The sequence below is a fragment of the Salmo salar genome, chromosome ssa04 (assembly GCF_905237065.1).
Source record: "Salmo salar chromosome ssa04, Ssal_v3.1, whole genome shotgun sequence".
NCBI lineage: Eukaryota > Metazoa > Chordata > Actinopteri > Salmoniformes > Salmonidae > Salmo > Salmo salar.
In genome coordinates, this window is record NC_059445.1 from 3,425,693 (window position 1) to 3,497,781 (window position 72,089).

The 72,089-nt window shown below is 42.8% G+C and overlaps 1 protein-coding gene across 1 annotated transcript; it reads right to left on the reverse strand.

Annotated features, from left to right (window-relative positions):
• Window positions 1-42,455: 42,455 nt before the first annotated feature.
• LOC123742382 (CD209 antigen-like protein E) lies at window positions 42,456-48,864 on the reverse strand. Its single transcript, XM_045716313.1, has 3 exons — window positions 48,644-48,864; window positions 43,414-43,503; window positions 42,456-43,158 (listed from the first exon to the last, which is right to left on the reverse strand). The coding sequence occupies exons 1-3, from the start codon at window positions 48,723-48,725 to the stop codon at window positions 42,662-42,664; spliced, it is 669 nt and encodes a 222-aa protein (XP_045572269.1). The 5' UTR covers window positions 48,726-48,864; the 3' UTR covers window positions 42,456-42,661.
• Window positions 48,865-72,089: the final 23,225 nt, after the last annotated feature.

The following is a 72,089-nucleotide window of genomic DNA, read 5'->3' on the forward strand; positions in this document are numbered from 1 at the left end:
ATAGATATGGGAGTTTCTTGTGTGTGTGTGTGTGTGTGTGTGTGTGTGTGTGTGTGTGTGTGTGTGTGTGTGTGTGTGTGTGTGTGTGTGTGTGTGTGTGTGTGTGTGTGTGTGAGAAGTGGAGAAAGAGGTAGTGAGAGGTTGAAAATGTGTGTGTTCTAGTTACCATCCATGTCTGGTCATATCCCTTTGACTAGCTGTTATCAGTCATATCCCCAGACTAGCTGTTATCAGTCATATCCCAGACTAGCTGTTATCAGTCATATCCCCAGACTAGCTGTTATCAGTCATATCCCCAGAATTAGCTGTTATCAGTCATATCCCTTGACTAGCTGTTATCAGTCATATCCCTTTTGACTAGCTGTTATCAGTCATATCCCCAGACTAGCTGTTATCAGTCATATCCCCCAGACTAGCTGTTATCAGTCATATCCCCAGACTAGCTGTTATCAGTCATATTCCCAGACTAGCTGTTATCTGTCATATCCCCAGACTAGCTGTTATCAGTCATATCCCCAGACTAGATGTTATCAGTCATATCCCCAGACTAGCTGTTATCAGTCATAATCCCCAGACTAGCTGTTATCAGTCATATCCCCAGACTAGCTATTATCAGTCATAATCCCAGACTAGCTGTTATCAGTCATATCCCCAGACTAGCTGTTATCAGACCTACTCCCCAGACTAGCATACAGTATATCCCAGACTAGCTGTTATCAGTCATATCCCCAGACTAGCTTGTTATCAGTCATATCCCCAGACTAGCTGTTATCAGTCATATCCCCAGACTAGCTGCTATCAGTCATATCCCCAGACTAGCTGTTATCAGTCATATCCCCAGACCAGCTATTATCAGTCATATCCCCAGACCAGCTGTTACGTCATCCCCAGACTAGCTGTTATCAGTATATCCCAGACTAGCTATTATCAGTCATATCCCCAGACTAGCTGTATCAGTATATCCCCAGACCAGCTGTTATCAGCTTTCATATCCCCAGACTAGCTGTTCAGCTCATATCCCCTGGTGACTAGCTGTTATCAGTCATATCCCCAGACTAGCTGTTATCAGTCATATCCCCAGACTAGCTAAGTCAGTCATATCCCCAGACCAGCTATTATCAGTCATATCCCCAGACTAGCTGTTATCAGTCATATCCCCAGACCAGCTGTTATCAGTCAAAGTATCCCCAGACTAGCTGGTATCGTCATATCCTTAGACTAGCTGTTATCAGTCATAATCCCAGACTAGCTGTTATCAGTCATATCCCCAGACTAGCTGTTATCAGTCATATCCCCAGACTAGCTGTTATCACCTGTTGTGCTCTGCACTGTGACAAATAACATTTAATTATTCCCCACCACCTGGGACCTGTAACACATGCGTAATGGGCTAATAATAGGAGAAAGACATTACTTTAATACCACTCACCTTGAATTAAGAATCATGAAAGTCAGTGAAGAGGACCGTGCTAGGAAGACAGAACAAAGAATAAACATGGGTAATGTAGTTGACAAAACCCCAGTGAAAAGAAACAACAGCAAAGTAGGGGTTATAAAAACAGCATTTTATTACTGCCCAATTTCTGGCCACCCACAGTGACTTATAACACTTACTTTAACACATGGAGTAGCAAAGGGTTGTTATCATCATTCATTTGTAAGCGTGGCTTTTATTCAAGCAAAAATACTTAAAAAGTAAAAAAGCCACACACTTCACTTTCTCCAAAGATACATTTAATCTGGAACGCTATATTCCTTTACTACAAAAAACACACAACCTTTAATAAAATAATAGTAATAATATAATGTGAAACATACACAACCTTAATAAATGATAGTAATAATATAATGTAAAACATACACAATCCTTAATAAATGATAGTAATAATATTTGTAAAACATACACAACCTAATAAAAATAATAGTAATAATATAATGTGAAATCGAACACAACCTTAACAAAAATGATAGTAATAATATAATGTAAAATATACAATAATCTAGTAAAATAATAGTAATAATATAATCTAAAACGACACATCAATTAACACTATGTAGATGGTTTGTTTGCTCCAATCCACATCAGTACAAGTTATTTCGCACTGAACTGCACATCCCACAATTCAGACAAGAGTTATTATGAAACAATCAGATATTATCCTACAGTAGCATGGGAGAAAGCAACTTGCATAGTAGCATGGGAGAGTAACCTACAGTAGCATGGGAGAGTAACCTAAAGGTAGCTTGGGGGAGAGTAAACTCCTAAGGTAGCATGGGAGAGTAATCCCAAGGTAACATGGGAGAGTGACCTACTGTAACATGGGGAGTAACCTACAGCATGGAGTGTAACTCTAACAGCAGGGAGTGTAACCTACTTGTAGCATGGGAGAGTAACCTCCATGAGCATGAGAGTAACCTACAGTAGCATGGGAGAGTAACCACAGTAGCATGGGAGAGTAACTCATAGAAAGAGTAACCTACAGTGCATGGGAGAGTAACCTACAGGAGAGTAACCTTACAGTAGCATGGAGAGTAAACCCCACAGGGAGAGTAACCTCAGTAGCATGGGAGAGTAAACTCTACAGTAGCTTGGGAGAGTAACCTACAGTAGCATGAGAGTAACCTACAGTAGCATGAGAGAGTAACTCCACAGTAGCTGAACAGTCAACTTGAGCCAAAATGGAGAATAACCTACAGTAGCATGTAGTGAACAGTAACTCAGCCATATGGTGGAGTAACCTACTGTAGTGAACAGTCAACACAGCCGTATGGAGAATAACCTACAGTAGCATGTAGCTGACCAGTCAACTCAGCCGTATGGAGAAATAACCTACAGTAGCTGAACAGTCAACTCAGCCATGGAATAACCCACAGTAGCTGAACAGTCAACTCAGCCATATGGAGAATAACCTACAGTAGCTGAACAGTCAACTCAGCCATATGGGAGAATAACCTACAGTAGCTGAACAGTCAACTCAGCCATAGGAGAATAACCTACAGTAGCTGAACAGAAGTCAACTCAGCCATATGGGAGAATAACCTAGCAGCAGCATGTAGTGAACAGTAACTCAGCCATATGGGAGAATAACCTACAGTAGTGAACAGTAACTCAGCCATATGGAGAATAACCTACAGTAACATGTAGTGAACAGTCAACTCAGCTATGTGGGAGAATAACTTACAGTAGTGAACAGACAACTCAGCCATATATGGAGAATAACCTACAGTAGCATGCTGTAGTTGAACAGTCAACTCAGCCATATGGGAGAATAAATCCCAAGGTAGCTGAACAAAGTAACTCAGCCATAAGGGAGAATAACCTATAGTAGCTGAACAGTCAACTCAGCCGTAGGAGAATAAATCCCACAGTAGCTGAACAGTAACTCAGCAATGGAGAATAACTCATACAGTAGCTGAACAGCTCAACTCAGCCATATGAAGAATAACTCATAGAAGCTAAACAGTAACTCAGCCATATGGGAGAATAACCTATAAAGAAGTTGAACAGTAACTCAGGATTCATTTCCCTTTTACTTCTTTGAGTCCTTAGTGGTGAATTACTATACAATAAAGAGAACAGTCCTTCGTTATCAGTTCATTGTATTGTTATTGCATATGTTTTGTTATTGTATTATTATGGTATAATATGTGTATTGCTATATATTGCTATATATGTACTTGAACATTTTAGTTGAATAAGCAGAAAAATAGTTCATGATTAATAGATATTTATCATAATCCTATTTAGAAGGTGCTGAGAGTACCGAGGATGAATCTTACTTCTACAGATCCATCTGTATTCATAGTAACAGTCATATAGTCCCACCAAGCGCCTGTGTCTGATGACCTGGAGTAGAAATACACACAGTTCTCTGCTCCTTCACATTAGGCTGTCCACCGTTCCAATACCTGTAGGAGAAACAACACACAGAATCACTGTCCACTGTTCCAATACCTGTAGAAGAAACAACACATATAATCACTGTCCACTTGTTCCAATACCTGTAGGAGAAACAACACACAGAATCAGACTGTCCACTGTTCCAATACCTGTAGGAGAAACAACACATAGAATCAGGCTGTCACTGTTCCAATACCTGTAGAAGAAACAATACATAGAATCAGGCTGTCCACTGTTCCAATACCTGTAGGCGAAACAACACATAGAATCAGGCTGTCCACTGTTCCAATACCTGTAGGAGAAACAACACATAGAATCAGACTGTCCACTGTTCCAATACCTGTAGAAGAAAACACATAGGATCAGTCTGTCCACTTTGCCCAATAATACCTGTAGGAGAAAACAACACATAGAATCAGACTGTCCACTGTTCCAATACCTGTAGAAGAAACAACACATATAATCAGACTGTCACTGTTCCAATACCTGTGTGGAGAAACAACACATAGAATCAGACTGTCCACTGTTCCAATACCTGTAGGAGAAACAACACATAGAATCAGGCTGTCTCAATGTTCCAATACCTGTAGGAGAAACAACACATAGAATCAGGCTGTCCACTCTGAACCTACTACCCAGACAGTGATGTACTACAGTGACACAGAATTCATGAATGTTTATCAGGCAACGTGGTGGCTGTTCCAAATTCATTTCTCCTTGAGGTCTCAGAAACAGAGTAGTCAGACCAATCCAGACATATTTCTTTACCCCCGCATAACCAATTGACTAATGTCTGTAATTGTAAGAGACCCTAACATTGTTAATACAGCCATTACTATGTGCCCTCTCTGTCTCTCTCTCTGTCTCTAACTCTCAATTCATTTCATTTCAATTTAAGAGCTTTATCAGAAAAATATATTAACATTGCCAAAGCAAGTGAACTAGATAATTAACAATGGTGAAATTAATAATACAAATGAACAGTAAACATTAATTTAGAAAAGTTCAATACAATAAAGACATTTCAAATGTCATATCATTTGCACGTAGTTAAAGTACAAAAGGGAAAAATAAATAAACATAAACATTGTTTGTTCTTCACTGGTTGCCCTTTTCTTGTGGCAACAGGTCACAAATCTTGCTGCTGTGGACAGACACCACTGGAATTTCACCTAGTAGATATATGGGAGTTTATCAAAATTGGGGTTTGTTTTAAATTCTTTGTGGATCTGTGTAATCTGAGGGAAATATGTGTTTAATAGGTTCATACATTGGGCAGGAGGTTAGAAGGAATCTGGCTTTCACCTCATTTTGTGGGCAGTGTGCACATAGCCTGTCTTTCTTGAGAGCCAGGTCTGCCCACGTGGCCTGTCTCAATAGCAAGGCTATGCTTTCTTGAGTTTAGTCAGCCAGTGGTTAGGTATTCTGCCACTGTGTCTCTGTTTAGGCCAAATAACATTGTAGTTTTGCTCAGTTTGTTTGTTAATTCTTTCCAATGTGCCAAGTAATTATCTTTTGTTTTCTCATGATTTGGTTAAGTGATCGTGTTGCTGTCTGGGGCTTTTATGGGTCTGTTTGAGCTTGTAAACAGAGCCCCAGGACCAGCATGCTTAGGAATTTTCCTCCAGGTTATCTCTCTGTATGTGATGGCTTGGTTATGGAAGGTTTGGGAATCGCCTCTTTTGTGGGTGATTGTAGAATTCAATGACTCTTTGGATTTTTCTTGCTCTGCATGCATTATTTGGTGTTTTAATGCTGTACACAGAGGATATTTTTTTAAAGAATGATGTGTATGCAGAGTTCAATTTGATGTTTGTCGCATTTGGTGAATTCTTTGGTTGATGATGGACACCAGACCCTCACAACCATAAAGGGCAATAGTTCTGCAACTGATTAAAAATCCAGATCCTAATTGGTATGTCAATTTTATGTTCCTTTTGATGGCATAGAAGGGCCGTTTCTGCCTTTGTCTCTCAGATCGTCACAGCTTTGTGGAAGTTACCTTAGCGCTGATGTTTAGACCAAGGTATGTATAGTTTCTTGTGTGCTTAGGGCAACGTGTTAGATGGAATTTGTATTATGGTTTACTGAGATATGTCAGGGCTAGGTTGACAGACCTGTGCAGAAGACGAGGTGCCGAAAATCCTCCTTGGTTGGTGTGGATGCAGCTACCCAGATCATGAGCAAACAGTAGACATTTGACTTCAGATTCTAGTATGGTGAGGACCGCGAGACCGCTCTAGTGCCCTCGCCAACTGATATATATGATGAAGAGGGCGGGGCTTAAACGCATCCCGTCTACTCTTTGTCTCTACTCACTCACTCACCACTCACTCACCCACCACCACCACCACCACACACACACACTCACTCACTCACTCACTCACTCAATTTCACTCCTCGCTGTCACCCCTCTCTTTGTCACACACCTGTTGTTTTTTTTGGCTGTTGATGACCCTTCACCAGGTCTGCCCCTCATTTCTGCAGTCTGTTGCTCTCCTCCCAGGATTTGGACTTCAGTAGAGACGTAGTAACAACTGTTACCAAGCTTCTTCCATCCTTGAGGACACACTATAAGTTGAACATTTCTTGCTTTAGTCACTTTAATACAACATTTAATTAAGTATCAAGGAAGACACTAACTAAGGATGGTTTGGAAGCATCATTTTCATTTAATTTAAGTTAAATTCCTGTGTAAGCACGCAACTGATACAGAGACTGTCAAATAACACAGTATGAGATCATTTTGACTCACCCTTTCTCAACCAAAGATTGAGTAGTGACTGTCGTCCTTTCTTGCAGCTTTTTGGCCGTGCATCTATTCCAGCTGGTCTCTCTCTTGGTCAGGTGTTGTATCTGGTCTGTAGCTGGTCTATCTCTCTGGTCAGGGTGTTGTATCTGGTCTGTAGCTGGGCCCTCTCTTTGATCAGGTGTTGTAACCGGTTGTGGCGTCTCTCTTGTCAGGGTGTTGCAACGGTCTGTAGGGTTTTCTTGGTAGGGTGTTGTAACTGGTCAATGGTTTTTTGGGACATAATGAGATCATTGAACAAGGTAAACAGGCGGCAAAAAGAATCAGACATTACCAAGGTTGGGGTAGTTGCATTCAATTCAGTCAATTCAGGAAATAAACTGGAATTTCAATTGAATTCCAATTATCTTCATAACAAGCAAACTGAAAATGTGGAATTGAAAGTTGGCCATTTTCAGAATTGAATTGACTGGAATGTAAATGTAATTCAACCCTGGTTGTTACACCACTGATGATGAAGAATGTTTAGAGTGAGAACACATCAACTCCACGGTAGAGTAACAGGCCTATGATCCCAGCCAGTAGGAGAACACACAGTAACCCTGCAGACATACTGCAGCAGCTCCAGGAGACTTTCTTTCACCACCACAAAAGACTGAAGCACAAAATATGGAGAATCAGTTTTTTATCAGCGTTGTAGTTGGAGTTCACATATGTGTCAGTTTCTGTTACATAGACCACCAGAACTGAGTTCAGAACCTCTTAGCAGATTACGGTTGAACATAATGCAGAGTCAGGTACCCAAAATGACTGGGACAGAACAGGAACGAGTTCAGAACCTCCAACAGATTATTGGCTTGAACATAATGAGTCAGGTACCCAAAATGACTGGGACAGAACACCAGAACTGTATTAAGCTCCCAGGAACCTCCAACAGATTATTGGCTTGAACATACGCAGAGTCAGGTACTCCAAAATGACTGCCAACACCTATTTCAATCTAAAATCAATTTCATTTGTCATTTGCTTCGTAAACAACAGGTGTATGCTAATAGTAAAAATGCTGAATTACGGGTCCTTTTCCAACAATGCCGAAAGTTGAAGATACAACATTTAAAATAATGGCTAATAACAACAAATACACAGAAAAAACTAAGAAGAATAACAAGTAAAAATAACATGGCTACAGTGCATTTGGAAAGTTTTCAGACCTCTTGACTTTTTACATTTTGTTACGCCATTTAAAATGGATTCAATGTTTTTTTTCCCCTCATCCATAAAAATTGTCTTGATCAATCTAGACACAGAGCCTTTGGTACAATGTCTACCATTCGAGCAACAGCCCAACTCTTATGGTAGTGAACGGGCCAAGATTTCCTTCCTGACTGGCTTTCGCCTCCGTGTAGCTTGGCCGGGCTCCGCTTTCTCTCCAGAGGAGAGGCAGCGGCAAATCAGCACTAGAGGTGCTGCCTGTTCTGTGGCCAGGTTGGTACGATGTTCGCTTGTTCCTCGCGCCCAGCAAAAAGTGGTGCTTCAGCAGTAGTGGATATACTGTTGAGCCAAATCGCCGGCCCATCTCCCCAGACCCCTGCTTGACGGCGCCCGTGTTGCAGAGCCTGGCTTTTCCCTCTGCCTGCTCTCACTGACTCAGGCGCTCGAAGAGAGTTTCCTGGACTGTGGTGTTTAACAGTGTAATGGATATTATGTTCCACCTTGATTCAACCTCGATTCCAACGCTCACAACGACAGCCCTCGCCCGCCTTTATTTTATTTTTATTTACCTTATTATTGACAGTCAATAATACAGAAAAATAACTCATATACAATGTGAGCAAATGAGGTTTTCTCACAGATCCATCTGTATTTATAGGAACAGTAATAGTTCCACCATTCTCCTTTGTCTGATGTCCAGGAGTAGAAATACACACAGTTGTCAGCCACTACCACCATTAGGCTCTCCACTGTTCACAAAACTGTAGAAGAAACAACTACATAGAATCAGACTGTCCACTGTTCCAACCAACTGTAGAAGAAACAACACGAGAATCAGACTGTCCACTGTTCCAATACCTGTAGGAGAAACAACACACAGAATCAGGCTGTCCACTGTTCCAATACCTGTAGGAGAAACAACACATAGCATCAGACTGTCCACTGTTCCAATACCTGTAGGAGAAACAACACATAGAATCAGACTGTCCACTGTTCCAATACTCTGTAGAAGAAACAACACATAGAATCAGACTGTCCACTTGTTCCAATACCTGTAGGAGAGAAACAACACATAGAATCAGACATGTCCCTCTGAACCTACTACCCCAGACAGTGACGTCCTAGTGACACAGAATTCATGAATGTCTTACTTTGTGGTCAGTGGTGTGTCGTCCACCCATTCCAGGTCCCCTCAGTAACAGAGTCAGTCAGACCAATCCAGACATAGTCATATACTCCACATAACCAATTGACCAATGTCTGTAGTTAAGGGAGAGAGACAACATTGTTAATCTCTCTCTCTCTCTCTCTCTCTCTCTCTCTCTCTCTCTCTCTCTCTCTCTCTCTCTCTCTCTCTCTTCTCCTCTCTCTCTCTCTCTCTCTCTCTCTCTCTTTTCTCTCTCTGTGTGTGTGTGTGCATGCTGGGAGTTTTTTGGAGTTTGAGTGTTTGGTGGAGGACTCTGTCCTAACTTTCTAGACTCTTTTCTTGATCTTTTTCTTACATTTTATTTTCTATGGTGGAGGGTTAATGCAATATTTGTTTTAAGCGGTATCCACCGTTTTTTTTCAGAGTTAGGGTGGAAGAGGACAGAGTAAGGTTTCTGGGGTTTGCAAGTGTGTGGTATGTCGCGATGGCTTCTCAGCCTAGCGGAGGAGACGCTGTCGATACGGCATGGATTCAGGTGTGTTCCTGAGAATGGAGTTAAGGTGGAGGAGGTTCTGCTCGCGGTCGACGAACAGGTAGTAGCTGAATTTATACATTCTGCTTCTAGAATGAACAAAGCGGTGGTGGTGTTCATGAAAAGAGAACATTTGGTTGGTAGGCTAATTGCTAGCGGAATATTTGTAAGGGATGTGTTGGTGCCAGTTTTACCTCTTTCCACCCTTCGACAAGAGTAGTTGTTGCAAATTTACCTCCGTTTATTACGGACTATCAAATCAGGAAAGAAACTGAGTCGTTTTGGTAAGTTTGCTAGCGGGTTTCGTGTACTGTCGGCAGGTTTTCAGGCAGCTGCTGTTAAGCCGTTGTTTCGTTCGGAGGCAAGTGTTTATGTTTCTGAACAACAATGAGCAACAGCTAAATGTGCATTTTAAAGTGAGGCATGGGGAGGGGCTCTATGCAGGGTTTGCCAGCACAGACAGTCTACGGTGTTTTGAGTGTGGGGATTTGGGGCATAAGAGCTTTGCGTGCCCACAAAAAGGCCCATAGACAAAGTGAGGGTACAAGCGCCCGTGGGGGTGAAATCGAGGTCAAAGTGCAGGGGGAATGAGATGCAGACAGCAGAGGCTGGGTCTAGTCAGACTAGAGATGGTGGTGTAGTGGAGGCTGGGTCTAGTCAGGCTAGAGATGGTGGTGTAGCGGAGGCTGGGTCTAGTCAGGCTAGAGATGGTGGGGTAGTGGAGGCTAAGCCTAGTCAGGCTAGAGATGGTGGGGTAGCTGAGGCTGGGCTTAGCTATGATATGGAGGATGGTGTAAATGATGCTGGGCCTCAGTCATGCTATGGAGGGTGGTGTAGAGGATGCTAGGTCTAGTCAGGTTATGCTAGTGGATGAGGAGAGTATAGTGGGGAAGTGTAAGAGACTAGGGGGGAGGAGGAGGGTGCCAAGCGGAAAAGGAAAAAGGGTGTGGTTAAAGGCACAATGGAAATTTTGCCTGTTGCTGTGGGGAGTGCCCTGACCAGAGAGGAAGAGCAGGTGGTCAGGGTGGGGAGATAGAGATGAGGAGGGAAATTGAGTCTGAGGAAGAGGATGAGGAGATATTTTTTCAGACTCCTCTTCAATAGGCCCGGAGCTGACAGCCAGTCAAGCAGAGGGGTCTAAGTACACGTTGAGAGAACTGACAAAGTTCCTGAATGAGACCAAGGGAAAAAGTTAATCTTGAGGCTTTTTTCCCTGATTCAAGAAAGTTTGTACGATCAGTACAACATGCTGTGAAAAATGAGGGGCATGGTGTCCTCTCACCCAGGAAACGGTTTAGGTTGAGGAAGTGGGTCACAACAGTGCGTAAGGGGTTTCAACCTCGGACACTGTTTAGATGTATACTTTCTTTCTGACACTGGGACTTTTGAGCTTTGCTATTGGTCTTTTTTTCTCTGCTGGCTTTTCTCCCACTCTTATGGAGACTCTTCGCGTAGGCTCGCTCAATATAAATGGCGCCAGAGATGCGGGAAAGAGGAGTGTGTTGGGTGAATATGTAAAACAAAAAAAGTACAGGTGTTGTTTCTGCAGGAGACACATAGTGATGTGTTGAATGAAGTCGATTGGGGGCTCTGGTGGAAAGGGGCAAGTGTGTTGAGCCATGGGACAAATCTTAGTGCAGGAGTGGCAGTCCTTTTTGCACCGGGTCTGTCTGTCAAAATTTGCTCCTCAAAGGAGGTGTGTAGGGGTAGGCTCCTTGTTGTTAAAGCAGAAATTAACAACATGGGTTTGTCTTTATAAATGTGTACGCCTAACACAGGGGGAGAAAAAGGGGGTTCTATTTGGGAGTCTTAGACAGGAACTCTCTCACAGGTAGCGCCTGAGGAGACACTGGTGGTCGGAGGGGACTGGAACTTCACAATGTATTTTACAAAAGACAGAAATGGGGAAGAGCCTCATTCAGTGTCAGTGGGAGTGTTAAGGGACATTATTAATCAGTTCGACTTAGTGGATGTTTGGAGAACTAAACATCCGAACACAAGACAGTACACATGGGTGAAGGTTTTGGGGCTAGGGTGGGTGCAGCCCGACTTGATCGGTTTTATATGTCTAGGAATCGGAGCAATAGGCTGTTGGGCGCTACCATTCTCCCGGTGGGGTTTTCCGATCATCACATAACCATGGCTCGGCTGTCTATTTCACCAGGGCCCGGCAGGTATCCTATTGGAAATTCAATGTAAAGCTCTTACAAGATGCCACTTTTTGCGCAGGTTTCCAGACCTTCTGGGAAAGGTGGAGGCAGCAAATAGAGGAGTATGAGTCTCTGAGCCAATGGTGGGATGTGGGGAAAGTCCAAATTCGGCTTTTCTGTCAACAATACACAGCTCTCTCATCCTCAGAGGCTAGGAGAGTATTGGGGGAACTAGAGCGGTGTATTAGTGAGATGGAGGTAGAGATGGTGGGGCAAGGCAATGTAGGCCTCCAGGCTAATTTAGCTGAATTACGCAGGGACCTGGGCAGTTTTCCAGGTTAAAGCAAAGGGAGCACTTGTAAGAGCTAGATTCTCCATGCTCAATGAGATGGATGCTCCCAGCTCCTTCTTCTTTGGTTTGGAAAGACAGAGCAGTGAAACCAAAGGTATGCATTGTCTACGGCTGTCTGATGGGCGGGTGACCTCTGTGGTGGGTGAGATGCGGGAGCGGACTGTGGAGTTTTATACTGAATTGTATAGGGCAGAAGAGTGTGATCCTTTGTGTGCTCAGGTCTTGTTCACAGGACTCCCTAAACTCTCTGGCACAGAGGGACGATTTGGACGTTCCTCTGTTGTCCCATGAACTGGCAGAGGCCGTAACCCAGATGTCCCCCGGTCGTGCACCGGGGGTCGATGGACTCCCAGTGGAGTTTTATAAAAAATTCTGGGGAATAATTGGACAGGACTTCTTTTGCGTGTTGCGTGAATGCGTCGGGGTAGGAGAGTTGCCGATGAGCTGCCGTCGGGCGGCTCTGACTCTCCTGCCCAAAAAGGGGACTTGTGTGAACTTAAGAACTGGAGGCCTGTGGCATTGCTCTGTGCGGACTACAAGATATTTGCCAAGGTCCTCTCTAACAGACTGAAGTCCCACTTGGACTCGATAGTACTTAAGGACCAAACATATTGTGTAACGGGACGCTCAATCACGGACAACCTGTTCTTAATTAGGGACATGTTGGACTTGTCGAGAGGTTCTAATGTGAACTTTGGACTGGTCTCTTTAGATCAAGAGAAGGCTTTTGACAGAGTGGACCATGAATATCTGTTTAATGTGATGTCTGTGTTTGGGTTTGGGAGGAGTTTTTTGACCTGTGTGAAGCTGTTGTATGCTGGGGCGTCATGTATGGTTAAGGTGGGAGGGGGCTCAGTAGGCCAGTCTGGGTGAGACGGGGCATTAGACAAGGATGCCCTCTATCTGGGCAGTTATACACATTAGCCATTGAGCCTTTTTTAGGCCTGCTACGCAGGAGACTGCAGGGAGTGTGCTGGACAGGTATGGGTGTGGTGACAGGCATAGCAGTGTCAGCATATGCAGATGATTATTTCTGTGATGGTCAGGGATGGTAAGGATATGCAGGCACTGGAGACCAGTCTGAAGGTGTACGAGGGAGCTTCATCAGCTAAGGTAAACTGGGGCAAGAGCAAAGCTCTGTTATGTGAGGCATGGGGGATAGGGCTCCTCCTCTGCTTCCAGGGGGTTTGCAGTGGGGTTGTGAAGGGCTTAAAGTGTTGGGGGTGTACCTGGGCTCGGAGAGGTGGGTCAGGAAGAACTGGGAGGGGCTGTCACAGGCAGTGGTGTCAAGACTGGCCAGGTGGAGGTGGCTCCTGTCCCAAGTGTCATATAGAGGGAGGGTGCTGACAATTAACAACCTGGTGACATCTTCCCTGTGGCATAAACTTGCTGTCCTCAACCCCCCCGCCGGTCTGCTCGCAGACCTGCAACGCAAGCTGGTGGACTTCTTCTGGTCGGGCCATCACTGGCTGAGGGCGGCAGTGTTGTATATGACCGTCCACGAAGGAGGACAGGGCCTGGTGGAACTGGAGAGCAGGATGGCTGCTTTCCGGCTAAAGGCGGCACAGAGACTGCTGTACCATACTGATGTTGGCTGGAGGGAACCAGCATGCGCGCTGCTGAGGAGAGCTGGAGATTTAGGGTTGGACCGGCAGCTGTTCCTCATGAAGCTGGAGAGGCTGAGTACAGCAGGTCTCTCAGATTTTTACTCTGCGGTGCTGAGGGCCTGGCAGCTGCTAAGGCACACACGAGAAGGGGGGTGTGGAGCCTGGGCTGTGGGTGTGGGAGGAGCCTATCTTCCACAACCCAGCCATCCCTCTGAGATCGGTCCAGTCGGCCACCCTGCAGAGGCAACTGATGGCAGGGGGTGTAAAAAGGCTGGGTGACTTGAGACTCCTGGGAGAGGAGGGGTGGAAAAGCCCGGAAGTCTTGGCACAGCAAACAGGAATAACGTCTCTTAGGCTGCTGGAGAGATTCCTGGAGGAGGTCCAGGAGGCACCGTCTGAGCCGGTAAGGGGATGTTTGAGCAGCCAAAGGGAGAGGGGCCACCAATGTTTCCGCCACTGCAGGTGACGGCAGAGACTGGAGACTGGCAAGGGGGTCTGGAGGACTTGTTAGATTTTAACACTCCGAGCCTGGGGGAGTTTGAAGGGGTGGGAGGTAAAGCCCTCTACAACCTCTGTGTTAAGGTGAGGAACATTAGGAGCCTAACAGGAGTGAAGGCACATCAGTGGCAGGGTGTATGTGGAGCGGAGAGTATGGTGGGTTTTAGATGGAGGGGGGCTCTACAAACCCCCAGTACCAAAGAGGTCAGGGGACCTCCAGTGGAGGGTTCTTCATGGAGCCCTGGCCAATAACAGCTGGTTGGCACGGGTTGAACCGGAGCCGGGCAGGAGTGTCCTTTCTGTAAAAATGAAAGAAACTGTGATTCATGTGTTTTCTGTGTGCACCAGATTAATGCCATTAATGTCTCTGTTGGAATGTCTGTGTGAGAGGTTGGGGTGGTCTTTACTGGTGGGGTGTTCATAATGGGATACAGGTATTCCAAGTAAGGAGAAGGAAAAATGTGTTTTGTTGAATTTTCTGTTTGCTCAGGCAAAGTTAGCTATTTGGCTAACAAGGAGGAACAGGGTCAAAGGTGGGGGGATAACAGACCCTTTATTATTGTTTAATGGGATGGTCTCTGCGCGCCTTAGGGTTGAGTTTGAGTTCTATAAAATGATAAAAAAGTGTGGAGATGTTTCAGGAGATATGGTGTGTTGGGGGGCTGTCTGTATAGCTGGGGAAGATGTTTTGGATATACGGTTGTAGGAGTGGGTATTGTCTTGAGTATTGTGATGTTGGTTTGTATCATGTGGTTGCTGGAAAGGCAAGTATGGTACATGTATGCATTACAGGATGTATTTTTGGTTTTATTTTTAAGGGGGAGGTTGGGTGGTGAGTTTTAAATGAAATGAGAATGTTTCAGTAAAGAAAGTCAAAAGTCTCTCTCTCTCTCTCTCTCTCTCTCTCTGAAACATATGTTTACATTGTCAAAGCAAGTTAACTAGATTATAAACAAAACTGAAATAAACAATACAAATGAACAGTAAACATTATACTTACAAAAGTTCCAAAACAATAAAGATATTTCAAATGTCATATTATTTGCAAGTAGTTAAAGTACTAAATAAATCAATAAAGATAGTAAAGAAAATAAAAATGCAAATCAATTTATAAAATTTCTGACATGCGTTTTTCTGGATATTTTTGTTGTTATTCTGTCTCTCACTGTTCAAATAAACCAACCATTAGAATTATAGACTGATCCTTTCTTTGTCAGTGGGCAAACGTACAAAATCAACAGAGGATCAAATACTTTTTCCCCCACTGTAGCCGGTCTTCTGTTGAGTGCCAGGTGTGCCTACGGCGGCCTTTCTCAATACAAGGCTATACTCACTGAGTCTGTATATAGTCAAAGCTTTCCTTAAGTCTGGGTCAGTCACAGGGGTCAGGTATTCTACCACTGTGTTCTCTCTGTTTAGAGCCAGATATCATTCTAGTTTGCTCTATTTTTTTGTTAATACTTTCTAACATGTCAAGTAATTATTATTTGTGTAATTGTGTTGCTGTCCTGGTGCTCTGTGGGGTCTGTTTGTGTTTTTGAACAGAGACCCAGGACCAGCTTGCTTAGGGGACTCTTCTCCAGATTCATCTCTCTGTAGGTGATGGCTTTGTTATGGAAGGTTTGGGAATCGCTTCCTTTTAGGTGGTTGTAGAATTTAACGACTCTTTTCTGGAATTTGATAATTAGCGGGTATCGGCCTAATTCTGCTTTGTATGCATCATTTGGTGTTTTACATTGTACACAGAGGATATTTTTTAGAATGATGTATGCAGAGTCTCAATTTGATGTTTGTCCCATTTTGTGAATTCTTGGTTGGTGAGCGGCAATGGGTTCTATAACTGATTAAAACAATGTTTAGCCAGATCCTAATTGGTATGTCAATTTTATGTTCCTTCTGATGGCATAGAAGGCCCTTCTTGCCTTGTCTCTCAGATCGGTCACAGCTTTGTGGAAGTTACCTGTGGAGCTGATGTTTAGACCGAGATATGTATAGTTTTGTGTGCTCTAGGGCAACCGGTGTCTAGATGGAATTTTTATTCATGGTCCTGGCAACTGGACCTTTTATGGAACACCCATTATTTTTGTCTTACTGAGATTTACTGTCAGGGCCCAGGTCTGTCAGGGCCCAGGTCTGATAGAATCTGTGCAGAAGATCTAGGTGCTGCTGTTGGCCCTCCTTGGTTGGGGACAGAAGCTCCAGATCATCAGCAAACAGTAGACATTTGACTTCAGATTATAGTAGGGTGAGACCGGGTGCTGCAGACTGTTCTAGTGCCCTCGTCAATTCGTTGATATATATGTTGAAGAGGGTGGGGCTTAAGCTGCATCCCTGTCTCACTCTCTTTTTGTCACTCACTCACTCACTCACTCACTCACTCACTCACTCACTCACTCACTCACTCACTCACTCACCCTCTCGCTTTGTCACACACCTGTTTCTCTTCGCTGTTGATGACCACCAGGTCTGCTCCTCTATTTCTGCAGTCCTGTCTGCTCTCCTCCCAGGATTTGTACTCAGTAGAGACATAGTAACAACTGCTACCAAGCTTCTTCCATTCTTGCGGACACACTAGAAGTTGAACATTTCTTGCTTTAGTCACTTTAATACGACGTTTAATTAAGTATCAATCAAACACTCAAGGAAGACACTAACTAATGGACGGTTTGGAAGCATCATTTTTCATTTAATATAAGTTAAATTCCTGTCTGTAAGTGACGTGAACTGATACAGAGACTGTCAAACAGAATAGTCATGAGACTATTTGACTCACCTTTCTCAACTAAAGATTGTTTCAGACGTTCTATCTCTTTCTGTAGCTGGTCTCTCTCTTTGGTCAGGGTGTTGTATCTGGTCTGTAGCTGGTCTCTCTCTTTGGTCAGGGTGTTGTAGCTGGTCTGTAGCTGGTCTCTCTGTTTGGTCAGGGAGTTGTTGCTAGTCTGTAGCTGGTCTCTCTCTTTGATCAGGGTGTTGTAACTGGTCTGTAGCTGGTCTCTCTCTTTGGTCAGGGTGTTGTAACTGGTCTGTAGCTGGTCTCTCTCTTTGATCAGGGTGTTGTAACTGGTCTGTAGCTGGTCTCTCTCTTTGGTCAGGGTGCTGTTGCTAGTCTGTCGCTGGTCTCTCTCTTTGGTCAGGGTGTTGTTGCTAGTCTGTAGCTGGTCTCTCAAGTTGTTGCCGCTGGTCTGTAACTGGTCTCCATCTTTGGTCAGGGTGTTGTAACTGGTCAATTGGTTTCTCTCTGAAATAATGAGATCATTGAACAAGGTAACAGTGGAAAAGTTAATCAGACATTACCAAGGTTGGGGTCAGTTGCATTCAATTCCAGTCAATTCAGGAAATACACTGGAATTCCAATTGATTTCCAATTTTTGGAATTTAAATTTGGCTTACTTTCTGAATGGAATTGACTGAAATGTAAATGTAATTGAACCCTGGTCATTACATCACTGATGATGAAGAATGTTTGAGTGAGAACATATCAAACTCACGGTAGAGTAACAGGCCTATGATCCCAGCCAGTAGGAGAACACACAGCAGCCCCAGACACACTGCAACAGCTCCAGAGTATCTCTTCCACCACTGACAAAACACTGAAGCACAAATGATTACCATAAGAACTTGCTCTTTATCAGCGTTGTAGTTGGTTTCTACATATGTGTCCAGTTTCTCTTTGAAAAACGCATGGTTGACATGGAACAGACCACCAGAACTGAGTTCCAGAACCTCTAACAGATGATTGGCTTGAACATAATGCAGAGTCCAGGTACCCAAATGACTGCCGGCACCTATTTCAATCAAAATGAAACGTAATTTGTCATTTGATTGGTAAACAACAGGTGTATGCTAATAGTAAAATGCTGAATTACGGGTCCTTTTCCAACAATGCCGAGTTGAAGATACAACATTTAAAATAGCGACACAATAAATAAATACACAGTGAAAAACTAAGAAGAATAACAAGTCAAAATAACATGGCTACAGTGCATTTGGAAAGTTTTCAGACCTCTTGACTTTTTCTACATTTTGTTACGCCTTATTCTAAAATGGATTCAATTGTTTTTTCCCTCATCCATAAAAATTGTCTTGATCAATCTAGACACAGAGCCTTTTTGGTACAATGTTCACTAGTATTCGAGCAGCAGCCCAACTCTTATGGTAGTGAACGGGTCAAGATTTCCTTCCTGACTGGCTGCCTCCATGTAGCTCGGCCGGGCCCGTCTCTCTCCAGAGGAGAGGCAGCGGCAAATCAGCACTAGAAGCTGCCTGTTCTGTGGCCAGGTTGGTCACTTTGTCTCCACTTGTTCCCTGCGTCCAGCAAAAGTGGTGCTCAGCAGTAGTGGGGGATATACTGTTGAGCCAAATCGCCGGCCCATCTCCCCCAGACACCTGCTTGACGGTGCCCTCGTGTTGCAGAGCCTGGCTTTTCCTCTGCCTGCTCTCACTGACTCAGGCGCCGAAGAGAGTTTCCTGGACTGTGGTGTCGTTAACAGTCGGGCTTGGACACTGTTCCACTCGATTCACCCCTTGATTCCAACGCTCACAACGGACAGCTCCTCGCCCGTCTTTTTATTTTATTTTTATTTCACCTTATTATTGACATACAGTCAATAATACAGTAGAAAAATAACTCTATATAGAATGTGAGCAAATGAGGTGAGATAAGGGAGGTAAAGGCAAAAAAAGGCCATGGTGGCAAAGTAAATACAATATTGCAAGTAAAACACTGGAATGGTAAATTTGTAGTAGAAGAAAGTGCAAAGTAGAAATAGAGATAATGGGGTGCAAAGGAGCAAAATAAATAAATACAGTAGGGGAAGTGGTAGTTGTTTGGGCTAAATTATAGATGGGCTACGTACAGGTGCAGTGATCTGTGAGCTGCTCTGACAGCTGGTGCTTAAAGCTAGTGAGGGAGATAAGTGTTTCCAGCTTCAGAGATTGTTGTAGTTCGTTCCAGTCATTGGCAGCAAAGAACTGGAAGGAGAGACGGCCAAAGGAGGAATTGGCTTTGGGGGTGACCAGAGAGATATACCTGCTGGAGTGCGTGCTACAGGTGGGTGCTGCTATGGTGACCAGTGAGCGGAGAGAAGGGGGGGACTTTACCTAAGCAGGGTCTTGTAGATGACCTGGAGCCAGTGGGCTTGGCGGAGATTATAAAGCGAGGGCCAGCCAACGAGAGCGTACAGGTCGCAGTGGTGGGTAGTATATGGGGCTTTGGTGACAAAACGGATGGCACTGTGATAGACTGCATCCAGTTTGTTGAGTAGGGTATTGGAGGCTATTTTGTAAATGACATCGCCGAAGTCGAGGATCGGTAGGATGGTCAGTTTTACGAGGGTATGTTTGGCAGCATGAGTGAAGGATGCTTTGTTGCGAAATAGGAAGCCAATTCTAGATTTAACTTTGGATTGGAGATGTTTGATGTAAGTCTGGAAGGAGAGTTTACAGTCTAACCAGACACCCAGGTATTTGTAGTTGTCCATATATTCTAAGTCAGAACCGTCCAGAGTAGTGATGCTGGACAGGCGGGCAGGTGCAGGCAGCGATCGGTTGAAAAGCATGCATTTAGTTGTTTAGGAGCAGTTGGAGGCCACGGAAGGAGAGTTGTATGGCATTGAAGCTCGTCTGGAGGGTTGTTAACGGGATCGATTTGACAACATCCGGTGAAATGGCAGAGTGCCAAATTTAAAAAAATATATTTAAAATATTTAACTTTCAAGTGCACACACCAAATTAAAGCTGAACTTCTTGTTTTTCTAGCCACCGTGTCAGATTTCAACATGGCTTTACGGCGAAAGCAAACCATGCTATAATCTCAGGACAGCACACCATCAAACAAACACTGACAATCATATTTCATCCCGCCAGGCGTGACACAAAACTCAGAAATAACATATAATTAACGCCTTGCCTTTATCTCGCCATCACGGTGGACAACTCCATTGTGTCCTCCTCCCAGAGTGCTAAGAGCCTCGGCGTGACCCTGGACAACACCCTGTCGTTCTCCGCTAACATCAAGGCGGTGACCCGATCCTGTAGGTTCATGCTATACAACATTCGCAGAGTACGACCCTGCCTTACACAGGAAGTGGCGCAGGTCCTAATCCAGGCACTTGTCATCTCCCGTCTGGATTACTGCAAATCCCTGTTGGCGGGGCTCCCTGCCTGTGCCATCAAACCCCTACAACTCATCCAGAACGCCGCAGCCCGTCTGGTGTTCAACCTTCTCAAGTTCTCTCACGTCACCTCGCTCCTCCGCACACTCCACTGGCTTCCAGTTGAAGCTCGCATCTGCTACAAGACCATGGTGCTTGCCTACGGAGCTGTGAGGGGAACGGCACCTCCGTACCTTCAGGCTCTGATCAGGCCCTACACCCAAACAAGGGCACTGCGTTCATCCACCTCTGGCCTGCTGGCCCCCCTACCGCTGCGGAAGCACAGTTCCCGCTCAGCCCAGTCAAAACTGTTCGCTGCTCTGGCACCCCAATGGTGGAACAAGCTCCCTCACGACGCCAGGACAGCGGAGTCAATCACCACCTTCCGTAGACACCTGAAAACCCACCTCTTTAAGGAATACCTGGGATAGGATATAGTAATCCTTCTAACCCCCCCCCCCCCCCAAAAAAAACATATAGATGTACTATTGTAAAGTGGTTGTTCCACTGGATATCTTAAGGTGAATGCACCAATTTGTAAGTCGCTCTGGATAAGAGCGTCTGCTAAATGACGTAAATGTAAATGTAAAAATGACGAGCTTCTTCTGTTGGCACTCCAATATGTCCCATAAACATCACAAATGGTCCTTTTGTTTGATTAATTCCGTCGTTATATATCCAAAATGTCCACGTTTGATCCAGGAGAAACACCGGTAACAACTTGCGCAATATGACTACAAAATCTCTCAGAAATTACCTGTAATCTTTGTCCCAGCACTTCAAACAACTTTCCTAATACAACTTTAGGTATTTTTTACGTAAATAATCGATAAAATTTAAGACGGGATAAACTGCGTTCAATACCGGAGGAAAACAAAGTGGAGAGTGTTTCAGGTCACGCGCCTCTATCAAACAGTACACTTCACTCGACCCTCTTTCTGAACAGGGCTACTTCTTCATTACACAAAGGAAAAACATCAACAAATTTTTAAAGACTGTTGACATCCAGTGGAAGCGATAGGAACTGCAAGCAACTGCCTTAAAATTCTAGATTCTCAATGAAAACCCATGCATATATTTATTGGCTTTGGATTGAAAACACCCTAAAGTTTCTAAAACTGTTTGAATGGTGTCTGAGTATAACAGAACTCAAATGGCAGGCCAAAACCTGAGAAGATTCCATACATATGACTATTTTACACCATTTTAAAGACAAGACTCTCCTTTATCTAACCACACTGTCCGATTTCAAAAAGGCTTTACAACAAAAGCAAAACATTAGATTATGTCAGGAGAGTATCCAGCCAGAAATAATCTGATACCCATTTGTCAAGCTAGCATATAATGTCACAAAAACAAAACCACAGCTAAATGCAGCACTAACCTTTGATGATCTTCATCAGATGACAACCCTAGGACATTATGTTATACAATACATGCATGTTTTGTTCAATGAAGTTCATATTTATTTCAAAAACCAGCTTTTTACATTAGCATGTGACGTTCAGAACTAGCATTCCCACCGAACACTTCCGGTGAATTTACTAAATTACTCACGATAAACGTTCACAAAAACATAACAATTATTTTAAGAATTATAGATACAGAACTCCTTTATGCAATCGCGGTGTCCGATTTTAAAATAGCTTTTCGGTGAAAGCACATTTTGCAATATTCTGGGTAGATAGCTCGCCATCACGGGCTAGCTAATTTGACACCCACCAAGTTTGGTACTCACCAAACTCAGATTTACTATAAGAAAAATTGGATTACCTTTGCTGTTCTTCATCAGAATGCACTCCCAGGACTTCTACTTCAACAACAAATGTTGGTTTGTGTCACGTCCTGACCAGCAGGTGGAGTAGGTGTATAAGTGTTGGTCAGGGCGTGGCAGAAAAGTTGTGTTTTCTTTGTTCTGTCTAGGTTGGGTGTTTCTATGTAGAGGTATTGGGGTGGACTTCCAATTGAAGGCAGCTGTGTGGTGTTGCCTTTGATTGGAAGTCCTATATTAGTTGGGTGTGTTTGTCTGTGTGTTTGTGGGGGAATTGTTGTGAGCACTGCTTTTTTGGTTTAGCCTGCTACACTGTCGTATCGTGAGTACTGTTCATTGTTTTGTTTATTGTTTTTTCAGTGGATGCTTTACTCCTTTTAAAAAAAAAAAATATGAGCATCCATATTCCCGCTGCGCCTTGGTCCTCCTTTCAACAGCACAATGGATTATGTGACAGAATTTCCCACCAACACAGGACCAAGCAGCGGAAGAATTCTGGCGAGGACTGGGGAACACGACGGGTAAGGGAGACCGAGAGGCACCCCCAATAATTTTTTAGGGGGGGGCACAAGGGCTGTGTGACGGGGCAAGATTGGAAACCCAGGCCAGCGCCCCGTACCCTTGTTAAAAGTAAACAGACTGGACAGGTCCCGTGCTTTGGGGTAGGTGCCATGGTAAGGCCTGGTATTTTTAGGCCAGTAGGCTCAATACCAGCACCCCGCACGTGCCAGGAGAAAGTAGGCATCGAGCCAGCACCGGAGATGCCAAGCCTGCGCTTAAGACTGCCAGTGCGACTCAACGGTCCGGTGTTTCCCGTTACACGCACTAGCCTTGAGGTGCGTGTTCCCAATCTGGTACGCCCAGTACCAGCACCACGCACCAGGCTTCAAGTGCGTAAACCCAGCCTCGCCAGTTAACAGTCACCAGAGCTGCCCGCCAGTCAACAGTCGCCAGAGCTGCCCGCCAGTCAACAGTCGCCAGAGCTGCCCGCCAGTCAACAGTCGCCAGAGCTGCCCGCCAGTCAACAGTCGCCAGAGCTGCCCGCCAGTCAACAGTCGTCAGAGCTGCCCGCCAGTCAACAGTCGTCAGAGCTGCCCGCCAGTCAACAGTCGTCAGAGCTGCCCGCCAGTCAACAGTCGCCAGAGCTGCCCGCCAGTCAACAGTCGCCAGAGTGGCCCGACCGCCCCGAACCGCCGGAGCGGCCGGACCGCCCCGAGCCGCCGGAGCGGCCGGACTGCCCCGAGCTGCCGGACTGTCCCGACTGCCTGGAACGGCCAGAACCTGAGCCGCCTCCAACATAGGTGGGTTGGGGAGGGGGGATGTAGCACAGTGCCGTGGTTGACAGCAGCCACCCTCCCTTCCCTCCCTGTAGTTAGGGGGAAATTTACGGGTTGTTTTGGGTGTTCTGTATTTTTTTCTTTTGAAGGTGCATTCGGGGTCTGCACCTTTAGGGGGGGGGTAATGTCACGTCCTGACCAGCAGGTGGAGTAGGTGTATAAGTGTTGGTCAGGGCGTGGCAGAAGAAGTTGTGTTTTCTTTGTTCTGTCTAGGTTGGGTGTTTCTATGTAGAGGTAATTGGGGTGGACTTCCAATTGAAGGCAGCTGTGTGGTGTTGCCTTTGATTGGAAGTCCTATATTAGTTGGGTGTGTTTGTCTGTGTGTTTGTGGGGAATTGTTGTGAGCACTGCTTTTTTTGGTTTAGCCTGCTACACTGTCGTATCGTGAGTACTGTTCATTGTTTTGTTTATTGTTTTTTCAGTGGATGCTTTACTCCTTTTTTTAAATTAAAATATGAGCATCCATATTCCCGCTGCGCCTTGGTCCTCCTTTCAACAGCACGATGGATTATGTGACAGTTTGGTTCCAAATAATCCATAGTTATATCCAAATAGCGGCGTTTTGTTCGTATGCGTTCAAGACACTATCCGAAGGTTAATGAAGGGTGACGCGCGGCGCATATCGTGACAAAAAATTCAAAATATTCCATTACCGTACTCCGAAGCATGTCAAACGCTGTTTAAAATCAATTTTTATGCGATTTTTCTCGTAAAATAGCGATATTATTCCGACCGGGAGACGTCGTTTTCGTTCAAATACTGAAAATGTAAAATGGACTCTTCACGTGCACGCCCGTCTCATTGTTCTCAGATCGACCACTATCCAAATGCGCTACTGTTTTTCAGCCTGGGACTGCAGAGTCATCATTCAACGTTCTGGTGCCTTCTGAGAGCCTATGGGAGCCTTAGAAAGTGTCAAGTTACAGCAGAGATCCTCTATTTTCGATAGAGATGACAAAGAAAGCCAAGAAATGGTCAGACAGGGTACTTCCTGTACAGAATCTTCTCAGGTTTTGGCCTGCCATATGAGTTCTGTTATACTCACAGACACCATTCAAACAGTTTTAAAACTTTAGGGTGTTTTCTATCCAAATCAAACAATTATATGCATATTCTAGTTTCTGGGCAGGAGTAATAAACAGATTACATCGGGTACGTTTTTTATCCGGCCGTGAAAATACTGCCCCCTATCCATAACAGGTTAAATACATTTTAGAATAATGCTGTAACGTAACAAAATTTGGAAAAAGTCAAGGGGTGTGAATACTTTCTGAATGCACTGTATATACAGGGAGTACCAGGACCAAGCTGATGTGTAGGGGTATGAGGTAATAGAGGTAGCTATGTACAGGGAGTAACAGTACCAAGCTGATGTGTAGGGGTACGAGGTAATAGAGGTAGCTATGTACAGGGAGTACCAGTACCAAGCAGATGTGAAGGGGTACGAGGTAATAGAGGTAGCTATGTACAGGGAGTAACAGTACCAAGCTGATGTGAAGGGGTACGAGGTAATAGAGGTAGCTATGTACAGGGAGTACCAGTACCAAGCTGATGTGTAGGGGTACGAGGTAATAGAGGTAGCTATGTACAGGGAGTAACAGTACCAAGCTGATGTGTAGGGGTACGAGGTAATAGAGGTAGCTATGTACAGGGAGTACCAGTACCAAGCAGATGTGAAGGGGTACGAGGTAATAGAGGTAGCTATGTACAGGGAGTACCAGTACCAAGCTGATGTGAAGGGGTACGAGGTAATAGAGGTAGCTATGTACAGGGAGTAACAGTACCAAGCTGATGTGTAGGGGTACGAGGTAATAGAGGTAGCTATGTACAGGGAGTACCAGTACCAAGCAGATGTGAAGGGGTACGAGGTAATAGAGGTAGCTATGTACAGGGAGTACCAGTACCAAGCTGATGTGTAGGGGTACGAGGTAATAGAGGTAGCTATCTACAGGGAGTACCAGTACCAAGCTGATGTGTAGGGGTACGAGGTAATAGAGGTAGCTATGTACAGGGAGTACCAGTACCAAGCTGATGTGTAGGGGTACGAGGTAATAGTGGTAGCTATGTACAGGGAGTACCAGTACCAAGCTGATGTAAAGGGGTACGAGGTAATAGAGGTAGCTATGTACAGGGAGTACCTACCGATGTGTAGGGGTACGAGGTAATAGAGGTAGCTATGTACAGGGAGTACCAGTACCAAGCTGATGTGTAGGGGTACGAGGTAATAGAGGTAGCTATGTACAGGGAGTACCAGGACCAAGCTGATGTGTAGGGGTACGAGGTAATAGAGGTAGCTATGTACAGGGAGTACCAGTACCAAGCTGATGTGTAGGGGTACGAGGTAATAGAGGTAGCTATGTACAGGGAGTACCAGTACCAAGCTGATGTGTAGGGGTACGAGGTAATAGAGGTAGCTATGTACAGGGAGTACCAGTACCAAGCTGATGTGAAGGGGTACGAGGTAATAGAGGTAGCTATGTAGAGGGAGTACCAGTACCAAGCTGATGTGTAGGGGTACGAGGTAATAGAGGTAGCTATGTACAGGGAGTAACAGTACCAAGCTGATGTGAAGGGGTACGAGGTAATAGAGGTAGCTAGTGCCATCAGAAAAGTGCCTTTTTCCACATTTTGTTGTTACTGACTGACTTTTAAATGATGTTTTATCACTGACCTGCACACAATACCCCATAATGTCAAAGAGGAATTATGTTTATATATATATATATATATATATATATAACATAATATTTATATATAACATAATATTTATATACTGACCTGTTATAACATATAAGGTTTTATATATAAAATGAAAAACTGAAATGTTTTGATTCAATAAGTATTCAACCACTTCAACCTAAATAAGCTCATTTATAATAAGTCATTTGCTTACAAGTCACATAATAAGTTGCAATGAATCACTCTGCTTGCAATTATAGTGTTTAACCCTCTAGAGTCTGAGCCGGGGGAGGGGAGGGTCTGAGCCAACATATGGAATTGTTTTAAGATACCAAGGATTATTTAGCTATTTGATTTATAATTTTAAGACCCATTAATGTATAAAAACAAATGTGAAAAAATTATTACATGAAGCATTGAATTTGGCATTTACGCTATTAGCCAATGGAAACACATTGAATAACAGGTTCACGACATGGAACAACAGATAGTCCCCAAAAATATCAAAAGGATGTTTGTTCTGAAGTGTCTGTCCTATATCTGAGAGATATTAGAAAGATCAGGAAACATGTAATTTTTTTTAACATATATTTATCCCCTTATTTTAGGCACTAAACTATCTCCATATATACTTCCATTCACTTTCTTTTTACTGGTACCAGGGACCTTCAGAGTGGTGTGAGGCTTGTGGACGTCCTAAATGGAGAACCCCATCCCGTTTGTGAGAGTCTCATCTTTCAATAGAGGGGTTATAATAGTTTGTAGGCCAAACCGTTCAGATGCTACGTAAGATTTTGAGAGAAGACCGATTTTCAGGATGTCTCATGGTCTGACAAACATCGCTCTTGCTCTGCCACATTTCACCACAGATACAGGGTGATATCTGAGGATGGATCAACATTGTAGTTACTCCACAATACTAACCTACTTGACAGAGTGAAAAGAAGGAAGCTTGTACAGAATAAAAAATATTCCAAAACATGCATCTTGTTTGCAACAAGGCACTTAAGTAATACTGCAAAGAAATGTGGCAAAGCAATTCACTTTTTGTACTGAATACAGGGGGGCAATCCAACACAACACATTACTGAGTACTTCTCTCAATAGTTTCAATCATAGTGGTGGCTGCATCATGTTATCGGTATGCTTGTAATTGTTAAGGAATGGGGAGTTTTTCAGGATAAAATGTTTTATAGAATGGAGCTCAGTACAGGAAAAATCCTAGAAGAAAACTTGGTTCAGTCTGCTTTCCACCAGACAACCAACAACACAAGACCAAATCTACACTGGAGTTTGCAGAGTTACAGTTGTGATCTAAATCTGCTTGCAAATCTATGGTAAGACTTCAAAATGGTTGCCAAGCAATGATCAACAACCAATTTGACAGATCTTGAAGAAATTTGAAAAGAAAAAGCTCTTAGAGATTCAACTTACCCAGAGACTCACAGTTGTAATCGCTGCCAAACGTGATTCTAACATGTATTGACTTGGGTGTGAATATTTATGTAAATGAGAAATGTCTGTATTTATGTTGTGTGTGGTGTCAGTGTCAGTACATGTGAGCCTGTTGTAGAATCCAGTGTGTATGCATATAGTCAGTGTAGGAAATGTAGTGCAAAAAAGTTGTGTGTGTGTGCGGGTGCATGTGTGAGTGTGTGTGCATGTGTGTGTTGGGGTGTAAGTGTGTGTCAGTGTCAAGCACTATACCAGGATAAACTGTTACCTGAATGTTGATCACCAACTCCATCCTTCTTGCAGGGCATGATGGGTCTTTCGTTGTTGTATATTTGATCATTAAAATCCATGGTCTCTATTTCATTTATTTTTTTGCCTCTAAATCCATCGCTGTTTTCATAGATTTCCTCTGACATCTTTACACACGTGTGTTCAAATGCAGTAACTTCTACTGTTGTAACTTCTACTGTTGTAACTTCTACTGTTGTAACTTCTACTGTTGTAAAGTCTGCTGTTATCTCAGTTGTAGGTTTGTGTCTGTTCTCTGCACAGCTGGAGCCTCTGTGTGACTCATTCTAATGTAAGAGACAGTTTTAACTGTCAACCTCATTAAAGGGGAAACTGTCTAACCAATAGTATGACACTAACCACCACCATGTGACTCCAGACTTATTTTCTGAGAACCATGTTTGTTTCCCACAGTGAAGATTAGTTTGTATATTTAGTTTATGTTAGTTTAGTTTACCACAGTGCAGATTAGTTCGTATATTTAGTGGATTCTACTAATCACAGCTTGATGATGAAGAGTTAATTATTTGTATCAGCTGTATATTGTTATGGAAAAAACTAAAACATGCACCTCCTGGGGTTCCCAGGACTGAGTTTAGGAAATGCTGCATTAAGTCTTGCACTCTGTGGTCGGCCATCAATGACCATGTAGAGTTTTATACACTATGCTGTGTCCTGTGTGACATTGACACCAGAGAGAATAGTTATTCAGAGGTGTCTCTATCTCTCTCAGACAGGGTCTGAGGTCTACATTTACTGTCTCCAGATAGCTAGATGTGTCACGTTCTTCAAAATGAGTGGACCAAGGCACAGCGTGTGTTGGGTTCCACATCTTTATTTCAGTGAAACTAGAAACAAAACTTACAAAGAACGTGAAGTCGTAGTGTCACAAGCACATACAAAAACAAACAATATCCCACAAACACAGGTGGGAAAACTGCTACCTAAATATGATCCCCAATTAGAGGCAATGATTACCAGCTGCCTCTAACTGGGAACAATACAAAAACACCAACATAGAAAATATAGACTAAAACACCCCCTAGTCACACCCTGACCTACTACACCATAGAGAACCTAGGGCTCTCTATGGTCAGGGCGTGACAGTACCCCCCCAAAGGTGCGGACTCCGGCCACAAAACCTGAAACCAAATGGGGAGTGAAAGGGGTGATTAGTGTCGGTGGCGGCTCCGGTGCAGGTCGTAGCCCCCGCTCAGACCCTGGATCCGGCCATCGCGCCGGGCTGAACGCCGTGCCTGGACTGGGCACCGGCGCAAAAGATGGCTCTGGCAATGGAGCTGGGTTGGACGCCGTGCCTGGACTGGGCACCGGCGCAGAGGAAGGCTCCGGCTTTGGAGCGGGACTGGACGCCGTGCCTGGACTGGGCACCGGTGTAGAGGAAGGCTCCTGCCATGGAGCGGGACTGGACGCCGTGCCTGGACTGGGCACCGGCGCAGAAGAAGCCTCCGGCCTGTTGACTGTCACTGGAGGTTCCGGAACGTTGACCGTCGCTGGAGGTTCCGGACTGTTGACCGTCTCTGGAGGTTCCGGACCGTTGACCGTCGCTGTCACGCCCTGACCTACTACACCATAGAGAACCAAGGGCTGTCTATGGTCATGGCGTGACAAGATGCAAGACGGTGTATTGCAAAAAATGACTGAGCATGTGCACACGTGCGCTTCACACTGCTACAACATGATAGCTGCAGGACATAAACAGCAGAGAAGTTAGGTCTAACTCTTCATACTGGTACAACGTGATAGCTGCAGGACATAAACAGCAGAGAAGTCTAGTCTAACTCTTCATACTGCTACAATGTGATAGCTGCAGGACATAAACAGCAGAGAAGTTAGGTCTAACTCTTCATACTGCTACAATGTGATAGCTGCAGGACATAAACAGCAGAGAAGTCTAGTCTAACTGTTCATACTGCTACAACATGATAGCTGTAGGACATAAACAGCAGAGAAGTCTAAAGTTTCATACTCTTAGTAGTTTAAGACATTTCACCTTGCACACCATCGATGGCCATGTATAGTTATTTTAATCTCTACTGTCTCAGTGAGGAGAGTTATTCAGAGATATGTATTAGAATGTATGTCTGCATCTATCTCAGAGGTTTTTCAATGGCGATAACATTCACACCATTTGAAACTTTGGCGGTTCACTTCCTGTTAAACTGTAAGCAGAGGTTTAAACTGACACTCTGATATGATGTTGACACCAGCAGCAAGATGAACAGTAGATAGCTCAATGCAAGACGGCGCACTCACAATATTAACTACTGTCTCCTGAGTGACATGGACACCAGAGATAATATTTACTCAGAGATGTCTCTGTCTTTTTTCAGAGAGGGCCTAAGGTCTACAATTACTCTCACTTCTCATATCCTCTTCCTCATCCTCTATCGACATCAGAACAAGTGGAGAGACACTAACTGCATTGCACACTACTCTACCAACTTCCTGTTTATCAGAGGAAAGTATGGTGTCACTAAGTACAGAAGTGTGAATGAGTGTAACAACAGCTATGTGTGAGAGTCAGCGTGTCACGTGCTTCTTACTGGGAAAAAGGAAAACGACTTACTGTAACTTGCATGTTGATCATTTGCATGAGACCTGGCTCGGATTAGAGTACTACACTTCTCAAGGGCTGTGTCTGAGGAGTCCTGTGTGTAATTCCTCCCTTCATTCACCAGTAATAAGGGGTGTGTCTGAGGAGTCCTGTGTGTAATTCCTCCCTTCCTTCACCAGTAATAAGGGGTGTGTCTGGGGAGTCCTGTGTGTAATTCCTACCTTCCTTCACCAGTAATAAGGGGTGTGTCTGAGGAGTCCTGTGTGTAATTCCTCCCTTCATTCACCAGTAATAAGGGGTGTGTCTGGGGAGTCCTGTGTGTAATTCCTACCTTCCTTCACCAGTAATAAGGGGTGTGTCTGGGGAGTCCTGTGTGTAATTCCTCCCTTCCTTCACCAGTAATAAGGGGTGTGTCTGGGGAGTCCTGTGTGTAATTCCTCCCTTCCTTCACCAGTAATAAGGGGTGTGTCTGAGGAGTCCTGTGTGTAATTCCTCCCTTCCTTCACCAGTAATAAGGGGTGTGTCTGAGGAGTCCTGTGACATTGGAGTGAATTCCCTGTGTGCCCCGCCCATCTGACTCCCATTGACCCCAACACCTCTGGATGTTTCACATTACCATTTGTATCAGTTTGTATTGACCTCAGGTCGTCGGTTCACCACCTCAGGACGCCGGTTCACCTCCTCAGGACGTCGGTTCACCTCCTCAGGACCCCGGTTCACCACCTCAGGACGCCGGTTCAACACCTCAGGACGCCGGTTCACCTCCTCAGGACGCCGGTTCACCTCCTCAGGACGCCGGTTCAACACCTCAGGACGCCGGTTCACCTCTTCAGGATGCCACATTGAATTCAGAAAGTATTTAGACCCCTTGACTTTTTCCACATTTTGTTACTTTACAACGGCAGGGTAGCCTAGTGGTTAGAGCGTTGGGCTAATAACCGAAAGTTTGCAAGTTCAAATCCCCGAGCTGACAAGGAACAATCTGTTGTTCTGCCCCTGAACAATCCAGTTAACCCACTGTTCCTAGCCTGTCATTGAAAATAAGAATTTGTTCTTAACTAATTTGCCTAGTTAAATAAAGGTAAAATAAAAACCTTATTTCTCTCTCAATTAAATTACATTCAAAGGGATTTATTGGCATGGGAAAGACATGTATACATTGCCAAAGCAAGAGGAATGTGAAATGAACAACAGACAACATTAGTAAACATTACACTCACAAAAGATTATAGATGTTTCAAAAGTTATATTATTGACTATGTACTGTGTTGTAACAATGTGCAAATAGTTAAAGTATGAAAGGAAACAGATAAATATAGGCTGCGATGGTGTTTGTGTTCCACTGGTTGTCCCGTTCTGGGTCACAATTCTTGCAGCTGTGGTGACACACACCTAATAGATATGGGAGTAGCTGTTATCAGTGATATCCTTAGACTAGCTGTTATCATTCATATCCCCAGACTAGCTGTTATCAGTCATATCCCCAGACTAGCTGTTATCAGCCATATCCCCAGACTAGCTGTTATCAGTCATATCCCCAGACTAGCTGTTATCAGTCATATCCCTTTGACTAGCTGTTATCAGTCATATCCCCAGACTAGCTGTTATCAGTCATATCCCCAGACTAGCTGTTATCAGTCATATCCCCAGACTAGCTGTTATCAGCCATATCCCCAGACTAGCTGTTATCAGTCATATCCCCAGACTAGCTGTTATCAGTCATATCCCCAGACTAGCTGTTATCAGTCATATCCTTAGACTAGCTGTTATCAGTCATATCCCCAGACTAGCTGTTATCAGTCATATCCCCAGACTAGCTGTTATCATTCATAACCCAGACTAGCTGTTATCAGTCATATCCCCAGACTAGCTGTTATCAGTCATATCCTTAGACTAGCTGTTATCAGTCATATCCCCAGACTAGCTGTTATCAGTCATATCCCCAGACTAGCTGTTATCAGTCATATCCCCAGACTAGCTGTTATCAGTCATATCCCCAGACTAGCTGTTATCAGTCATATCCCCAGACTAGCTGTTATCAGTCATATCCCCAGACTAGCTGTTATCAGTCATATCCCTTTGACTAGCTGTTATCAGTTATATCCCCAGACTAGCTGTTATCAGTCATATCCCTTTGACTAGCCGTTATCAGTCATATCCCTTTGACTAGTAGTTATCAGTCATATCCCTTTGACTAGCTGTTATCAGTTATATCCCCAGACTAGCTGTTATCAGTCATATCCCTTTGACTAGCCGTTATCAGTCATATCCCTTTGACTAGTAGTTATCAGTCATATCCCCAGACTAGCTGTTATCAGTCATATCCCCAGACTAGCTGTTATCAGTCATATCCCTTAGACTAGCTGTTATCAGTCATATCCCCAGACTAGCTGTTATCAGTCATATCCCCAGACTAGTTGTTATCAGTCATATCCCCAGACTAGCTGTTATCAGTCATATCCTTAGACTAGCTGTTATCAGTCATATCCCCAGACTAGCTGTTATCAGTCATATCCCTAGACTAGCTGTTATCAGTCATATCCTTAGACTAGCTGTTATCAGTCATATCCCCAGACTAGCTGTTATCAGTCATATCCCTAGACTAGCTGTTATCAGTTATATCCCTTTGACTAGCTGTTATCAGTCATATCCTTAGACTAGATGTTATCAGTCATATCCCCAGACTAGCTGTTATCATTCATAACCCCAGACTAGCTGTTATCAGTCATATCCCCAGACTAGCTGTTATCAGTCATATCCTTAGACTAGCTGTTATCAGTCATATCCCCAGACTAGCTGTTATCAGTCATATCCCCAGACTAGCTGTTATCATTCATAACCCCAGACTAGCTGTTATCAGTCATATCCCCAGACTAGCTGTTATCAGTCATATCCTTAGACTAGCTGTTATCAGTCATATCCCCAGACTAGCTGTTATCAGTCATATCCCCAGACTAGCTGTTATCAGTCATATCCCCAGACTAGCTGTTATCAGTCATATCCCCCAGACTAGCTGTTATCAGTCATATCCCCAGACTAGCTGTTATCAGTCATATCCCCAGACTAGCTGTTATCAGTCATATCCCTTTGACTAGCTGTTATCAGTTATATCCCCAGACTAGCTGTTATCAGTCATATCCCTTTGACTAGCCGTTATCAGTCATATCCCTTTGACTAGTAGTTATCAGTCATATCCCTTTGACTAGCTGTTATCAGTTATATCCTCAGACTAGCTGTTATCAGTCATATCCCTTTGACTAGCCGTTATCAGTCATATCCCTTTGACTAGTAGTTATCAGTCATATCCCCAGACTAGCTGTTATCAGTCATATCCCCAGACTAGCTGTTATCAGTCATATCCCTTAGACTAGCTGTTATCAGTCATATCCCCAGACTAGCTGTTATCAGTCATATCCCCAGACTAGTTGTTATCAGTCATATCCCCAGACTAGCTGTTATCAGTCATATCCTTAGACTAGCTGTTATCAGTCATATCCCCAGACTAGCTGTTATCAGTCATATCCCTAGACTAGCTGTTATCAGTCATATCCTTAGACTAGCTGTTATCAGTCATATCCCCAGACTAGCTGTTATCAGTCATATCCCTAGACTAGCTGTTATCAGTTATATCCCTTTGACTAGCTGTTATCAGTCATATCCTTAGACTAGATGTTATCAGTCATATCCCCAGACTAGCTGTTATCAGTCATATCCCCAGACTAGCTGTTATCAGTCATATCCCCAGACTAGCTGTTATCAGTCATATCCCCAGACTAGCTGTTATCAGTCATATCCCCAGACTAGCTGTTATCAGTCATATCCTTAGACTAGCTGTTATCAGTCATATCCCCAGACTAGCTGTTATCAGTCATATCCCCAGACTAGCTGTTATCAGTCATATCCCCTCACTAGCTGTTATCAGTCATGTTCCCAGACTAGCTGTTATCAGCCATATCCCCAGACTAGCTGTTATCAGTCATATCCCTTAGACTAGCTGTTATCAGTCATATTCCTTTTTTCTAGCTGTTTCAGTCATATCCCCAGACTAGCTGTTATCAGTCATATCCTTAGACTAGCTGTTATCAGTCATATCCCCAGACTAGTTGTTATCAGTCATATCCCCAGACTAGCTGTTATCAGTCATATCCCCAGACTAGCTGTTATCAGTCATATCCCCAGACTAGCTGTTATCAGTCATATCCCCAGACTAGCTGTTATCAGTCATATCCTTAGACTAGCTGTTATCAGTCATATTCCTTTTTTCTAGCTGTTTCAGTCATATCCCCAGACTAGCTGTTATCAGTCATATCCTTAGACTAGCTGTTATCAGTCACATCCTTAGACTAGCTGTTATCAGTCATATCCCCAGACAAGCTGTTATCAGTCATATCCCCAGACTAGCTATTATCAGTCATATCCTTAGACGAGCTGTTATCAGTCATATCCTTAGACTAGCTGTTATCAGTCATATCCCCAGACTAGCTGTTATCAGTCATTTCCCCAGACAAGCTGTTATCAGTCATATCCTTAGACTAGCTGTTATAAGTCATATCCTTAGACTAGCTGTTATCAGTCATGTCCCTTAGACTAGCTTTTATCAGTTATATCCCCATATTAGCTGTTATCAGTCATATCCCCAGACTAGCTGTTATCAGTCATGTCCCTTAGACTAGCTGTTATCAGTTATATCCCCAGATTAGCTGTTATCAGTCATATCCCCAGACTAGCTCTTATCAGTCATAACCCTTTGACTAGCTGTTATCATTCATATTCATATACATATTGTATTCCAAGATGGCGTAGCAGTTCAGACGTCCTTTACCCTCCTCTTGTCGCGTCCCGTGTATATATATATTTACATATTTTTCTTCGTATTATCATTTTAGATTAATTTTTTTTCTACTAAAACTCAACCTCAAAGCACTCTCCTGCAACCCGCCTCACCAATTTAAAAAAGAAAGTATTATTTACCTCAAATCCGCAACAGAAGCTAGCCAGAGGTTAGCCATTTTCACTGGCTAACGTTGGAGTTCAGCTAGCCACGGTTAGCTGTCCTCAGCTATCCATTAGCTCAAAAAGCTATCGCCAGTTTTTGTACAGCGCGACTCAGACCAGAGCATACCGGACCTATTCTCTCTCCTTTTCCCAATTTCTACCGCAGGCTCAGGACATTTACACCTGGATCTTGCAGCTAACTAGCTGCTACCTGAGTGACTATTGGCAACGTCGGTCCCGGAATTAACACACATTATCCCGGAGCTAGCCAGCTGAAGAGTTCTGTCAGCCACTCGTTGGCTTTTCTGGAGCTAGCCAGCTGAAGTGTCCCCTGGGCTACAATCACCTATCCTGACCCGCTTTACTGCCGATGAAGAGCCCCATCGGGCCCTCACGACTGGACCACCGACGTTATCTGCCCGAGGGAGTTATCCAACTGGCCCCTCCGTCGCGACGTAACCTGATCGCCCATCTGAGACCCACTAATTGTTAATCGTTAGCTGTCTTATCGGCTGCGATCTGAATAGCTCTATCGGACACTTTTCTTGGGCCACTATAACTAACTATTTTGCCAACTTGGACTGGTCCCCCCTTCCACACGGAACCCCACTAACCCACAGACGGAAACGCACGAGGTGGCTAAAAACAGACCTCCCTCCATCTTCCACCAGCTTGCTACCTATGGCCCGGCTAGCTGTCTAAATCTCACTGGACCCTTTGATCACTCGGCTAAGCATGCCTCTCCTCAATGTCAATATGCAATGTCCATTGCTGTTCTGGTTAGTGTTTATTGGCTTATTTCACTGTAGAGCCTCTAGCCCTGCTCATTATACCTTATCCAACCTCTCAGTTCCTCCACCCACACATGCTATGACATCTTCTGGTTTCAATGATGTTTCTAGAGACAATATCTCTCTCATCATCACTAAATGCCTAGGTTTACCTCCTCTGTATTCACATCCCACCATACCTTTGTCTGTACATTATACCTTGAAGCTATTTTATCGCCCCCAGAAACCTGCTCCTTTTTCTATAATTCTACCATTCCAGTGTTTTACTTGCTATACTTTATTAACTTTGCCACCATGGCCTTTTTTTGCCTTTACCTCCCTTATCTCACATCATTTGCTCACATTGTATATAGTCTTATTTTGTGTACTGTATCATTGATTGTATGTTGTTTTACTCCATGTGTAACTCTGTGATTTTGTATGTTGTCGAACTGCTTTGCTTTATCTTGGCCAGGTCGCAATTGTAAATGAGAACTTGTTCTCAACTTGCCTACCTGGTTAAATAAAGGTGAAATGAATAAATATACTTAGACTAGCTGTTATCAGTCATATCCCTTTGACTAGCTGTTATCAGTCATATCCTCAGACTAGCTGTTATCAGTCATATCCCTTTGACTAGCTGTTATCAGTCATATCCCCAGACTAGCTATATCAGTCATTTCCCCAGACTAGCTGTTATCAGTCATATCCTTAGACTAGCTGTTATCAGTCATATCCCCAGACTAGCTGTTATCAGTCATATCCCCAGACTAGCTGTTATCAGTCATATCCCTTTTTTCTAGCTGTTTCAGTCATATCCCCAGACTAGCTGTTATAAGTCATATCACTTTTTTCTAGCTGTTATCAGTCATATCCACAGACTTGCTGTTATCAGTCATATCCCCAGACTAGCTGTTATCAGTCATATCCCTTTTACTAGCTGTTTCAGTCATATCCCCAGACTAGCTGTTATCAGTCATATCCCTTTTACTAGCTGTTTCAGTCATATCCACAGACTTGCTGTTATCAGTCATATCCCCAGACTAGCTGTTATCAGTCATATCTCCAGACTAGCTGTTATCAGTCATATCCCCAGACTAGCTGTTATCAGTCATATCCTTAGAGTAGCTGTAATCAGTCATATCCCCAGACTAGCTGTTATCAGTCATATCCTTAGAGTAGCTGTAATCAGTCATATCCCCAGACTAGCTGTTATCAGTCATATCCCCACACTAGCTGTTATCAGTCATGTCCCCAGACTAGCTGTTATCAGTCATATCCCCAGACTAGCTGTTATCAGTCATATCCCCAGACTAGCTGTTATCAGCCATATCGCCAGACTAGCTGTTATCAGTCATATCCCCAGACTAGCTGTTATCAGTCATATCCCCAGACTAGCTGTTATCAGTCATATCCTTAGAGTAGCTGTAATCAGTCATATCCCCAGACTAGCTGTTATCAGTCATATCCCCACACTAGCTGTTATCAGTCATGTCCCCAGACTAGCTGTTATCAGTCATATCCCCAGACTAGCTGTTATCAGTCATATCCCCAGACTAGCTGTTATCAGCCATATCGCCAGACTAGCTGTTATCAGTCATATCCCCAGACTAGCTGTTATCAGTCATATCCCCAGACTAGCTGTTATCAGTCATATCCCCAGACTAGCTGTTATCAGTCATATCCCCAGACTAGCTGTTATCAGTTATATCCCCAGACTAGCTGTTATCAGTCATATCCCCAGACTAGCTGTTATCAGTCATATCCTTAGACTAGCTGTTATCAGTCATATCCCCAGACTAGCTGTTATCAGTCATATCCCCAGACTAGCTGTTATCAGTCATATCCCCAGACTAGCTGTTATCAGTCATATCCCCAGACTAGCTGTTATCAGTCATATCCCCAGACTAGCTGTTATCAGTCATATCCCCAGACTAGCTGTTATCAGTCATATCCCCAGACTAGCTGTTATCAGTCATATCCTTAGACTAGCTGTTATCAGTCATATCCTTAGACGAGCTGTTATCAGTCATATCCCCAGACTAGCTGTTATCAGTCATATCCCCAGACTAGCTGTTATCAGTCATATCCCCAGACTAGCTGTTATCAGTCATATCCCTTTCACTAGCTGTTTCAGTCATATCCCCAGACTAGCTGTTATCAGTCATATCCCTTTCACTAGCTGTTTCAGTCATATCCCCAGACTAGCTGTTATCAGTCATATCCTTAGACTAGCTGTTATCAGTCATATCCCCAGACTAGCTGTTATCAGTCATATCCCCAGACTAGCTGTTATCAGTCATATCCCTTTCACTAGCTGTTTCAGTCATATCCATAGAGTAGCTGTTATCAGTCATATCCCCAGACTAGCTGTTATTAGTCATATCCCCAGATTAGCTGTTATCAGTCATATCCCCAGACTAGCTGTTATCAGTCATATCCCCAGACTAGCTGTTATCAGACATATCACCAGACTAGCTGTTATCAGTCATATCCCCAGACTAGCTGTTATCAGTCATATCCCCAGACTAGCTGTTATCAGTCATATCCTTAGAGTAGCTGTAATCAGTCATATCCCCAGACTAGCTGTTATCAGTCATATCCCCAGACTAGCTGTTATCAGTCATATCCCCAGACTAGCTGTTATCAGTCATATCCCCAGACTAGCTGTAATCAGTCATATCCCCAGACTAGCTGTTATCAGTCATATCCTTAGAGTAGCTGTAATCAGTCATATCCCCAGACTAGCTGTTAACAGTCATATCCCGTTGACTAGCTGTTATAACCTGTTGTATTCGGCACTTGTGACAAATAACATTTGATTATTCCCCACCACCTGGGACCTGTAACACATACGTAATTCAATAATAGGAAAGAGCATTGTCACTTTAATACCACTCACCTTGAATTAAGAATCGTGAAAGTCAGTGAAGAGGACCATGCTTAGAAGACAGGACAAAGAATAAACATGGGTAATGTAGTTGACAAAACCCCAGTGAAAAGAAACAACAGCAAAGTAGGTGTTATATAACAGCATTTTATTACTGCTACCTCACACCCACAGTGACTTATAACACTTTACTTTAACACATGGAGTAGCAAAGGGTTGTTATCATCATTCATTTGTAAGCGTGGTTTTTATTCAAGCAAAAGACTTAAAAAGTAAAAGCCACACACACTTCACTTTCTCCAAAGATACATTTAATCTGGAACGTTATATTCCTTTACTACAAAAACATACACAACCTTAATAAAATGATAGTAATAATATAATGTAAAACATACACAACCTTCATAAAATGATAGTAATAATATAATGTAAAACGAACACAACCTTAATAAAATAATAGTAATAATATAATGTCAAACGAACACAACCTTAATAAAATGATAGTAATAATATAATGTAAAACATATACAACCTTAGTAAAATAATAGTAATAATAAAATGTAAAACATACACAACCTTCATAAAATGATAGTAATAATATAATGTAAAACATACACAACCTTAATAAAATAATAGTAATAATATAATGTAAAAATACACAACCTTAATAAAATAATAGTAATAATATAATGTGAAACGAACACAACCTTAATGAAATGATAGTAATAATATAATGTAAAACATATACAACCTTAGTAAAATAATAGTAATAATATAATCTAAAACGTACACATCACCACTATGTAGATGGTTTGTTTGCTCCAATCCACATCAGTACAAGTTATTCTCTGCACTCCGGAACTGCACATCCCACACCAGACAAGAGTTATTATGAAACAATCCAGATATTATCCTACAGTAGCATGGGAGAGTAACCTACAGTAGCATGGGAGAGTAACCTACTGTAGCATGGGAGAGTAACCTACAGTAGCATGGGAGAGTAACCTACAGTAGCTTGGGAGAGTAACCTACAGTAGCATGGGAGAGTAACCTACAGTAGCATGGGAGAGTAACCTACAGTAGCATGGGAGAGTAACCTACAGTAGCTTGGGAGAGTAACCTACAGTAGCTTGGGAGAGTAACCTAGAGTAGCATGGGAGAGTAACCTACAGTAGCATGGGAGAGTAACCTACAGTAGCATGGGAGAGTAACCTACAGTAGCTTGGGAGAGTAACCTACAGTAGCATGGGAGAGTAACCTACAGTCATATGGGAGAGTAACCTACTGTAGCATGGGAGAGTAACCTACAGTAGCATGGGAGAGTAACCTACAGTAGCATGAGAGAGTAACCTACAGTAGCATGGGAGAGTAACCTACAGTAGCATGGGAGAGAGTAACCTACTGTAGCATGGGAGAGTAACCTACTGTAGCATGGGAGAGTAACCTACTGTAGCATGAGAGTAACCTACAGTAGCATGGGAGAGTAACCTACAGTAGCATGGGAGAGTAACCTACAGTAGCATGGGAGAGTAACCTACAGTAGCATGGGAGAATAACCTACAGTAGCATGGGAGAGTAACCTACAGTAGCATGAGAGAGTAACCTACAGTAGCATGGGAGAGTAACCTACAGTAGCATGGGAGAGAGTAACCTACTGTAGCATGGGAGAGTAACCTACTGTAGCATGGGAGAGTAACCTACTGTAGCATGAGAGTAACCTACAGTAGCATGGGAGAGTAACCTACAGTAGCATGGGAGAGTAACCTACAGTAGCATGGGAGAGTAACCTACAGTAGCATGTAGCTGAAAAGTCAACTCAGCCATATGGGAGAATAACCTACAGTAGCTGAACAGTCAACTCAGCCATATGGGAGAGTAACCTAAAGCAGCTGAACAGAACTTAGCCGTATGGGAGAGTAACCTAAAGTAGCTGAACAGAACTCAGCCATATGGGGGAGTAACCTACAGTAGCATGGGAGAGTAACCTACAGTAGCTTGGGAGAGTAACCTACAGTAGCTTGGGAGAGTAACCTACAGTAGCATGGGAGAGTAACCTACAGTAGCATGGGAGAGTAACCTACAGTAGCATGGGAGAGTAACCTACAGTAGCTTGGGATAGTAACCTACAGTAGCATGGGAGAGTAACCTACAGTCATATGGGAGAGTAACCTACTGTAGCATGGGAGAGTAACCTACAGTAGCATGGGAGAGTAACCTACAGTATCATGAGAGAGTAACCTACAGTAGCATGGGGAGAGTAACCTACAGTAGCATGGGAGAGAGTAACCTACTGTAGCATGGGAGAGTAACCTACTGTAGCATGGGAGAGTAACCTACTGTAGCATGAGAGTAACCTACAGTAGCATGGGAGAGTAACCTACAGTAGCATGGGAGAATAACCTACAGTAGCATGTAGCTGAAAAGTCAACTCAGCCATATGGGAGAATAACCTACAGTAGCTGAACAGTCAACTCAGCCATATGGGAGAGTAACCTAAAGCAGCTGAACAGAACTTAGCCGTATGGGAGAGTAACCTAAAGTAGCTGAACAGAACTCAGCCATATGGGGGGAGTAACCTACAGTAGCATGTAGCTGAACTCAGCATCTACCCCTACTCCCTCAAACCCTCCCCATCCTCCACCCCACCAAACACCCTTAGCGTCCACCCCTACTCCTCCACAGTCTTACCCCAGCCTCCACCAAACCCAACAACCCCAGCATCCACCCCTCCATCCCATCAGCACCCCTGGTATTGATCCCTCCTTCCCTCCAACCTTCACATAACCCTTGGCCTCCACCCAGCCTTCCCCTAGCCATCATCACCACTTAACCCCCTGGATCTCAACCCAGCCTACACCTTAGCCCAGAGGTAGGTAACCCTGGTGCTGGAGTGCCGCAGGCATTTCATGTTTTTGGATTTCCAGCAATCAATGAACTGATCAATTAGCTCAGTTGGTCAGGTTTGCTGCCCTTGCCATCCCCAACCCCAACCCTCCCCTGCCCAGCCCTCCCCAAGCTATTCCCAACCCCAGCCCTCCCCAAGCTATTCCCAACCCCAGCCCTCCCCAAGCTCTACCCAACCCTACCCAACCCCAGCACCCCCAAGCTCTTTCCAACCCTCCCCAACCCCAACCCTCCCCAACCCCTCCCCTCCCCTGCCCAGCCCTCCCCAAGCTATTCCCAACCCCAGCCCTCCCCAAGCTATTCCCAACACCAGCCCTCCCCAAGCTATTCCCAACCCCAGCCCTCCCCAAGCTCTACCCAACCCTACCCAACCCCAGCACCCCCAAGCTCTTTCCAACCCTCCCCAACCCCAGCCCCAGCCCCCCAAGCTCTTCCCAACTCCCAGCCCTCCCCAAGCTCTTCCCAACCCCCAGCCCTCCCCAACCACAGGAAATACTTTTGTAAATTAAACACATTTCAGAGCAGTCAAACGTAACAAATTAAGAGTAAAACAAGAATTTAAGCGATGGAACTGTTAGAGGGAGTGAAAGCGAGAGAGAGAGAGAGAGAGAGAGAGAGAGAGACAGAGTGGTCAGAGAGAACATTATTTTATAAATGTGGGTCATGCTTTTCTCCAAATTAACTGTTAATGATAGCCTTAACACACCTGCCTTTCACAGATCCAACTATTGTTGTGGTTACATGACACATCATTCCAAGCCAGTACTGGGTCCTGTTGAGTGTTGTCAACCAAAGCGCAGTCTTCTTGCAAATCATTTGGCTCCCCTTTGCTCCAGTAACTTGTGGTCAGTGGTGTGCCGTCCACCCATCTCCATGTTCCCTCAACTTCTATGTCAGTCAGACCAAACCAGGCTCTTTTGTTGAATGCTTTGATTAAAGCCTGTTCCTCTCTGCTGTCGATGATCACCAGGTTTGCTCCTCTCGCCTGACAGTCCTTTCTGCTCTCATCCCACGTTTTCTTATCAGGGGAGATGTAGTAACAACTGCAGCAAGACTTCTTCCAGTCTTGGGGACATGTGCCATATTTATTACAGGTCTGTAGCTGGTCTCTCTCTGCAGTCAGGGTGTTGTAGCTGATCTGTAGCTGGTCTCTCTCTGCAGTCAGGGTGTTGTAACTGTTCAATAGGTTTCTCTCTGTGAAATAATATGATCAATGACCAAGTTAATCAGACATTACCAGGGTTGGGGTCAGTTGCATTTCAATTCCAGTCAATTCAGGAAATAAACTGGAATTCCAATTCCAATTCTCTCCAATGCTTTTCAATGAGGAACATTTGGAAATTGGTTTACTTTCTGATTTGACTAAAATGAAAATGGAATTGACCCCGATCATTGTTCATTACACCACGGATTATTAAGAATATTTGAGTGAGAACATTTCAAACTCACGGTAGAGTAACAGGCCTATGATCCCAGCCATTAGGAGAACACACAGCAGCCCCAGACACACTGCAGCAGTTAGGAAACGTCTCTTCCACACTGAAGCACAAATTATTACCATAAGAACTTTATAAGGTATTTGCGTCTGTTTGTGTTGAGTAGCTCTTTCAAGCACTCAGTAAAATAGACAAGCTTGACTTGGGCCACAACACAACAACCGAGTTCTGGTACCTCAAATGTTCTGCTGCTTGAATTACAGCCCCTGCTGAAAAAACAGCATAGACCAGCATAGGCTGGTGACCAGCCTTCGTTGTGTTTTTGCTGGTGACCAGCCTTCGTTGTGTTTTTGCTGGTGACCAGCCTTCGTTGTGTTTTTGCTGGTGACCAGCCTTCATTTCGTTTTTGCAGGTGACCAGCCTTCGTTGTGTTTTGCACACCAGCAAAACCAGCATGGAGAAACATTATGCTGTCTTGCAAAGTGATGCCTAATTCCTATTGGAATCCAACCTGACTGGGAATATCCAAAAATGAGAACTTGTATTCACCCACAATCTGCATTCAGAATGACTGCCAGGGTTGGAAAGATAAATAAATGAGACTTCCTAAACTGGAACAACCATTTCAGTAACAGGTGCAATAAGTCCAACTAACAGATGTATGCTATTTATCTTTGGTAGCATGAAAGGTGAATCAAATATTGTGTATAGGGGCGGCAGGTAACCTAGTGGTTAGAGTGTTGGGCCGGTAACCGAAAGGTTGCTACATCGAATCCTCAAGCTGACAAGGTAAAAATCTGTCGTTCTGCCCCTGAACAAGGCAATTAACCCACTGTTCCCCGGTAGGCCATCATTGAAAATAAGTATTTGTTCTTAACTGACTTGCCTAGTTAAATAAAGGTTAATTAAATGTATTTCTATCATTTTTTTAAAGCCCTGCATAGCCTACAGACACTATAAACAGGGTACATGTGGGAGAAAACTTTGCAGTTTTAAAGCTATTTTACTGTAATTCAACAACAAAACATTTTCATGGCATATGACGTGTTTATTACAGGTCCCAGGAGTGATACCGGGAAAACAGATAATATATTTCCTGTAAAACTGGAGAAATGATGAGACAAGAGAAAGTTGGCTGGTTTCAGGAACATTTCTCAATTGAATTTAACACGCATATTTTTTTCCAGAAAGAATCAAGGGTCTAATTATCTGGTTCATTGTAATTGCTTTGTAGAAAAATATAAATTCACTGTTCTCATTATCAATAGAAAATATCTACATAAAACAAAACACATTCACACACATTCATCTGTTCCAAAATAAAGGCTATTCACTAACAAATAGTGCAAAAGGTATGCTATCTAGCTGGTAAAACCGTCAAAGTGTATGTATTTTTGTCCCAACACATCTCAACAGATTACCCACTATAGTAGTGTAATCAACCACAATGACCCCCACTAGCCGTGCTACCGCTAACAGCAAAATACAGAAACAGCTAATCATATAGCTAGGGCTAAACTAGCGCTTAGCATGAGGCTAGGCTAGCTAGCGAACTTTCTAACCATTAATTAAGGCAAATATATAAATGACTAAACATCTAACTACAAGGATTGCAACATATAAGTACATATATCTGAGCCTTCGTTTAATAAAATAAATTCATCCGGACCTTAGAAATGCATATTTATAACTTTAAAAAGTCAGTAAAGCCATTTTGTTACCTAGTGCGGCTTCATTACTTATAATGGGGAGACTTTAGCATTGTCTAGCTTCGACAAAAACAACAACACAAAAGCACCTTAAACACCACACAACCCATAAAATACTTAGTAAAACTTGTAATCATACTATTTCAATATGTATTTTGTATAATTATACATTACATACCTGTAAAACAAGAGAAATATTCTTCTTCTGTGGGGTTCATCTGCGGTTGGCATCCAACGTTACAGTGCATTACCGCCACCTACTGTACTGGAGTGTGGGCCAGAGACGGAGAAACAAAATCCTACCTGCCAGCCCCGTTGCTCTTAACAAGCTTTCTGCCCATATCAGCTATGTCTATGTCCTGGGAAATGATCTTGTTACTTACAGTGTCATGCTAATCACATTAGCGCACGTTAGCTCAACCGTCCCGTAGGGGGGACACCAATCCTGGTGATGTTTTAACAGGCTTTTAGCCTGCCATCTCTGCACTATCATTGTCCATATCAAGCTTTTAACCTGCTCCTGCCATTTCTGCACCATCACTGTCCAGGCTTTTGCCTCGGCCTTGCTCATTGAAACTACAACATCAACATCCCCACTATTAAGAGCTTGTTTAGCCAGTACATAAACACCTCCCTCTGCAACTGGATCCTGGACTTCCTGATGGGCCGCCACCAGGTGGTAAGAGTAGGCAACAACACGTCTGCCATGCTGATCAACAACACAGGGGCCTCTCAGGGGTGTGTACTTAGATCCCTCCTGTACTCCCTGTTCACCCATGACTTTGGGGCCAAAAACGACTCCAACACCATCATTAAGTTTGCTGATGACACCATAGTGGTAGGCCTGATCACCGACAACGATGAGACGGCCTGTAGGGAGGAGGTCAGAGAACTGGCAGTGTGGTGCCAGGACAACAACCTCTCCCTCAATGTGAGCAAGACAAAGGAGCTGATCGTGGACTACAGGAAAAAGGCGGGCCAAACAGGCCCCCATTAACATCGACAGGGTTGTAGTGGAGCGGGTCGAGAGCTTCAAGTTCCTTGGTGTCCACATCACCAACAAACTATCATGGTCCAAACATACCAAGACAGTTGTGAAGAGGGCACGACAAAACCATTTCCCCCTCAGGAGACTGAAAAGATTTGTCATGGGTCCCCAGATCCTCAAAAGGTTCTACAGCTTCACCATCGAGAGCATCCTGACCGATTGCATCACCGCCTGGTATGGCAACTGCTTGGCATCTGAGCAAAAGGCGCTACAGAGGGTAGTACGAACGGCCCAGTACATCACTGGGGCCAAGCTTCCGGCCATCCAGGAGCTATATAATAGGTGGTGTCAGAGAAAAGCCCATAAAATTGTCAGAGACTCCAATCACCCAAGTTATAGACTATTTTCTCTGCTACCGCATGGCAAGCGGTACCGGAGTGTCAAGTCTAGGACCAAAAGGCTCCTCAACAGCTTCTACCCCCAAGCCATTAGACTGCTGAACAATTCATAAAAATCGCCACCGGACAATTTAGATTGATATCCCCCCCCACCCCTCCCTTTTGTACACTGCTGCTACTTACTCGCTGTTTGTTAGTTATCTATGCATAGTCACTTTGCCCCCACCTACATATTAATATTTCTTCTTCTTGAACTGCGCTGTTGGTTAAGGGCTTGTAAGTAAGCATTTTACGGTAAAGTGTACACTTGTTGTATTCGGCGCATGTGGCAAATAAAGTTTGATTTGATTTGATAAGTGTAATACGGTCTTACATTTTTCCTCATGTTAATGCTTGCTTGATGAAAATTCTTGTAAGTAATATCCTGTTAGGTTGAGATTAATCTCAAAAGGGAGAAGATGTGGTGGAAATGAATTATGAATTACATACTGTACTGTTTAATTAGACATACTATGCTGTTTTACTGAGAGAAATGTCCATTATTATATGTTAGTATGCTGATACAGGCTTGTCTTCTGTGGGTGTGACCGCAGGATGTTGAGATCCTGTTTTCACAATCTACAGGAACTTAGATGTTTGGAAACATGCAAGAAATAACAGACAATGGTGGCAATGTCAGCTATCTTAACCTGAACAGACAAGCTAAATCACGTTTTACACACCATGTTCCGGCCCTGTTTCCACCCATCTGTTAAACTGCCACGAAGACAAAATAGGTTCTTCTTTTTCTATAAGAGGAGAGAGGCAACTCTGTTTGTGAAGCTGACTATTCTTAGTGATGGTTGATTGCTTCATTTTTGCAAATCGTATAGTTGTTTGAAGTATACAGTCTGTCTCCTTTTGGTTAGAATTACCCAGACAGAACCACTACATATCCCTGTATTATAAACTCCACAGTCGGTTTGATCCATGTTTCCTGCATACAAATCACATCAGGCTTTAGTTGGCATATCTACAATGAACTGCTTGAACTCCTGCCCATTAGCCAACAGGCTTGGATCATTCCATTGTAGTATTACCACCATAACTAAGATCCAGTAATACATGACTCCACCCTCGGCTGATCGAGGTCATCTCCAAGCTCTTACCATGTCAACCCTGTCATACACAGATGTCTCCCAGCCACTTTCACTGCTAGCTGAATCCTCTCTGTTTTAGACTCTACTTTAGCAGTGCTATTGATAGCTCCTGCTATGAACGTCACGGGCTTTCTCTTATCTATGTATGCCATATCACCGCCCACCTACCCCGTAATCCCCGGTCTAGATGCTCCTACCCATCTCTCTCTTGAACCTGTATCGCCTTTCAACTAATCCAATCTGTTAGTAGGACTTATTGCACCCGTTAGTGAAATGGTTTTTCCAGTTTAGATGGTTTAGGTTAGGGATCATACTCTAGATTCAGCCACGGGCCGGTTTGTTCTTGAGCGGATGGTCGGGGGGTCGGAAAATAATACGAAATCATTTGTAGACTGCAAATTAACCACAAGAAGCCCAAACATATATAATATGTCACTAAAACATAATCAATTCAAAATGTTCTAATATTTATATTTGATCACGTGTCTCTCTATTATGCGTGGGAGTACTTGGTAACAGATTTCCAAAATAAAAATCACTTGGAGCTGATTTCCTGAAAATGAAAATGCTCAGAAACTCGAGCGACCAAATAAAACCACCCGCGGTCCAAATTCGGCCCTTGGGCCGCCAGTTGGGGAAGCCTGGTTAAGATAATCTCATTCATTCATAATTTCGAACCCTGGCAGTCAGTCTGAACATAGATTTTCGGAATCCACTCTGGATGGATTCTAATAGGAATTAAACGTAACTTTGCCAGCATATTGTGACTTGACACTGATCACCAGTGTCCAAAACACAGCAAAGACTGGTCACCAGCAAAAACACTACGAAGCCTGGTCGGCCAGCATAACCCGCTAGACCAGTATCGGACCAGCGCTGACCAACATGGGTCAGCTTGAAATTGATGCTGGTCTATGCTGTTTTTTTCAGCAGGGGCACTCTTATAGAATATATATTGGCCTTAAAATATGGTGGAGTTCAGGCACCCAAAATGAGCACCCGCTGTTACCTGAATGTTGATCAACAACACCATCCTTCTTGTGGGACTTGATTGGTCTTTCGTTTGCGTATATATGATCATCAAAATCCATGGTCTTTATTTAATTAGGTTCTTTGTCTTCAAATCGTAACTTCTACTCTTGTAACTTCTACTGTTGTAACTTAAAGTCTGCTGTTATCTCAGTTGTTGGTTTGTGTCTGTTCGCTGCACCACTAGAGCCTCTGTGTGACTCAGTCTAATGTAAGAGACAGTTTTAACTGTCAACCTCATTAAAGGGGAAACTGTTTAACCAATAGTATGACACTAACCACCACCATGTGACTCCAGACTTATTTTCTGAGAACCATGTTTGTTTCTTACAGTGAAGATTAGTTTGTATATTTAGTTTCTATTAGTTTAGTTTACCCCAGTGTAGATTAGTTTGTGTATTTAGTTTATATTAGTTTAGTTCACCACAGTGTAGATTAGTTTGTATATTGTGGTGGCTAATTTCTGCATTACCAAATGAGGAGAGTTACAAACTTCACACACCAGTCAGAGTTATATACGTAAACTACATCTTTAATAATTAAGATACTTTTGCAAAAGCACTTTGACTTTCAATGATACGCTATCTCTAATGAACCATTGAAAAGTAATTACACAAAAGTACAAAGAGTTCTAAAAAGTACAAAGAGTTCTACTCTCGTTCCTGGTACTTCATAGTACAAAAACACCATCTCATCCAATGGCATAAATCAATTGTCAGCTCTAGATACTCCCATTTCAAGTAAACCCCCTCTTGATCCCACTCCTGGACAAGCTCACTGAGGGGAGGGAGCCTCTAGGTCATACACTATCCCAGGATAAGTGCAAGATCTGAGAGAGGACATACAATGGTCCCAGACACTGCCATACACCTCCCCACAACATAGAAAAGGAGGGAGTGACTTGCGCACAGACATTGTGGAGACAAGTAATTGGTTCCCCATTAATCACGCCATCCCTTCACATGGTTTAAGAATAGGTAAAGACACATTCACATATGAAGACAATGTTCCACATGTCCTCTTCAGGGACATGTAAAAGACAAGTCTGACCTCTCCCCTCTCTGGGCCCCAAGTGACTGAGCCCCAGCTAAGGGAAACGTGCAACTGAAAGACAGAGTCCAAAGGACACTTTCTAATGACAAGTAAGCATAAGCATATTATACAAAATATTATACAAATAAAACATCTTAATTATCTATGTTACCCAACTAATTCTGATTCATCCGCCACAATATTTAGTTTATATTAGTTTAGTTTACCACAGTGTAGATTAGTTTGTATATTTAGTTTATATTAGTTTAGTTTACCACAGTGTATATTAGTTTAGTTTACTACAGTGTAGATTAGTTTTAAACTTGATTAAAGCACTGACAACATATTTGCACAGAGAGTAATCGATTCACACATACAGTACATCACATGACTGTTGTTTTGAGACGTTACGGCAGGGTTTCCCTGATTCGTTCCTGGTGACCATAAGAGGTGCATGTTTTGGTTTTTGCATGATGATCAGTTGATTATTTGTATCATCAGTGTAGTGTTATGGAAAAAACTAAAATGTGCACCCCTTTGGATTCCCAGGACTGAGTTTAGGAAATGCTGCATTACGTCTTGCACTCTGTGGTCAGCCATCAATGACCATGTAGAGTTTTATCATTCTATACTGTCTCCTGTGTGACATTGACACCATAGAGAATAGTTATTCAGAGATGTCTCTATCTTCCTCAGAGTAGGCCTAAGGTGTACATTTACTCTCACTTCTCCTTCCCTCTTCTTCGTTCTCTATCTACATCAAATTGTATCTGACTACCTCATGAAGCAGGTTGAGAGAATGCCAAGAGTCTGCAAAGCTGTCATCAAGGCAAAGGGTGACTACATTGAAGAATCTCAAATATAAAACATATTTTGATATGACTAACACTTTTTTGGTTACTACATGATTCCATATGTGCTATTTCATAGTTTTGATGTCTTCACTATTATTCTACAGTGTAGAAAATAGTACAAATAAAGAAAAACTGTGCAATGAGTAGGTGTGTCAACTTTTGACTGGTACCAAAGGACAGATTTCAACCGGTCTAATGTCCATTGCTCGTGTTTCTTGGCCCAAGCAAGTCTCTTCTTCTTATTGGTGTCCTTTAGTAATGGTTTCTTCGCAGCAATTCGACCATGAAGGCCTGATTCACGCAGACTACTCTGAACAGTTGATGTTGAAATTTGTTTACTTGAACTCTATGAAGCATTTATTTGGGCTGCAGTCTGAGGTGCAGTTAACTCTAATTAACTTATCCTCTGCAACTCTGGGTCTTCCTTTCCTATGGGGGTCCTCATGAGAGCCAGTTTCATCATAGCACTTGATGGGTTTTGAAACTGCACTTGAAGAAACCTGGCTACAGAGCGAGTGATCACACAGTCATCCAGAACAGCTGATGTTCTCATGCATGTTTCAGAGTTACTTGCCTCAAAGCGAGCATAGAAGTATTTTAGCTTGTCTGGTAGGCTCGTGTCACTGGGCAGCTTGCAGCTGTGCTTCCCTTCGTAGTCTGTAATAGTTACTTTAACTGGTGTTATTATATTAACTGTTGACCCCAAGGTGTGCACATATCAGGTTCTTGCCCGAGCTGTGAGCTGCCCAGTGACACGAGCCTACCAGACAAGCTAAAATACTTCTATGCTCGCTTTGGGAAAAGTAACACTGAAACACGCATGAGAGCATCAGCTGTTCCGGATGACTGTGTGATCACGCTCTCTGTAGCCAATGTCAGTAAAACCTCAAAACATGTCAACATTCCACAAGGCCGCGGGGCCAGACGGATTACCAGGACATGTAATCCGAGCATGCGCTGACCAACTGGCAAGCGTCTTCACTGACATTTTCAACCTGTCCCTGACTGAGTCGGTATTACCAACATGTCTCAAGCAGACCACCATAGTCCATGTAACCAAGAACACTAAGGTAACCTGACAAAATTACTACCGAATTGTAGCACTCACGTCGCAGCCATGAAGTCCTTTGAAAGGCTGGTCAAGGCTCACATCAAGCCATAGACCCACTCCAATTTGAACACCGCCCCATTAGATCCACAGATTATGCAATCTCTATTGCACTCCACACTGCCCTTTCCCACCTGGACAAAAGGAACACCTAAGTGAGAATGCTATTCATTGACTACAGATCAGTGTTCAACACCATAGTGCTCTCAAAGCTCATCACTAAGCTAGGACCTTGGGACTATACACCTCCCTCTGTAACTGGATCCTGGACTTCCTGACGGGCCGCCCCAGTTGGTAAGGGTGGGTAACAACACATCCGCCACGCTGATCCTCAACACGGGGGCCCCTCAGGGGTGGTTGCTCAGTCCCCTCCTGTACTCCCTGTTCACTCCTGACTGCATGGCCAGGCACGACTCCAACACCATCATTAAGTTTGCCCATGACACAACATTGGTAGGCCTGATCACCGACAATGAGACAGCCTATAGGTGTGAACAAGACAACTGAGATGATTGTGGACTACAGGAAAAGGAGGACCGAGCTCATCAACAGGGCTGCAGGTGAGCAGTTTGAGAGGTTCAAGTTTCTTAGTGTCCACATCACCAACAAACTATCATGGTCCAAACACACAAAGACAGTCGTGAAGCGGGCACAACAAAGCCTTTTCCCTCTCAGGAGACTGAAATGATTTGGCATGGGTCCTCAGATCCTCAAAAGGTTCTACAGCTGCATCATCGAGAGCATCCTGACTGGTTGCATCACTGCCTGTATGGCAACCGCTCAGCCTCCGACCGCAAGGCACTACAGAGGGTAGTGCGTACGGCCCAGTACATCACTGGGGCCAAGCTCCCTGCCATCCAGGACCTCTACACCAGGCGGTGTCAGAGGAAGGCCCTAAAAATGTACTTCTTAACAGGCTTTTTAACAGCTTCGACCCCTAAGCCAAAAGACTCCTCAACAGCTAATCAAATGGCTACTCAGACTATTTGCATTGCCCCCCCCACCCTCTTTTACGCTGCTGCTACTCTCTGTTTAATTCGTCCCACCTACGTAACAGCCACTTTAAGCCTGTGGCGCGATTTTCAAAACCTTAAAAATCCTATTACTTCAATTTCTCAAACATATGACTATTTTACAGCTATTTAAAGACAAGACTCTCGTTAATCTAACCACACTGTCCGATTTCAAAAGGCTTTACAACGAAAGCAAAACATTAGATTATGTCAGCAGAGTACCAAGCCAGAAATAATCAGACACCCATTTTTCAAGCCAGCATATAATGTCACCAAAACCCAGAAGACAGCTAAATGCAGCACTCACCTTTGATGATCTTCATCAGATGACAACCCTAGGACATTATGTTATACAATACATGCATGTTTTGTTCAATCAAGTTCATATTTATATCAAAAACCAGCTTTTTACATTAGCATGTGACGTTCAGAACTAGCATACCCCCGCAAACTTCCGGGGAATTCGCTAACATTTTACTAAATTACTCACGATAAACGTTCACAAAAAGCATAACAATTATTTTAAGAATTATAGATACAGACCTCCTCTATGCACTCGATATGTCCGATTTTAAAATAGCTTTTTGGTGAAAGCACATTTTGCAATATTCTAAGTACATAGCCCAGGCATCACGGGCTAGCTATTTAGACACCCGGCAAGTTTAGCACTCACCATAATCATATTTACTATTATAAAAGTTTGATGACCTTTTGTTGTCTTCGTCAGAATGCACTCCCAGGACTGCTACTTCAATAACAAATGTTGGTTTGGTCCAAAATAATCCATCGTTATATCCGAATAGCGGCGTTTTGTTCGTGCGTTCCAGACACTGTCCGAAATGGTAAAGAAGTGTCGCGGGCATGGCGCAATTCGTGACAAAAAAATTCTAAATATTCCATTACCGTACTTCGAAGCATGTCAACCGCTGTTTAAAATCAATTTTTACGACATTTTTCTCGTAGAAAAGCGATAATATTCCGACAGGGAATCTCCCTTTTCGGCAAACAGAGGAAAAAATCACAAAGGCGGGGGCGGTCGGGTCACGCGCATAAGCCCAGAGTCCCTTGATCGGCCACTTGAGAAAGGCGATAATGTGTTTCAGCCTGGGGCTGGGATGACGACATTCTGTTTTTTCCCGGGCTCTGAGCGCCTATGGAAGACTTGGGAAGTGTCACGTTAGAGCAGAGATCCTTAGTAAAAGATAGAGATGGAAAAGAAGTTCAAGAAATGGTCAGACAGGCCACTTCCTGTAAAGGAATCTCAGGTTTTGACCTGCCATTTGAGTTCTGTTATACTCACAGACACCATTCAAACAGTTTTAGAAACTTTAGGGTGTTTTCTATCCATATGTAATAAGTATATGCATATTCTAGTTACTGGGTAGGAGTGGTAACCAGATTAAATCGGGTATGTTTTTTATCCAGCCGTGTCAATACTGCCCCCTAGCCCTAACAGGTTATTATCTATGTATAGTAACTTTAACTCTACCTACATGTACATATTACCTCAATTACCTCGACTAACCGGTGCCTCCCGCACATAGACTCTGTACCGGTACCCCCTGTATATAGCCTCGCTATTGTTATTTTACTGCTGCTATTTAATATTTTGTTTTATTTTTATTTTTAATTTAACACTAACTTTTCTTAAAACTGCATTGTTGGTTAAGGGATTGTTAGTTAGCATTTCACTACACCTGTTGTATTCGGCGCATGTGACAAATAACATTTGATATGATTTGATTGAATAACTTGTATATTTTTTATGAAGTAAATGTAATAACTTGCTGGATAACATAATAAAATGTGTTACACACACACACACACACACACACACACACACACACACACACACACACACACACACACACACACACACACACACACACACACACACACACACACACACACACACACACACACCATGTTGGCTGAGTCTTAATCAACAACAGTACATTGAGTAGTATAGAGCGTATACATGTTGTATCCCATTGTTTTTCTCCCTTGATCCAGAGAGCACCTTGTCATATAAAGTTTTAAAACTAACCACAGAAAATAATGCATGTAATTCTAGCCCATAACATGTATTGGAATGAAAGTAGGCAACTCTGTAGTATGGAGTTGGTAGAGTATGTCTTCAAATTTATGCTTTTGGTCTCTGTAGATGTTGTAACAGTTTTGACAGAGTTTGGTGAAGGCACAGGATATGATTGCAATACTTGAACAGGGAATTTATCTCCCTGTGGTTGTTCTGGCTGACTTCTTCTGAAAAAACTCAGTTGAGTAAACACATTGAGGCATCAAGCTGTCAAAACATGTTGCATAATTCATGTATTACTGGTGATTGACAGTAAAGGGGCAATTAGCAGTTGAAACAATAAGAAAGCGTACACCCCGCCCTTGTTTCAGTAAAAAACTGAGGGATGGTTATTGAGAAATGTAACTATAAACTATGGTACCTGTGAGGATTTTCTACACTGGACAAATAATAATCTGCAATTTAGTTTTTTCATGTCATTACATTAAAAGCTATAAGAGGGGATCATAGCTATATTCAATCACATTCACAAGATGATTTAAAATGTGTGTTTAATTAGGGCTGGGCGGGTATACCGTATAGTACTATATACCGTTATTGATGCACGGACCGGTTTGGGTTTTTACTTTACCTTGTATAACGCTATTTGAATGTTTCTTTTCTTAAATGGGATACGATGTGTGTAACGTCCATTTTTATAGTTTACTTCGCTACTTGAGTCATCTCTCTCTCTCTCTCTCTCTCTCTCTCTCTCTCGCCATGCCGCTTTCCACACAGACCTAGCCCCGCCCCCCGTCACTCAAGGAGCGCATTTGTTGTTCCTCGACCCTTGTGTTCAGTCTACATGGTCAATGCTGTTGACTACCATGTTGGCTAGCTAGCTATCCAGGAGACCCTTGTGTTCAGTCTACACAGTCAATGCTGTTGACTACCATGTTGGCTAGCTAGCTAACCAGGAAACCCTTGTGTTCAGTCTACACAGTCAATGCTGTTGACTACCATGTTGGCTAGCTAGCTAACCAGGAAACCCTTGTGTTCAGTCTACACGGTCAATGCTGTTGACTACCATGTTGGCTAGCTAGCTGACCAGGAGACCCTTGTGTTCAGTCTACACGGTCAATGCGACACATGGAACAATGTTGATGACAGCGATGCTGTTTTCACTTTGCTTCTTAATATAAATCCACTAGCGTTTTATAATTGCACTATTCATTTGTGCTTCTTACAAACAGCTAGCTTGTCTTTCCTTAGCAGGTTGGGCCTAAATCTTGTTAGCCGCTAATGCTAATCGCTAGTTAGCTGGCTAGCTAGCTAATAAATGTAAATGAGTCAGAGCAAACATACTCAGCTATACAGCCTGATAATACCAGTGTTGGTGTAGGCCTACAGTAGCTTGCAAAAGTATTCACCCCCTTGGCAAGTTTCCTATTTTTGTTCCCTTACAACACGGAATTAAAATAGATTTTTTGGGGGTTTGTATCATTTGATTTACACAACATGCCTACCACTATGAAGATGCAAAATGTTTTTATTGTGAAACAAACAAGAAATAAGACAACAACAAAAAATAACTTGAGCGTACATAACTATTCACCCCCTAAAAGTCAATACTTTGTAGAGCCACCTTTGCAGCAATTGCAGCAGCAAGTCTCTTGGGGTATGTCTCTATAAGCTTGGCACATCTAGCCACTGGAATTTTTGCCCATTTTTCAAGACAAAACTGCTCCAGCTCCTTCAAGTTGGATGGGTTCCTCTGGTGTACAGCAATATTTAAGTCATACCAGAGATTCTCAATTGGATTAAGGTCTGGGCTTTTACTAGACCATTCCAAGACATTTAAATGTTCCCCCTTAACAACTCAAGTGTTGCTTTAGCGGTATGCTTAGGGTCATTGTCCTGCTGGAAAGTGAACCTCCGTCCCAGTCTCAAATCTCTGGAAGAATTTCCTGTATTTAGCGCCATCCATCATTCCTTTAATTCTGACCAGTTTCCCAGTCCCTGCCGATGAAAAACATCTCCACAGCATGATGCTGCCACCACCATGCTTCACTGTGGGGATGGTGTTCTCATGGTGATGGGAGGTGTTGTGTTTGTGCCAGACATAGTGTTTTCCTTGATGGCCAAAAAGCTACGTTTTAGTCAAATCTGACCAGAGTACCTTCTTCCATATGTTTGGGGAGTCTCCCATATGCCTTTTGGCAAACACCAAACATATTTTTTCTGGCCACTCTTCCGTAAAGCCCAGCTCTGTGGAGTGTACGGTTTAAAGTGGTCCTATGGACAGATACTCCAATCTCTGCTGTGGAGCTTTGCAGCTCCTTCAGGGTTAACTTTGGTCTCTTTGGTGCCTCTCTGATTAATGTCCTCTTTGCTTGGTCCGTGAATTTTGGTGGGCGGCCCTCTTTTGGCAGGTTTGTTGTGGGGCCATATTCTTTCCATTTTTTAATAATGGATTTAATAATGCTCTGTGGGATGTTCAACATTTCAAACATTTTTTAATAACCCAACCCTGATCTGTACTTCTCCGCAACTTTGTCCCTGAGCTCCTTGGTCTTCATTGTGCCGCTTGCTTGGTGGTGCCCATTGCTTAGTGGTGTTGCAGACTCTGGGGCCTTTCAGAACAGGTGTATATATACTGAGATCATGTGACAGATCATGTGACACTTAGATTGCACACAGCTGTTCTATATTTAACTAATTATGTGACTTCTGAAGGATAATTTGTTGCAACAGATCTTATTTAGGGGCTTCATAGCATACATATGCACCCACCACTTTTCAGATTTTTATTTTTTTCATTGCACTTTACCAATTTGGACTATTTTGTATGTGTCCATTACATGAAATCCAAATAAAAATCAATTTAAATGACAGGTTGTAATGCAAGAAAATAGAAAAAACTCCAAGGGGGGCGTAAACCTTTGCAAGGCACTGTTGATCAGCATGTTGTTTGTGCAACAATATCTTAATTTTTAAAATGTTTGTTATTTTACCCCCATTTCTCCCCAAATTCGTGATTTCGATTGGTAGTTACAGTCTTGTCCCATCGCTGCAACTCCCATTGTGACGCGAGAGAGGCGAAGGTCAAGAGCCATGCGTCCTCCGAAAGACGACCCTGCCAAGACGCCCTGCTTGTTGACACACTGCTCGCTTAATCCGGAAGCCAGCCGCATCTACTTTCTTCACTGCCTCAAAATACGACAACTTCTGCACTACTCTAACCCTGGAAACCTCAACCTGCCTCTCTCGCACGGGACATAACTGATCCCCAGCCCCATTGGCACCCCGACAATTAACACATACCACTACTTTCCCCAATGCTACACATTCCTTTGTCTCATGTCTTTCTGCATACTTCTCACACCTAGGAACCTCCCTCCTACACACTGCTGCCACATGCCCATAGTTATTGATCCTGTCATCAGATAGTGGACAGTTAGGGGGCTAGGGTCAGTCTGTTATATCTGGAGTATATCTCCTGTCTTATCCGGTGTCCTGTGTGAATTTAAGTATGCTCTCTCTAATTCTCTCTTTCTTTCTTTCTTTCTTTCTCTCTCTCGGAGGACCTGAGCCCTAGGACCATGCCTCAGGACTACCTGGCATGATGACTCCTTGCTGTCCCCAGTCCACCTGGCCGTGCTGCTGCTCCAGTTTCAACTGTTCTGCCTGCGGCTATGGAACCCTGACCTGTTCACCGGACGTGCTACCTGTCCCAGACCTGCTGTTTTCAACTCTCTAGAGACAGCAGGAGCGGTAGAGATACTCTCAATGATCGGCTATGAAAAGCCAACTGACATTTACTCTTGAGGTGCTGACTTGTTGCACCCTCGACAACTACTGTGATTATTATTATTTGACCATGCTGGTCGTTTATGAACATTTGAACATCTTGGCCATGTTCTGTTATAATCTCCACCCGGCACAGCCAGAAGAGGACTGGCCACCCCTCATAGCCTGGTTCCTCTCTAGGTTTCTTCCTAGGTTTTGGCCTTTCTAGGGAGTTTTTCCTAGCCACCGTGCTTTTACACCTGCATTGCTTGCTGTTTGGGGTTTTAGGCTGGGTTTCTGTACAGCACTTTGAGATATCAGCTGATGTAAGAAGGGCTATATAAATACATTTGATTTGATTTGAGTTAGTTATTGATCCTGTCGTTAGATAGTAGACAGTTAGTTATTGATCCTGTCATCAGATACAGGACAGTTAGTTATTGATCCTGTCATCAGATACAGGACAGTTAGTTATTGATCCTGTCATCAGATAGAGGACAGTTAGTTATTGATCCTGTCATCAGATAGAGGACAGTTAGTTATTGATCCTGTCATCAGATAGAGGACAGTTAGTTATTCATCCTGTCATCAGATAGAGGACAGTTAGTTATTGATCCTGTCATCAGATAGTGGACAGTTAGTTATTGATCCTGTCATCAGATAGAGGACAGTTAGTTATTGATCCTGTCATCAGATACAGGACAGTTAGTTATTCATCCTGTCATCAGATAGAGGACAGTTAGTTATTGATCCTGTCATCAGATAGTGGACAGTTAGTTATTCACTACCTCTCTCTCCTCTCCTCTTTCTCTCATCTCCTCTCCTCTCTTTCAATATCTGTCAGCTCTCTCTCTCTCTCTTTTTATACCTCTTTCTCCGGTGTGTGTGTGTTTGTGTGTGTGTGTGCACGCGCGCCTGTGTGCGAATAAATAGGAGAGAGAGAGAAAGAGGAAGAGGAAGTGAGAGTTTGAAAATGTGTTTGTGTGTTCTTAGTTACCGTACAGGTTTCAGTCACATCCCCAGGCTACCTAGCTGTTATCAGGCTAGTTGTTATCTCTCCCTCTCTCTCTCTCTCTGACACAATCAAAGTAAAGCTGACACTTCAGAAAGCATTTAAGTGATTTGTGACCCTCTTTCTATAGCAACAGTCATCAAAATTACTAAAAGGTTTTAGAAACCATTCTAATTAATGGACAATGGCTGAAGACACTCCAAAACTTTAATCGTTTTTATAATCCATCAGATTTTTACTGAATTATAGCACATACAATATTTTACTGGAACGGACCAATAATTAATGGAGTTGAGAGATTTTGGTGTGAATTCAGGATTTACATTTATTGGACAATTTCAAAAAATGTTCTTGTAAGAATGCACTCATATATACATTTTGTTATATTATCTGGTATTTTTTTATAATTTTTCTATATCGAAAATGATATGTCTCAATTGCATAAATACACCTGGAGTATTTGCATGTATGAATTCATTAACATAAAGGTTGGAACTGGGCTGCAACCATCAAACACTTGCTCTGTCTACCCTAATTGCAGTCACCTGTGTTGTTTAATTAATTACTGTGTTGTCATGTTCTCTTTCATAATTCAGCAAGTGTGTCAGTGAGGGGATTCGTTTTTCCGGCCCGGGTTACCCCGGTACCCCGGAGGGAGGAGTTTGAGCTGGGTAAAAAGGGATTGTATTCGTTTTGGAGTCGGGCTGCCTCCTGGGCGTGAGCCAGGAGCTCCACTCTGGCCGACGGCGAAGTCAAAGCTCAAAACAAAAGTGACGTAAATAAGCACAAGGAGTAATGGCTCCCGAGCGGTGCAGCGGTATAAGGCACTGCATCTCACTGCATCTCACTGCATCTCAGTGCATCTCACTGCATCTCACTGCATCTCACTGCATCTCACTGCATCTCAGTGCATCTCAGTGCATCTCAGTGCATCTCACTGCATCTCACTGCATCTCAGTGCATCTCACTGCATCTCAGTGCATCTCACTGCATCTCACTGCATCTCAGTGCATCTCACTGCATCTCACTGCATCTCAGTGCATCTCAGTGCTTGAGGCGTCACCACAGACACACTGGCTTGATTCCAGGCTGTATCACAACCGGCCGTTATTGGGAGTCCCACAGGGCGGTGCACAATTGGCCCAGCGTCGTCCGGGTTTGGCCGGTGTAGGCCGTCGTTGTAAATAAGAATTTGTTCTTAACTGATTTAGGGTAAGATAAAAGGTTACATAATATATATATATATATATATATATATATATATTATATATATATATATATATATATATATTTAAATGAGTAGGATTCTCTGATTTCAAATACAAATGAAGTTATTGCTTTTGATTAAAAAAGGCTTTAACTACCTTCCAAATGAAATCTAGTTTGAAAATTAAAACATTTATTCCATGGAAAAGAGATGATGTATGTTTCTTGACGATGCAGTATGCTGCCTTGTTGACAACATGACCGAGGGGCGCAGATTACAGTTTGATTTGAGAAAAGCGCTCTCGCCCGATGACTTGACGGCCCATTGTCCAGTTCAACCCGGCCAGCGTAATAGAACTCCCACTATAGCAGGATACCGTCAGATTAAAAATCAACACGTTTGGCTCGAGATTACACCCATCTATACATACGTTACATAATATCACCATAATCTGAGTGTTCATTTTCCGAATTTGCTTTAATTTCAGCTCATCTAGTTTGTAAACACTTCAGTCATATTAAATGATAAGCTTCAGCCTTTGACAGGTCATTACAAACATTTTCACGGTCGTAATGTTAACAGGAAAAAAACAACAGGCGCAAGCAAGAAAGAGTCTCAGGAGTAAAATGAAACAGATCAATCCAGAGCATTCAGGGCCTCACCTGTTTAGCTAAAAAATAAATATATCTAATAATTATTTATTTATTTATTTAGCCTGTTTTCCACGTTATTTGGCATTAATTCATGTCACATATCCGTTTGCAAACAATGTAAGAAAAAATATTGAGTTAACAAAGCCGCATACAAACATGGTCTCTTTGTTGAGTAAGGCAGCTCCAAAATGCAGGTGTTTCAGACTAGCTCAGTGCTTTCTGTGGTGGAGGGGCAGCCAGCGGGAAAATACAGAGCGTATCCAATGGTAATCTCTGTAGTTGCGCCCGTGATTGGCTCAGTGTTGTGTCACTCATGGGGACACTATGAATCTAGAGGGAGAGATTCACAGTTCAAGCCCTCTTGGGTTCTGCCATAGATTTACATTAGAAGTGCCCGTACAAGAAGACTCAAGGTCTTTGGCCACAGATAAAATGAGGTCAAATCAAGTTATATCTACCGTAGCTGTGATTGGACTGATCATGTTACTTATAAAATCTTAGCTAGCAAGCAACACAAGCAGTAATCATCATGAATCACATCGACAATATACTGGCAAAACCTTTTCAATCCTTGTCATATGAAGATTATAAGACTGACTGGGAAAATACATTTTGAAAGGTCATCCAACTAGGAATTCCAAACGGGGAACTCGGTCCTCTTTCCTCTTTTTCGACCTGAAAAATCACTGACGTTATAATTCAACCTTGTTCTGGTTGAGTTCCCAGTTGTCTTGAAAGCACCTTTGATGAAGAAATCTTCCCACCGCCGCACAACCTTCCTGTTCAAGTGAGAACAGCACAACAACAAAAATGTCTTGTATGATAATGCATAAAAACATAATGTGCTTTTCTTCGTGAGGAGGGGATACTATATCATGTTGTTGTGTCTGGAACCATGAAGAGGGGATACTATATAGTGTTGTTTCTGTAACCATGAAGAGGGGATACTATATAATGTTGTTGTGTCTGTAACCATGAAGAGGGGATACTATATAGTGTCTGTTAGTTACAGACCCAACAACATTATATTATAGTATCCTCTCCTTGTAACCATGGTTGACAGGGACAGTCTCTTCCCTACATAAGGGACGCCGATGGCATTACCCATATGGTTGATGAGTATCTCCTTATATTGAAAATGTATGGTCCATTACTAGACGTCCGGCGTGTGTTATTAAAATAGGCCGACGGCCTCAGGTCGTGCCCCAGGGCCGGATCTTCCAGGAAGTCATCAAATAAAATCTCTCTGACATTTGATTTCCGTTTTATAAAAGTTCAAAGTTTTGGTCATTATTCCACTGTTCCGGAACATTCCACCAGATGGCGACTTATTGCAAATGGACAAAACATCACCAAACAGACATGGCCGTTTCTCCTAAACGGAAAAGACTTCGAAGACAAAACTTGGTGAGCACAGGTTTGGCCAAATGGGCATTTAGCCCAGAAACAAGATGGCGTCGAGGCTTCAATGTTTTTTGAGTTAAGGCCCATTTTCTGGGATTAAAGGTCAAAAATGTCAATATAGCGCTAATGTGACTGCTTCACGTCAAAGTACATGAACCTACAGTGTAAGGAAAAAAAGAACCAGCCATTTATCTATCGTAATTTACGAGAAATAATTCAATGTCCATTCGGTGATCGATAATGAAATGTGGGTTTTTTCAAAAAAGTTATAGATCCAGTTACGCTAACGTCCAGTGAAATTGCAGAGCGCCAAATTCAGAAACAGAAATACTCATTATAAAAATTCAGAAAACATACAAGTGTTATACATAGGTTTAAAGATGAACTTCTTGTGAATCCAACCATGGTGTCAGATTTCAAAAAGGCTTTACGGCGAAAGCATACCATGCGATTATTTGAGAACATTGCCCAGCAACAAATCATTACAAACAGTAACCAGCCAAGTAGAAGAGTTACACAAGTCAGAAATAGAGATAAAATGAATCACTTACCTTTGATAATCTTCATATGGTTGCACTCAGTAGACATTCATTTACTCAATAAAAAGTTTGTTTTGTTCGATAATGTCTCTCTTTATATCCAAAAACCTCTGTTTTGTTTGCGCAATTTCTTCAGAAATCCACAAGCTCAAACGCAGTCACAACAGGCAGACAAAAAATCCAAATTGTATCCGTAAAGTTCATAGAAACATGTCAAACAATGTTTATATTCAATCCTTTTAGCCTAAATAATCGATAATATTTCATACCGGACAATAACATCGTCAATATAAAAGGTAAACAAGAAAGGCGTGCTCTCGGGATTCTGCATGAAAAATCTCTGTGACACTTTAGGGTCCAGTCATTCAGACTGGTCTTACTCCCTCATTTTTCAGAATACAAGCCTGAAACAATTTCTAAAGACTGTTGACATCTAGTGGAAGGCATAGGAACTGCAATTTGAGTCCTAAGTCAATGGATACTGTAAAGGCATTGAATAGAAAACTACAAAAATAAAAAATCCTATTTCCTCGATGGATCTTTCTCAGGTTTTCACCTGCCAAATCAGTTCTGTTATCCTGTTGGGGGTAGGGGGCAGTATTTGCACGGCCGGATAAAAAACGTACCCGATTTAGTCTGGTTATTACTACTGCCCAGAAACTAGAATATGCATATAATTATTGGCTTTGGATTGAAAACACCCTAAAGTTTCTAAAACTGTTTGAATGGTGTCTGTGAGTATAACAGAACTCATATGGCAGGCAAAAACCTGAGAAGATTTCATGCAGGAAGTGGCCTGTCCGACAAGGTGTCGTTCTTCTTGTCTCTGTTTATTGAAGAGTGAGGATCTTAGCTGTCCCGTGACACTTCCTACGGCTGCCATAGGTTCTCAGAAGGCGGCAAAATACTGAATCGTGGCTTTGCAGGCTCTGGCTGAAAAAAAAGTAGCGCTTGGGTAGTGGCTGGTTACAGTACTGTGAGACTCAGGCTCGTGCCCGCGTCGACCGAAAGCTTTGTTTTCTTTCCTCTGTTTAGCTAAATGGACATTCCCGGTCGGAATATTATTGCTTTTTTACGAGAAAAATGGCATAAAAATGGATTTTAAACAGCGGTTGACATGCTTCGAAGTACGGTAATGGAATATTTAGATTTTTTTGTCACGAATTGCGCCATGCGCGGGACCCTGATTTACCATTTCGGATAGTGTCTGGGACGCACGAACAAAGCGCCGCTTATTCGGATATAACGATGGATTATTTTGGACCAAACCAACATTTGTTATTGAAGTAGCAGTCCTGGGAGTGCATTCTGACGAAGACAACAAAAGGTAATCAAACTTTTTATAATAGTAAATCTGATATTGGTGAGTGCTAAACTTGCCGGGTGTCTAAATAGCTAGCCCGTGATGGCTGGGCTATGTACTTAGAATATTGCAAAATGTGCTTTCACCAAAAAATCCGTTCCGCTAGCGGAACGTCTAGATGTAAGAGGTTAATGAAAACTGAGGATCTTTGCTGTAACGTGACACTTCCTACGACTCCCATAGGCTCTCAGAAGGCGGGAAAAAGCTGAATGATGTAATTCCAGCCACTGCCTGAAAAACATTAGCGCTTTTGGTAAGTGCTCTATCAGAGGACAATGGGACTGAGGCGCGTGCACGAGTTGACCCCATGTTTTTATTTTCTCTCTCTTTGAACCTAAACACGCTTTCCGGTCAGAATATTATCACTTTTTACGAGAAAAATTGCATAAAAATTGATTTTAAACAGCTGTTGACATGCTTCGAAGTACGGTAATGGAATATTTAGAATTTTTTTGTCACGGAATGCGTCGTGCGCGTCACCCTTCTTTACCATTCGGATAGTGTCTTGAACGCACGAACAAAACAGAGGATATTTGAACATAACTATGGATTATTTTGAACCAAACCAACATTTGTTATTGAAGTAGAAGTCCTGGGAGTGCATTCTGAAGAAGAACAGCAAAGGTAATAACATTTTTCTTATAGTAAATCTGACTTTGGTGAGGGCTAAACTTGGTGGGTGTCTAAATAGCTAGCCCTGTGATGCCGTGCTATCTACTTAGAATATTGCAAAATGTGCTTTCACCAAAAGCTATTTTAAAATTGGACATAGCGAGTGCATAGAGGAGTTCTTTATCTATAATTCTTAAAATAATTATGTTTTTGTGAACGTTTATCGTGAGTAATTTAGTAAATTCACCGGAAGTTTGCGGGGGTATGCTAGTTCTGAACGTCACATGCTAATGTAAAAAAGCTGGTTTTTGATATAAATATGAACTTGATTGAACAAAACAAAATGTCCTAGGGTTGTCATCTGATGAAGATCATCAAAGGTTAGTGCTGCATTTAGCTGTGGTTTGGGTTTATGTGACATTATATGCTAGCTTGAAAAATGGGTGTCTGATTATTTCTGGCTGGCTACTCTGCTGACATAATCTAATGTTTTGCTTTCGATTTAAAGCCTTTTTGAAATCGGACAGTGTGGTTAGATTAACCTGTTAGGGCTAGGGGGCAGTATTGACACGGCTGGATAAAAAACATACCCGATTTAATCTGGTTACCACTCCTACCCAGTAACTAGAATATGCATATACTTATTACATATGGATAGAAAACACCCTAAATTTTCTAAAACTGTTTGAATGGTGTCTGTGAGTATAACAGAACTCAAATGGCAGGTCAAAACCTGAGAGATTCCTTTACAGGAAGTGGCCTGTCTGACCATTTCTTGAACTTCTTTTCCATCTCTATCATTTACTAAGGATCTCTGCTCTAACGTGACACTTCCCACGTCGTCCATAGGCGCTCAGAGCCCGGGAAAAACAGAATGTCGTCATTCCAGCCCCAGGCTGAAACACATTATCGCCTTTCTCAAGTGGCCGATCAAGGGACTCTGGGCTTATGCGCGTGACCCGACCGCCCCCGCCTTTGGGATTTTTCCTCTGTTTGCCGAAAAGGAGATTCCCTGTCGGAATATTATCGCTTTTCTACGAGAAAAATGGCGTAAAAATTGATTTTAAACAGCGGTTGACATGCTTCGAAGTACGGTAATGGAATATTTAGAATTTTATTGTCACGAATTGCGCCATGCGCGCGACACTTCTTTACTATTTCGGATAGTGTCTGGAACGCATCGAACAAAACGCCGCTATTCGGATATAACGATGGATTATTTTGGACCAAACCAACATTTGTTATTGAAGTAGCAGTCCTGGGTGTGCATTCTGACGAAGACAACAAAAGGTAATCAAACTTTTATAATAGTAAATATGATTATGGTGAGTGCTAAACTTGCCGGGTGTCTAAATAAGCGAGCCCGTGATGCCTGGGCTATGTACTTAGAATATTGCAAAATGTGCTTTCACCAAAAAGCTATTTTAAAATCGGACATATCGAGTGCATAGAGGAGGTCTGTATCTATAATTCTTAAAATAATTGTTATGCTTTTGTGAACGTTTATCGTGAGTAATTTAGTAAAATGTTAGCGAATTCCCCGGAAGTTTGCGGGGGGTATGCTAGTTCTGAACGTCACATGCTAATGTAAAAAGCTGGTTTTTGATATAAATATGAACTTGATTGAACAAAACATGCATGTATTGTATAACATAATGTCCTAGGGTTGTCATCTGATGAAGATCATCAAAGGTGAGTGCTGCATTTAGCTGTCTTCTGGGTTTTGGTGACATTATATGCTGGCTTGAAAAATGGGTGTCTGATTATTTCTGGCTTGGTACTCTGCTGACATAATCTAATGTTTTGCTTTCGTTGTAAAGCCTTTTTGAAATTGGACAGTGTGGTTAGATTAACGAGAGTCTTGTCTTTAAATAGCTGTAAAATAGTCATATGTTTGAGAAATTGAAGTAATAGGATTTTGAAGGTTTTGAAAATCGTGCCACAGGCTGCCAGTGGCTGTTACGTAGGTGGGACGAATTCGTCCCGCCTAGCCCAGAGAGGTTAACGAGAGTCTTGTCTTTAAAATGGTGTAAAATAGTCATATGTTTGAGAAATTGAAGTAATAGCATTTCTAAGGTATTTGAATAACGCTCCACGGGATTCAACTGGCTGTTGAGTAGGTGGGACGATTTCATCCCGCCGACCCTAGAGAGGTTAAACTCACAAACATTATTTTTACGGTTTTGGAAACTTTAGAGTGTTTCCTATCCAAATCTACCAATTATATGCATATCCTAGCTTTTGGGCCTGAGTAGCAGGCAGTTTAATTTGGGCATGCTTTTCATCCAAAATTCGAATGCTGCTACTCCCCTACCCTACTGAAGTTAAGGCGGGTTTCGGAGCTCTACGTGATTTCTGTGATTTTCGGAACTCACACACCTACACAGTCAATGGGGAGTGACACAGTGTGAAGCTAACAGACACATAGAGCCTGCAATAGTTACCTTCGTTCGAACTATCAAAGAACCGTCAGACCTGGAGCTCTGAAACTTTATATACATGTTTTGGAGCTTAAGTCGATAGGGCACGGTGAGTTATGTGGCTCTAGAAGGTACTCAGGCTGAGAAACAGCGTCGTACATTTGCAATGACTGAACAGGCAGTTAACCTGTTGGGTCTAGGGGGCAGCATTTGCACGTCTGGATAAAAAAAATGTACCCGATTTAATCTGGTTACTAATCCTACCCAGTAACTAGAATATGCATATACTTATTATATATGGATAGAAAACACTCTAAAGTTTCCAAAACTGTTTGAATGGTGTCTGTGAGTATAACAGAACTCATTTGGCAGGCAAAACCCTGAGACATTTTCTGACAGGAAGTGGATACCTGATGTGTTGTATTGACTTTAAACCTATCCCATTGAAAAACACAGGGGTTTAGGAATATTTTGGCACTTCCTATTGCTTCCACTAGATGTCACCAGCCTTTACAAAGTGTTTTGAGTGTTCTGGAGGAGATCTGACCGAACAAGAGCCATGGAACGGTGATGTCCCATTAGACACCTGGCGCGCTACTTCATGTTGGGTACCCTCGTTCCAATACGTTATAAAAGACTATGCATTCGTCCACCTTGAATATTATTCATGTTCTGGTTAAAAAGGCCCTAATGATTTATGCTATACAACGTTTGACATGTTTGAACGAACGGAAATATATTTTTCCCTCGTTCATGACGAGAAGTCCGGCTGGCTTACATCATGTGCTAACGAGACGGAGATTTTTGGACATAAATGATGAGCTTTTTTGAACAAAACTACATTCGTTATGGACCTGTGATACCTGGAAGTGACATCTGATGAAGAGAATCAAAGGTAATGGATTATTTACATAGTATTTTCGATTTTAGATCTCCCCAACATGACGTCTAGTCTGTATCGCAACGCGTATTTTCTGGGCACAGTGCTCAGATTATTGCAAAGTGTGATTTCCCAGTAAGGTTATTTTTAAATCTGGCAAGTTGATTGCGTTCAAAAGATGTAAATCTATAATTCTTTAAATGACAATATAATATTTTACCAATGTTTTCTAATTTTAATTATTTAATTTGTGACGCTGACTTGACTGCCGGTTATTGGAGGGAAACGATTTCCTCAACATCAATGCCATAGTAAAACGCTGTTTTTGTATATAAATATCAACTTGATAGAACTAAAATGCATGCATTGTCTAACATAATGTCCTAGGAGTGTCATCTGATGGAGATTGTAAAAGGTTAGTGCATCATTTTAGCTGGTTTTATGGTTTTGGTGACCCTGTCTTTGACTTGACAAAACATTACACACAACTCTTGTAAATGTACTGTCCTAACATACTCTAAATTTATGCTTTCGCCGTAAAACCTTTTGAAATCGTAAAACGTGGTTAGATTAAGGAGATGTTTATCTTTCAAATGGTGTAACATAGTTGTATTTTTGAAAAATTTGAATTTTGACATTTATTTGGATTCAAATTTGCCGCTTCTTGAAATGCACCTGCTGTTGATGGAGTGCACCACGGGTGGCACGCTAGCGTCCCACCTAGCCCCAAGAGGTTAACCCACTGTTCCTAGGCCGTCATTGAAAAAAAGAATTTGTTCTTACTTGCCTAGTTAAATAAAGGTAAAATAAAAAATAAATAAAAAAAATCATTTTGACCATCGCGAAAATGACAACATTTGGAAAGGTCCCAGAGTCACAAGACTGGGTGCATTGAAACCACTTCGACCCATAGAGACGGGCCCTAAAGTTTCTGTCCAATAGCTCATTCAGGGACCCCATAGCAACGCCCGGAACAAGTGGATTTTTGCACGAATTAATGGTTAATGCTCAGGCTCTGAATGACCTATCGAGCAGAAACTCGGGATTCGGGGTCGCCTCAGCTAGGCCTACACATAATGTCAGAACTGGACCCGCAGCTACAATGTAACTACGTGTTTTAATTTTTTTATGGTTTAAACAGAAGACGCTGTGAAATTTGGGCCTGCTCTGAAATATGTGATAGTTGGCTTCTAAACGAGTTGGACAAAGTGGGTTTGGTGCCAGTTTGTATCAGTTTGGTGTCAGAATGATATCTTACTGACTGATGGACGCTGACTTGATGGCTGACTTCTGTCCATTTGCAATAAGTTTAAACAGTAATGAACCATCTCCAAATTGACATGCTGAAATCAACACCAACGAGCGATGGAGAGGACCCACTATCACTGCCCGGCCATCCCAAGTTCAATGGGAAAGTCAATTGGGCATTTCTGCTGTATATTACTGCATGTCAAATTTGTGATGGTAAATGTCCATTGTAAGACATTGCAAATGGACAGCCATGCGCCTGGTTACCTGAACGGGTTACCAGTAGCATTTTTTTTAAAGTTTTTTAATGCCTTTAGGGAGGTGCAAGGGGTCCATGGCCGGGTAGGGGGCACCCCCCACCCGTGCCCAACCAATAGAAGGTGCCCTTGGTCATATTGGACTTTTTTTATCTTTAAAAAACGACAGAGTCCCACTTCTCTCTCATTGCACCAAATTCCTATGTCCTATGACTTCCTATGATCAAACATGACAAATAGACCTTATAGGTTGATTCCAGGCTTAACATAGGGATATATATCATTTGGTCAGTATAAATGCCATTTGGACATTTCTTATGCCATTTTGACATGGTTTACACTGACTTTTGGGTTCGGAAGCCGACTCCTATGATCATATATGGCAAATGGACATAACAACCAGATTTGGTACTTTCAATACGTATGTATGGCATATAATGTATAATTGATTAAAAAAATGTTGATAAATGGTCCAGAAAGCAATTTTCTTTTACAAATCTTTTAGATTATCAAAATTGGGTCTTGATTTTGTGAACATTTGCCATATGAAAAGTTACTGTTGAGCGCGCTCGCCATCTTTGGGATTTTTGGTGTATGACACTTTGCATTTGCTATGAGGTTTGGATGAACTGCCGTCCATTTGAGTGGTATTTACGATTGTGTGTATGATTCGCCCAATGCATTTTTGGTAAGGGTCTTTCCTTACCCTTCAAATATTTGTTTTCACCAAAATGTTCAGTTGATATTGTATGAGTTGTTAAGTTTGCCCCACCAAGATTTAAATGCTAAAATCACCATTAAGCCAGAGATTGAAGTGACATGGATTTTGCATCCTGAAACACAGGAAATAGATGCCTGAAAAACACAGATTTTCAGGTGGGCGGGTTATCGCGTTGCTGCTTTTCCATGTGTGTTTGTGTGTTTGTTTGTGTGTGTATGTGTGTGTGTGTGTGTGTGTTTGTGAAACACATATAGTGTCACGCACTGATCTGTTTAACCTTGTCCTTGTGCTTGTCTCCACCCCCCTCCATGTGTCGCCCATCTTCCCCAATTATCCCCTGGGTATTTATACCTGTTGTCGTGTCTTTGGCATCATTAAACTGAAGACATGTTTATCAAATGACTCTCTGTAATTATTTTTACGCGATTAAACTGATTAATCGTGTAACTGTAATTAACTAGGAGGTCGGGACACCAAGGAAAATATTCAGATTACAAAGTTATAATTTTCCTAACATAACTTTCAGATATTATAATATCTGATCAATTAGTCTCCTGATTAATGATGTGTTATTTACCTCGTCAGTCTCATTCCAAACGTCGTAAATTGTTGGTTATCTGCACGAACCCAGTCTTCACTATGAGTCATCCATACATCAATTGTCTTAAAATCATTTATTTTCTAATCTAAGTAATTCACAGAAATGCATAACAAACAGTAGGTATCGTTACAAAGAAATGATAAAGGATTGTGCCCTAGTGGGCTAAACCGACATGGCGGTTTGTTAGACAAAAGGGGAGTGTAGGTCAGCTGAGAAGGCACAACAGAGTTGATAAATATTAACAATTGATACGCTAATCCTTTACACCTGGATCTTGCAGCTAGCTAGCTGCTACCTGAGTGACTATTGGCAACGTCTGTCCCGGAGTTAACATAAATTATTCTGGAGCTAGCCAGCTGCAGAGTTTCATCAGCCACTCCTGGGCTATTCTGGAGCTAGCCAGCTGAAGAGTTCCATCAGCCTCTCCTTGGCTACAATCACCGATCCGGACCCGTTTTACTGCCGATGCGGAGCCCCATTGGGCCTTCACGACTGGACCACCGACGTTATCTGCCCGAGGGAGTTATCCAACTGGCCCCTCCGTCAGCGACGTAGCCCATCTGCGGCCCGCTAATCGTTAGCTGTCTTATCGGGCTGCTATCTGAATAGGTCTATCGGATAATTGTCTTGGGCCACTATAACTAACTATTTTGCCAATTGGACTGGTCCCCCTACTACACGGAACCCCACTAATCT

What these genes read in the sequence shown, in the direction of transcription:
- LOC123742382 (XM_045716313.1), bottom strand. Translation starts at nt 48,725, where the DNA reads ATGGATTTTGATGATCATATATACGCAAACGAAAGACCAATCAAGTCC. An exon ending in TGTTGTTGATCAACATTCAG is followed by an intron (nt 43,504 to 48,643) that starts GTAACAGCGGGT and finishes TTTGTGCTTCAG; the next exon opens with TGTGGAAGAGACGTTTCCTA. An exon ending in CATAGGCCTGTTACTCTACC is followed by an intron (nt 43,159 to 43,413) that starts GTGAGTTTGAAA and finishes ATTATTTCACAG; the next exon opens with AGAGAAACCTATTGAACAGT.